At 45.2% G+C, this 71,839-nt stretch overlaps 1 protein-coding gene and 1 long non-coding RNA gene across 4 annotated transcripts; both read left to right on the top strand.

The window, feature by feature from the left end:
* The first annotated feature begins 4,310 nt into the window (after nt 1–4,310).
* Nucleotides 4,311–17,803, top strand: LOC115619146. The gene is made up of 3 exons (XR_003994933.1): nt 4,311–4,321; nt 8,006–8,010; nt 17,723–17,803. It is a non-coding gene; the product is annotated as an uncharacterized LOC115619146 (long non-coding RNA).
* Nucleotides 17,804–22,469: 4,666 nt separating this feature from the next.
* On the top strand, nt 22,470–48,202 carry LOC115619148 (activated RNA polymerase II transcriptional coactivator p15-like). Of its 3 annotated transcripts, none has more exons than XM_030511198.1 (5): nt 22,470–22,483; nt 24,486–24,558; nt 26,527–26,646; nt 38,698–38,806; nt 48,104–48,202. In XM_030511198.1, exons 2-5 carry the CDS (start codon nt 24,487–24,489, stop codon nt 48,181–48,183), a joined length of 381 nt encoding a protein of 126 aa, XP_030367058.1. In that variant the 5' UTR covers nt 22,470–22,483; nt 24,486; the 3' UTR covers nt 48,184–48,202. The 3 variants fall into 3 exon arrangements, with proteins under 3 accessions (XP_030367058.1, XP_030367057.1, XP_030367056.1); XM_030511197.1 differs by lacking the exon at nt 22,470–22,483 and adding an exon at nt 22,565–22,629; XM_030511196.1 differs by lacking the exon at nt 22,470–22,483 and adding an exon at nt 22,658–22,738.
* The last annotated feature ends 23,637 nt before the right edge of the window (nt 48,203–71,839 follow it).

The following is a 71,839-nucleotide window of genomic DNA, read 5'->3' as shown; positions in this document are numbered from 1 at the left end:
TTATGTGCCAACATTAAAAAAATGTGGCTATTGAAAAACATTTTAAAATTCTATTTTCATAAGCCATATTTAGCAGTATTTATTGTTAAAGGTTAGCTTTATATTTATCAATACATATAGTAGATTTTATCAATATAAATGCCGGCTTTAATGAGACACAAAGTGTATTTGTTCTAACAGACACACAGAGACACACAGATGCACATAGAACTCTCTACATAGCTGTAGATCCATATCAGTTTAAATTGGGTAATTACACTGTCATAGCATGCATTTAGCAGCATTTACTATGACTATATTTTTTTATACACACACACTATATTTGCTATAATACACACCACACCCCATATCATCAGAATTTACTAATTGAATATAGCTTTAAAATATATATTTTTAAAGCTTTTATTGTTTTAAAGGAGGTTTTTATGATAAATGCTGTGTATTATGCACACAATTTGTCATAATACATCCATATGCCTGCACACTCTGTGTATCTAGATGTCTATATACTGTTGCATATACAGCTATAAATAATATAAATATATATTCATACAGCATACTTAACAGGCTTTAATAATCTAGGTTTATATTCATGTGTCTATAATTACATATTTTGTTATAAAGGTCTGTGTTTAATATGGCCGCACGCAAAGAGTTGTGGTAAATGGCTCGATGTCCAGTTGGAAACCTGTAACGAGTGGTGTCCCTCAGGGATTGGTGTTGGGACCGGTCCTGTTCAACATCTTTGTCGGCGACATGGACAGTGGGATTGAGTGCGCCCTCAGCAAGTTTGCCGACGACACCAAGCTGTGTGGTTCGGTTGAGACGCTGGAGGGAAGGGATGCCATCCAGAGGGACCTTGACATGCTTGTGAGGTGGGCTGATGCCAACCTTATGAAGTTTAACCAAGCCAAGTGTAAGGTCCTACACCTGGGTCAGGGCAATCCCAGGCACTGCTACAGGTTGGGTGGAGAAGAGATTCAGAGCAGCCCTGCAGAAAAGGGCTTGGGGGTGTTGGTTGATGAGAAGCTTAACATGAACCGGCAGTGTGCGCTCGCAGCCCAGAAAGCCAACCGTATCCTGGGCTGCATCAAAAGAAGCGTGACCAGCAGGTCAAAGGAGGTGATCCTGCCCCTCTACTCTGCTCTCGTGAGACCTCACTTGGAGTACTGCGTACAGTTCTGGTGTCCTCAACATAAAAAGGACATGGAGCTGTTGGAGCGAGTCCAGAGGGGGCCACGAGGATGATAAGAGGGCTGGAGCACCTCCCATATGAAGACAGGCTGAGAGAGTTGGGGCTGTTCAGCCTGGAGAAGAGAAGGCTGCGTGGTGACCTCATAGCAGCCTTCCAGTATCGGAAGGGGGTCTACAAGGATGCTGGGGAGGGACTCTTCCTTAGGGACTGTAGTGGTAGGACAAGGGGTAATGGGTTCAAACTTAAACAAGGGAAGTTTAGACTAGATATAAGGAAGAAGTTCTTTACAGTGAGGGTGGTGAAGCACTGGAATGGGTTGCCCAGGGAGGTTGTGGATGCTCCATCCCTGGCGGTGTTCAAGGCCAGGTTGGACAGAGCCTTGAGCCACGTGGTTTAGGGCAAGGTGTCCCTGCCCATGGCAGGGGGGTTGGAACTAGATGATCTTAAGGTCCTTTCCAACCCTTACGATTCTATGATTCTATGATTCTATATCCATTATGCATTATGCACAATGTATGTTTGTTACACCACACAGATGCATGTGCAAGTGCTCACACACACGCACACGTGTGCACAGTGCTTGCTCTCACTGTGTCTATTCATATAGCAATTTAATAATTGTATTTCCATATAGCATATGGAACAATTAATTTTAATAAGTTTTTAATTATTTTAACACAAAGGTTCATATAAAGATGTGGCGTAACTTCCACGCTGTTATGGCTGAGTTGTTGGGGTGAAAGAAAGAGAGCCTACCAAATGCGCAAGGTCCCCCAACTGCTCTACCGACTGAGCTAGCCATTACGATTTAAAAAGTTCAAGACAAATGTGGCTTTCCATAGTCTATCTTGTGGGCAGTCTTGATCCCAGTTCCCCCTTTTTTTTTTTTTTTCTAGTTAACATGTCTTTGAGGGAGCCTGGTGTGGCCGATAGATAACTGGGCACGCCAGCACTACCCCCATGTCCCCTCGGTTAAGAGCTTCCCACCTGCAGTCCTGCCATCGGTCCTCCGGACCCCACCCCGCTTCCCTGTAAATGTCTGCAACTCAGCAGGAGGAGAAAACAAGTCCGGCTCCTTCTCCGGATCTACAAAACCAGGATCAAAGGGGTCCATAGGGTCGTTAGGATCATCAAGGTTATCAGGGTCATCACCCGACTCAGCCGCTCCTGACAGAGGTGCTTGCGCTGCGAGGATCATCGTGGTCAGCAGTGAGGACTGCGATGACAAAGGAGGCGCAGACGGGGAGACAGAAGGGGGTGTGGGAGGGGCAGCTGGTGATGAGGCTTCAGGAGATTTTACCCCCTCACGAGCATCGGTAGCTTACTTAGACGTGACAGCATCAGAGGCAGCGCTGGTCTGTACCTGGCGAAGAGTGGCCAGGATCTGCCACCAGGTTGTCAAATGCTTCCCTGCTGTGGGGTCCCCGTTTGAAGCAGCATCATGCAGCCATTTACCAACAATTTGCCAAGCCGGGATTTGGAAAGTGCCACCAGCTGGAAAGTCAGGCAGTTTATCACAGATCCATTCTAACAAAGTCACAAGTTGCGGACCCGATACGGGCCAATGCTGAGTTTCAAGCAGAAGGCGCATTACTTCCAGACTGCGCTGCTGATCTCGGGATAACTTCCCTCCCATGGTTCCCGACCACTCACCTGCTTAACGGTGATGGGTGCACAATATCAAAGTTTCCATGGCTCCTGGTTCAGTCGGGCTACGCCACCGGTTCGGGCTCCATGAGCCTCCTATTCATGTCCCAGTTCAGGTGGCCATTTGTGGCGTATGTAAGGCACAGACTCAGAGCATCTTCATGCAGCGAATCACTTTATTGCCTATTGCTCTAGCTTTTATACCATTCTAGCAAAAGATATTTTTAGCCTATTGCTCTACCTTTTATATCAAGCTAGTTTTAGCACACCATGTTTAGTTCCTGGTTTACGGTTTTGTTTTTTCCAACATTCTTCGTCGTTTCACAAACAGTCCCAAAATAACCAGTTCCTTATCTTTCTGTTCTCCTGCTCCTGTCCAGCTGGGTTGCTCTGCTTAATCACACAGTGTACTTTGCTTCTTCTTTAACTCTTTGTTCTCCAGCCAAGCAGTTACTTCTCTTTGGCAATAATCAAATAGTTTCCATCCTCTCCTACACAGCTTCTCATACCAATCTTTGAGACAATGGACAGTGGAGTCTGATTTCAGTTCAGTCTCTCACAGTTGTAAATAATTTTTTCCTCACATCCAGCCTGAATCTCCCCTCTTTTAGTTTAAAACCATTACCCCTTGTCCTATACCAACAGGCCCTGCTAAAAAGTCTCTCCCCATCTTTCTTATAGGCCCCTTTTAAGAACCAAAAGGCTACAATAAGGTCTCCCTGGAGTCTTCTCTTCTCCAGGCTGAACAACCCCAACTCTCTCAGCTGTTCCTCATAGATGTGCTCCATCCCTATCACTGTATTTGTGGCCCTTCTCTGGACCCTCTCCAGCAGGTCCATATCTTCCCTGCACTGAGGACTCCAGAGCTGGATGTGGGACTCCAGGTGGGGTCTTACAAGAGCAGAATAGAGGGGCAGAATCACCTTCCTTGACCTGCTGGCCATGCTACTTTGGGTGCAGCCGAAGATACGAATGGCCTTCTGGGCTGCAAGCACACATTGATGGCTCATGTCCAATCTTTCATCCAGCAGTACCTCCAAGTCCTTCTCCTCAGGGGTATTCTCAATCCCTTCATCCCCCAGCCTGTATTGATACCAGGGGTTGCCCCGACCCAGGTGCACTTGGTCCCATTGAACCTCATGAAGTTTGCATGGGCCCACTTCTCGAGCCTGTCCAAGTCCCTCTGGATATCTTCCTGTCCCTTGGGTGTATCAACTGCACCACTCAGCTTCATGTCATCTGCAAACTTGCTGACGGCGCACTCAATCCCACTATGTCGTTTATGAAGATATTAAAGAGTACTGGTCCCAATATGGACCCCTGAGGGATGCCACTTGTCACTGGTTTCCATCCAGACATTGAGCCATTGACCACCACCCTCTGGATGTGACCATCCAGCCAATTCCTCATCCACCGAAGAGTCCACCCATCAAATCCATATCTCTCCAATTTAGAGAGAAGGATGTTGTGGGGGACTGTGTCAAAGGCTTTACAGAAGTCCAGATAGACAACATCCATAGCCCTTCCTTTGTCCACTGATGTAGTAACTCCATCATAGAAGGCCACTAGGTTGGTCAGGCAGGACTTTCCCTTGGTGAAGCTGTGCTGGCTGTCTTGAATCAGCTCCCTGTCCTCCACGTGCCTTAGCATGGCTCCGTAAGGATCTGTTCCATGATCTTCCCAGGCACAGAGGTGAGGCTGACAGGTCGGTAGTTCCCAGGGTCCTCCTTTCTATGCTTTTTAAAAATGGGTGTGATATTGCCCTTGTTCCAGTCACCAGGGACCTTGCCTGACTGCCACGACTTCTCAAATATCATGGAGAGTGGCTCAGCAACTACATCAGCCAATTCCCTCAGGACTCTGGGATGGATCTCATCAGGTCCCATAGACTTAATAGACTTATGTATGTTCAGGTTCCTCAAATGGTCATGAACCTGATCTTCACTTACAGTGGGAGGGATTTTGCTCCCCCAATTCCCACCTTGCAGTTCATCCACTTGAGAGATGCGGGGAGAGAGCCTGTCAGTGAAGGCTGAGGCAAAAAAGCTGTTGAGTACCTCAGCCTTCTCCTTGTCCTTTTTTACCAGTTTACCAGTCTTGCTGATTGGGGGGACGGGTGGGTGGGGCACACTTTCTTTGACCTTCCTCTTCTGGTTGACATACCTGTAGAAGCCCTTCTTGTTATTCTTTGCATCCCTTGCCAAGTTCAGCTCCAGCTGCACCTTGGCCTTCCTGACCCCATCTCTGCACAACCGGGCAGTGTCCCTATACTCTTCCCAGGATACCTGTCCCTGCTTCCACTGCCTGTGCATTTCTTTCTTGCCCTCTAGTTTGACCAGCAGGTCTTGACTCAGCCATGCCAGCCTCTTGCCTTCCTTTCCTGATTTCTTACACCTGGGGATCGTGAGCTCTTGTGCTCTATGGAAAGCATCCTTAAAGATCCGCCAACTCTGTTCTGCTCCCTTGTCCATGAGGGCAGTTTCCCAGGGGGTCCTATTGACTAACAACTCCTTAAAGAGCTGGAAGTTGGCTTTCCTAAAATTCAGAGTCCTGACTGTACTATTTGCCTGTCTCGCCTCCCTCAGGACAGCAAACTCCACCAGTGCATGATCACTGAAGCCCAGGATGCTTCCAATCTTGATGTCACCAATTAGCTCACTCACATTGGTGACCATCAGGTCCAGTATCGCATCCCCCCCTGGTGGGCCATCTATTACCTGGCTTAAGAAGTTATCCTCAATGAGGAGTCTCTTGGATTGCCTACAGCTTGCTGTGCTACTTTTCCAGCAGATGTCAGGGTGGTTGAATTCCCCTAGCAGGATAAGAGCCTGTGAACGCGATGCCTCCTGTAGCTGTATTAAGAAGCTTTATCAATAGTCTCCCCCTGATTGGGCGGCCTGTAGTAGACACCAATCACAAGATTTCCTTGGTGGCCTTGGTCCCCAATTCTTACCCACCAGCTTTCGACCAGCTCGTGGCTATTCATCAGAAACAACTCTTTGCAGTCTATCCCTCTCTTGATGGAGAGGGCAACCCCTCCACCCCTCCTTCCTCACCTGTCCCTTCTGAACAGCCTATAGCCATTGATAGTTGCAATCCAGTCATGGGATCCGTCCCACCAACTTTCAGTAATGGCCACCAGGTCATAGATTTGTAGCTTTCACACTGGCTTCCAATTCCTCCTGTTTGTTGCCCATGCTGCATGCATTGGTGTAGAGGCAGTTCAGCTGGGCTGTCAGTATTGTCACCTTCTTAGAGGAACACCTTATCGTGGTTTGAGCCCAGCCGGTAACTCAGAACCACGCAGCCGCTCGCTCACTCCCCCCCCCCTTCTTCATCTCTGCTCCTGGAGGGATGGGGAAGAGAATCGAAAGAATGTAACTCCCACGGGTTGAGATAAGAACAGTCCAGTAACTAAGGTATAATACAAAACCACTACTGCTACCACCAATAATAATAATTATAAGGGAAATAATGAGGGGAGAGAATATAAAACTAAAAGGGAAAAAAAAAACCCAAAACAAAACACAAGTGATGCAAAATACAATTGCTCACCACCCACTGACCAGTACCCAGCCCGACCCAAGCAGCGATCTGGGCCTTCCAGGTTACTGTCCCCAGTTTATATACTGGGCACGACATGCTGTGGTATGGAATACCCCTTTGGCTAGTTTGGGTCAAGTGTCCTGTCTTTGCTTCCTCCTGGCTTCCCGTGCCCCTCCTCACTGGCAGAGTGTGAGACTGAAAAGTCCTTGATCAGAGTAAGCATTACTTAGCAACAACTAAAAACATCGGTGTGTTATCGGCATTGTTCTTAGACTAAAGTTGAAAACACAGCATTGCATCAGCTACTAAAAAGGAATAAAATAACTGTTACAGCTGAACCCAGGACAGCTGGGAAGACAGAAAGCAATGATATCTTTACAAGTATAATAGAGAAGTTGGGAAAACAGGGAATGAGGATGTCTACATAAATTAGGGAAATTGTGTAATCAGCAAACAGCACAGGAACAGACACGGGTGTGCCTTCACAAGAAGAGTGTTATCTGCAAATAATAAATTGTTGCAAAACTGCAAAGTTTAGGGCCATGAAGTAAAGGGGGGTACATGCTAAGGGGGAACATGTGGGAGGTGTATCAGGAAGTCTGTACCTCCCAAGTCCCTTAGCCAATATGAAAAGGGAGAGGGGCTATATGGACGGGTGGATAGGGTTAAAAGAAGCTGTGTCCTCTGACCAATTCGAGAGACCACAGGGGAATGTCCCTGTGGACTCTCCCTTTATTCAAATAAAGTCATTAAAGACTCCTCTGTCTCTTTTTTGGACATTAATTGGTGAATGCGAGGTTCATTTCCACACAAGTGGGGGCTCGTCTGGGATCTTTCCACCCTCTGGGATTACAGTGGGCTACAGGGGAAGTTGATGGCGCACCTCACCCAATTTGGTGATCAGCTCCCTTCTGCATTGGCCTGCACCAGGGGATTGATTGGGTGCCTGAGACTGTCTGGAGACAGACGAGTAGCGGACCTGAAAGGTCCGTGAAGAAATCCGTAGGAAGGAGACATTGAAAACCTCACTGGTGAGTACATAGGGACTTTGGGGAGTAAACAGGAAAGGACACCCAGGGAGGGTAGTAAAAGGAGGTCAGGAGGGAAAACTGACTGTTGGGATGATGATCCCAAAATACCCCCATCAAGCTCATTGGGGAGAATGTTAAGGTATTGGGATGACCTGGACATTTCCACAGAAATAACCAAGGAAATAATGGTTTTGTTCTGTTATTTTGAATGGCCAGAGTATAAGTTACAGAAGGGGTACCAATGGCCCCCTTTGGGGTCAGACGACTCTGGTCTATGCCAATCTCTATGCCTATATTTGAATGATGTTTGGAAGGGACTTGTTGAACAAGAATGTGGAAGGATATGGTTAAGAGAAGCTCCAGCTGGTATCTTTGTGGCTAGAGAAAAAGTGAAGGATAGGGAGATAAACTCCAAAGGGAAAAAGGAGAAGGAAAATGAAGAATGGGATATTCTTCAACACCTTCCCCCACTGCCCCCACCGCCCCCACCGGATTACCCAGGAGAGGTAGCTGTGCCCTTGTACCCTCAAGTCCCAGACCAAGGGAGACAGAGAAGGGCTGCCCCTATGGCCCCCATGAATGACAGCGAAAGTGATGAAGAGGAGGAGCTGAGTGTCATGTCACCTGCTAAGACTAGGAGGGGAATGTGGTATGAGGCCTCAGCAGTGTCTAAAAATCAGGAGACAAGAATTCACCAGATGCCCTTACGCCAAGTTCCATTAGGTGGACAGGGAGGGGGATTTGGATTTGTAATTGTGCCACCACACAGGATATAAGGGGACTAAAGAAAGAATTACCCCTGTACTTAGATGACCCAGTAGGGGTAGGAGAGAAAATAGATGAATATTTAGGAAATGCAGATTACACCTGGAAGGAAGGATTGGAATTTTCTGTTAGGAATTTTGTTCAGGCCACAAGAAAAACAGATGATCTTGCAAAAAGCCCATCAGCTGTGGGAAGATGAACATCCACAGGTGGCGGGAAGCGCAGGGCAATATGTGCCCCTGGTGGATGATGAAATACCCCAAGGGGACCTGCAGTGGGACCTGAATAATCAAGTCAGTTTGTCCTGTCTTCAAAATTATCAAGCTTATCTAATTAGGGCAATTAAGACAGCGATCCCTAGAACTAATAATATATCCAGGGCCATGTCTCTAGAACAGGAAAAAGATGAGAGCCCCTCCCACTGGTCGGAACGAACTAGAGATGTAGTGTGGAAACAGGGGGGGTTAGACCCTGAAGGGCCAGCCGTTGATGCACTATTAAAAGTGCAATTTGTTACTAGATCATGGCCGGATATAAGAAAAAGGATACAGAAAGATGAAGGGTGGCAGGATAAGCCCCTAGAAGAGTTAGTTAGGATGGCACAGCAGGTATATGTACAAAGGGATGAAGAAAAGGTGAAAGTAAAAGTGAAGGTGATGGCTCAATTTTTGCAGTCCCTGGGAGGGAAAATGCAAAGGGCCTCAGGGCCCGAGGGAAGGGGACAACCACCAGAATTTGTTAAAAATGTATCCCCTTCAGTAAAGGATGGCCAACTCAGGTATAAATTGGGAAAGAATCAGTATGCAATCTGCAAAAAGAAAGGTCATTGGAAGAGAGAGTGTCCGCAGAGACAAGCGAACCCTAATGAGGAAGAGGTTCACCAATTGATGGAAATGGATTGCTAGGGGTGTCAGGGGCTCCCGTTATACCAGGGACCCACCACATTGGAGCCCTTGATAACCTGCAGGGTGGGTCCAGATCGGGAGAAGGTGCACTTCTTGGTGGATACAGGAGCCTCTCGATCAACCTTGAATTTTGTTCCAAGGGGGGGACAACTGTCAAAAGGATCTCAAATTATCCAAGGAATAAGTGGAAAAGATGAGTGAGTATTGTTCCTCCAACCACTTTTAGTATATGTGGGAGGCAAATATGAAATGCATGAATTTCTGTTCATTCCAAATTGTGACTGCAATTTCTTAGGGAGAGATTTAATGGCTAAATTAGGAATGCAAATTAACATCGAAAAGAAAAGGGCAGGAGCAGACACGGTTATAACCTCGTGCAAATTATCTGATAGTGCTTATGCCAGGTTAAATCCAGAAGTATAGGCAGTACTGGGGTATTATGGAAAATTAGAAATGGAGCCTATACAAATTACTCTGAAACAACCCGGTCAAGTAGTGTCTAAGAAACAATACCCTATTTCAAAAGAGGGGAGAAAAGAGCTGCAACATATTATTGAATCTTTACTTAAGGCAGGCCTGTTAGAGCCCTGTATGTCCCCTTATAATTACTCCTATCCTACCAGTTAAGAAACCAGATGGAACCTATAGAATGGTACAAGACTTGAGGATAATAAATGAAACTGTTAAACCAAGGCATCCCACAGTCCCAGATCCTTATACCATCCTGAACCAGATTCCCTCCTCACTCCACTACTATTCAGTACTTGATTTAAAGGATGCTTTTTGGGGATGCCCACTTACAGAGGACAGTAAACAGTATTTTGCCTTTGAATGGGAGCAAGAGGAAAAAGGGAAAATAGTAAAGCAGCAATTGACATGGACGGTCCTTCCGCAGGGATATACGGAGGCACTGGTCCTGTTCGGGCAAGCCTTGCAGAAAACATTTCAGGAATTTACTCTGCCCCCAGGGATTAGGTTATTACAGTATGTGGATGATTTACTCCTATCAGGAGAACAAGAGGAAGTGGCTGAGAAAGCCACTGTAACATTGCTTAATTTTCTAGCTAAAAAGGGGCTTAGAGTATCTGAAAAGAAAGCACAAATGGTAGAGAAAAAGGTTAAATATTTGGGACATATTTTGACTGAAGGCTTGCGGTGTATTGACCCCGAAAGGGTCCAAGGAATTTTAGAAGTACCGTTACCCAAAACTAAAAAGGAATTGCGACAATTTCTATGGCTAATAGGATATTGCAGAACCTGGATTGAAGATTTTTGTTTCAGCTTGACCCCTGTATGACTTTTTAATGCAAGACACACCCAATGTGGTGGTATGGACACCAGAGGGAGAGCATAGCTCTTTCAGTGTTTTGACATTGAAAAAAACAGACTAACTGAGGCTCCGGCTCTAGCCCTTCCAGACTGGGAAAAAGAGTTCGAATTACATGTGGATGTTAAACAAGGCCATACTAAAGGAATTTTAGTGCAAGAATACAGGGGTACTTGGAGGCCAGTAGCTTATTTTTCCAAAATGTTAGACCTAGTGGCTAAGGGGTGGCCTCATTGTTTGCAAAATTGTGCAGCCATAGCTTTAACGGTAACTGAGGTCTGAAAACTGACAGCAGGAGGATCTCTTATTGTTAAAGTCTCGCATCAAATTAAGGCTTTGTTGACTGAAAGAGCTTCCAAATGGATGACTAGTGCTAGGTTATTACAGTATGAAACTTGTTTAATGGAACAGGGGGATTTAGAATTAAGGAGCGGGGAAGGGTTTAACATAGCCTCCTGTTTAACTGGTCCTGAGGGAGGAGACTTGGGGGAAACTCATGACTGTATTCAAGTAATAGATCTCCAGACCTGGGCTAGGGAAGATTTACAGGATACTCCTTGGCCAAATGGGGAAAATGTGTTTATTGATGGATCTTCAAGAGTAATAGAAGGAAAATGAGTTACAGGATATGCCGTAGTAAAAGGAAGAAAGCTGCAAGAGGGAGGGAAGCTACCATCCACATGGTCAGCACAGACTGCAGAATTGTATGTCTCAGTAAGAGCCTGCTAATTGTATCAAGGAAAAGTGGTAAACATTTACAGATTCAAAATATGCATATGGGATAGTACATGCATTTGGAAAACTGTGGGAAGAAAGAGGCTTATTAACTTGCAGAGGAAAAACATTAGCTCACAAGGGTTTAATTACTCACCTATTGGGGGTGGTGAATTTACCAAAAAAGGTGGCAATAATACATATTAGGGGACATGAGGCAGGTTATTCAGAAGAGGCAATAGGTAATCGGCTAGCAGATGAAGAAGCTCAGAAAGTAGTACTTTTGCCAAAAGTATCTAAAATCTTCCCTTTGCTCCCAGTGACTTGACCGCTGCCAGAGAAAATGTCTTTTCCACCAGAACAGTTGGAGATAATTAAAAATAGTAGGGCAGAAGAAAGAGGGGACAATTAGTTTATGAAGGACAGTAAACAATGGGTACCAAAGGCTTTGGCCCTACAAATATTGAAACAACTTCATGACGGGAGTCATTGGGGCTCCCGAGGATTGGCAGAAGCCTTCCTTAAAATGTATGCTGCCTTGGGTCTTTTTGTTCTAGCAAAACAAGCTATTGAAGGTTGCTTGATTTGTGCCAAAGCCAATAGCTGGGTTACAAAGAAAGTTGCTAGGGAAGGGCGACCCTGGGCTGTATGTCCATTCCAAAGGTGTCAGGTGGACTTTACTGAAATGCCCCAAGCAGGAAGGCTCAAATATCTTTTGGTAATAGTATGCCAACTAACAGGGTGGCCAGAAGCATTTCTGGTCACTTCAGCAACTACTGGGTCAGTTATTAAAGTATTTTTTGAACAAATAATTCCAAGATATGGAATAATAGAGGCAATAGACCCAGATAGAGGAACTCATTTTAAAGGAAAAATTCTTCAGGGGCTTATAGTGACTTTAGGGATACAATGGGACTTACACACCCCTTGGCATCCTTAGAGTTCAGGCCGGGTAGAGAAAATGAATGGGGAAATCAAGAAACATCTTTTGAAATTGGTCTTAGAAACTAAAATGCCATGGACATGACTCTTGCTACTAGCTTTGGCTAGAATAAGAGCAAGACCTAGAGGTGATATTCAACTATCTCCCTTCAAATTAATGTTTGGAATTCCTTACCCTGTTAACTCTCAACCCAGTAGGGAGATAGAAATAAGTGATGTGTATCTAAACATTATGTGGCCAGAATACCTGTCTCTTGTGAAATCTCTTTGACAGGAAGCTCAGCTAGCACAGACCCTGCCTTTAGACTTTGCTGTCCACAGCATCCAGCCCAGAGATTGGGTCTTGGTCAAGGAATGGAAAGAAGAACTGTTGGTGGTAAGGTGGCGTGGACCATACTGAGTGTTGCTAACCACAGAAGCAGCAGTTAAGACAGCCGAATACAGGTGGACCCATCATACTTAAGTCAAGATTTCCAAAGCCCCATAAGTCTGGACCTCTCAATTGAAGGAGGACAGAAGACTGTGGTTAACGCTCTGCAAAGGTGGACCAAATCAGTAACCAGAGTGTACTCATCAAGGGAAGCCTTGCATGTTCACATACAGTTGTCCACTAAGTCAGCCTACGATGACATCCTTCTTGATTACCAGGCAGAAGCTCAAGGTGATACCCTGGATGATGTTCACGATCTCTTTCCATGGCTGGCAGGGTCAAGGGCTAGAATGGGAAAACTGATTTTTAACCTTAGGGGAAGAGATAGATAGTGAAAATATTTAATCTTAGCAATTGTTGTGTCTGTGGAAGTCCCAGAGGATCTGAGGACTGGCCATAGGTGGCCTGTCTGGTCCAACCTAAATGGTGGGTAAGCAATTTAAGTACAGTTCATAATGGAACTGAATTTTGGACTAAGGAAGTCAATCCGTGGCAACTCCTGATTCCCTGGGAAGGGGACTTATTGTTTATATAGAACAAAGGAAGGAGGGGTAGATGAAGGTAAAAGTACTTGTGAATGGACATTCTCTCCCAGGAATGACTGTCTAAGCAAATCTTGCCCACCACTCAATTGCTCTAAATATCGAGAAAAGTGGAATCAATCAGACTCATGTCCAACTTTCTAATAACCACTAGGTAAAATGTTCATATAATGACTTCGGAGGAGAAGGATGTAAACAAGTTAGTGCAGACTGCTCATTTAAGTCTGCAACTCTAACCTGCCAACAAGCCAACACCACTGATGAGAAACATATACCTCAGGTATTCTGATGGGCATGGCAACATCCAAAGGGAACCAGAACTTATTTTCAAAAATTCTGGTCCAGTACTAATTGGATGGGTTATAGTTGCATTTGGCAACCATCTGCAGGAACATGGAGATGCTCTTGCAAGCAGACCAGCCGCTATATTATAGTAAGAGATTCCCTCGGACATAACAGCACCCTGTATTATGATGCTCTCAAAGGAGATGAAATGACCTGGAATGGTCCCTACCCCAATGGAACACAGGCATTAAAAGGTCATTATTGGATTTGTGGACAACATGCATATCAGAAATTACCTCTAAATTGGTCAGGAATATGCTCTCTCACCTTGTCATTTCCCTTATCATTATTGTTACTGGTGGCAGCAGTAGTAGTTTTGTATTATACCTTAGTTACTGGACTGTTCTTATCTCAACCCATGGGGGTTACATTCTTTCGATTCTCCTCCCCATCCCTCTGGGAGCTGGGGGAGGAAGGGGGGGGGAGTGAGCAAGCAGCTGCATGGTTCTGAGTTACCAGCTGGGCTTAAACCAGGAAAGTAGGATATATTAGGAAATTGTTTTTCTTATTACCACAAATCCAGGGAAATCATTTAGGAATCAAAGTATATGGTGATTTCATAAGAGAAAAACAGTCTATTGATACTTCCCTAGTTGGAAGTAGCACCCAAAAATGGGGAAAAGACGAATGGCCACCCGAAAGGATCATACAGCATAACGGGCTATTTATTAGAAGAAGAAGGGGGAGTTTATGGGAAATTAAATGAGTCCAACTGTTGTTTGCAGATAGATGATAATGGGAAAGTAGTAAAACAAATCACAAAAGAAATAAGAAAACTAGCCAATGTGCCAGTCTAAACATGGAAAGGATGGGAATGGGATATATTCTCATGGTTACCAGGAGAACCATGGATAAAAAGAATGTTATTCTTTCTCTGTTCAGTAACCACTTTGATTTCTGCACCATGTATGATACCTTGTTTCATGCAGCATGCAGTTAAAGGAATGCAAGTAGTAGCAATACCTAATAACCCTGAAACTGCTAATAAAAGAGACGATGTCCTTGTGGATACTTCCAAAGCTGGAAGAAAACAAAGAAGATAAAATTAAGAAAATGATAGCAGGGGTTTGTAAAGACAGTTATTAAGAAAACAAGAGGAGGGATTGGGATGAAAACCAGGAACGAGGATGTCTTTACAAATAGATTAGAAAAGCTGGGAAGACAGGATGTCTTTACAAGTATATTAGAGAAGTTGGGAAAACAGGGAATGAGGATGTCTTTACATAAATTAGGGAAATTGTATAGTCAGCAAACAGCACAGGAAAAGAGACAGGTGTGCCTTCACAAAAAGAGTGTTACCTGCAGATAACAAAACTGCAAAGTTTAAGGCCATGAAGTAAAGGGGGGTACATACTAAGTAGGTGTATCAGGAAGTCTTTACCTCCTGAGGACCTTAGCCAATGGGGAAAGGGGGGGGAGGTATGCGGCTGGGTGGATAGGGTTAAAAGAGGCTGCCTCCTCTGACCAATTTGAGAGACACCACAGGGGAATGTCCCTGGGGACTCTCCCTTTATTTGAATAGTCATTAAAACACTCCTCTGTCTCTTTTTTGGACATTAATTGGTGATTGTGAGGCTCATTTCCACACATCTTTTATTTGCAGGGGACTATGCAGCAAGTTGACCAAACAATAATTCAATCCTGAAATTGATAGAGGGGTTTGGGAAAATGTGTAATTTAACTGGAGTAACTGCCTGTTTACCTATTCCTCATGCTGCAGGAGAACCCATCCCATGGGGTATCATTCCCTTAAATCTCTCAGTCACAGAGCATTTTGAAAATTTGACTAAAGCATCAAAAGCAGCAAATGCATCCTCCTTTTTGGACAAAAAACAGGGCTGTAGACAAAGAGGCAGTGACATATTACAAGATATGGTTCATTGGAGACCAAGAGACAATCGTACAGTTTTTGGAAATGGAGGTCATCAGCAATGTCCCAAAGGTTCGCAAAGTTTGAAGGTAGAATTTTTAACCTTTGCACTTCAGGCCTCAGGACACCAAGCTGCAGGCTTACTGTCACTATGTGTAATTAATCAAATTGGAAATCTTACCACCCCAGAATGTGAGCAGGTTCTTATTCTTATAAATACACAAAGTCAAAGAAAGAAAAGGAGAATGTAAAGAAAGAAGGTAAGAAAACAAAGAAATAGGATCATCAGCTTGTAGATCCAGCAACTTCTTATCAGTCAACAAGTGGAAATTATTTCACTTGTAGCATGTTCAGTTGTAATCCTTGAAGTCCTTATCAACCTCATATTGAAGAAGTCCAATAAAATCCAAGCCAAACAAATACACCACACAGTTGAAGGTCGGCTGCCTTTTTATAGGGTCAGGAAATTCACCCTTCAAGTTAGTTGTTTCAGTTTCCAGAAACTCACACAGAATAGATCTTGGCTGAAAATTTTTATTATATGCATAAGGTTCCATAATTGATTTCCTTACTACACATGCTTAGGGAAGGGTTTTCTGACCTGGGCAGGGGTCTTTTGACCTGTGGGTGTGATTTTTAATGAAGCTAGTGATTTTTTTACCAAAAGCCACCTGGTTGGTCAACACTAGGGGATCTGCCAACAGGGCTGGCCCAGCCCAGTCAGAACTTTTACGTACTGTAGAGGGGGATAAAGTTCCTGTGGTGCACATAAAGAATTTGTTGGGGAAGACAGTCTGGGTTATTCCTGCCTCAGGTAAAGGCAACCCCACTCGTGGGATTGCTTTTGCTAAGGGACCCGGATATAATTGGTGGGTAATGCGGGAAGATGGGGAAGTCCGATGTGTACCTCAAGGGGATTTGATTTTGGGGGAAAGCAGCCAATGAACTCAATGATATGCTGTTGCCTGCTGTATAACGCTTCTATAGCCCACCAGCTAGATGTCTTCAGGTCACCAGTGAATGACCCTGACTTCCCTCCGATCATCACCCCAACAAAGAATGAACTTTGACGAAACCAGACGAGTTTGGTGGTGTCATCAGCAGGCAACAATCCAACACTACACGCCATCCTGCCTGCCCTGAAAGACTGTTACAAGAGATGGAGACTGAAATCATGGACCGAATGAATTCAGTAGCTTTATGGGGATTGGTCCATGGACTAAGGTATAATATCTCTGTGTGTGTGGGGGGGTGTATATATATATGAGACAAAAGCAATGGTATATTTTAAAATATGGGATCTGAGCATGATGTGAATGGTATGGAATAAGGGGTGGATACTGTCCTGGGTTCAGCTATAGCAGTTGTTTTTCTCCTTCTTAGTAGCTGGTGCAGTGCTGTGTTTTTTAACTTTCAGCCTGGGAACAACGCTGATAACACCGATGGTTTTAGTCGTTGCTAAGTAATGTTTATTCTGATGGAGGACTTTCTCAGTCTCATGCTCTGCCAGGGAGGAGGGGAAGCTGGGAGGAAGCAGAGACAGGACACCTGACCCAAACTAGCCAAAGGGGTATTCCATACCACAGCACGTCATGCCCAGTATATAAACTGGGGGGAGTTACCCGGAAGGCCCAGATTGCTGCTCGGGTCGAGCTGGGTGTCTGTCGGCGGGTGGTGAGCAATTGTATCCTCTCCCCTTGTTATTTCCCTTATCATTATTATTATTAGTGGTGGTAGCAGTAGTAGTTTTGTATTATACCTTAGTTACTGGACTGTTCTTATCTCAACCCATGGGAGTTACATTCTTTCAGTTCTCCTCCCCATCCCTCTGGGAGCAGGGGGAGGAAGAAGGGGCGGAGTGAGCGAGCGGCTGTGTGGTTCCGAGTTACTGGCTGGACTTAAACCATGACAGTTCTTTGTCTAGTGATTTTAATGAAGCTAGTTCATCTAAAGGACACCCTAATCATGTTTTGCTGACTAATGAAGCAATATTTTGACAAATGTCCAAGTGTTGCTAGGATGCACTAGACTTCAAGGATAGTCTTTCCTGATTAGATATTTGTTAGTCTTGTTTTTATTAGTCCACCTATACAAGGCCAAAGCCCCCTCTCCAGCTATCGAATCTCATCATAAGTCACTGTTGTTCCAGATCTCCTGACCTTTTATGAGGCCCTTGTATCTGTTCAGGCTTTTTCGTAGTAACACAAATTTCAATTTTTTAACTCTACACCTATGGAGCTTGAGTGACTCCAGTCATACATATTTTTGTTAATGATTGGTGTGAAATGCTCTCACTTTACAATAAAAATATAACTTTCTTGTTTGTCAGCTGCTGGGTGGTTTATCAATACATGGTGCTTTCAAGTTCCCACAAGAAGTATAACAGAGCCTGGCCATTGTGCCTTCACTCCACCCTCCATTCAGTTTCTCTTAACATATGCCAAGGTTTCAGGGTTGCCTGAGGGTAGATTCTGTGCATGTCAACCACATTCCACCCTGGAAGTAGCAGCTGCATTTTACCCTAAAATTTCCTTAATATTATAACTTTGGGGGTCTGGAGGAAACAGTGGTTTCCAATTTCCCCTATTTTCCCACACTTCTCCATCTCTGTTCTTATTAAGATTACAGAATATCCAAGAATTTCTAGAATGAAAACATACACTGGAATGCAAAACTTGAATTTGGGATTAAATAGTACAGCTACTCTATTTGTCCAAAGTTCAATGCATCCAAAAATTATCACAGACAAACAATGGCAAACTAACATTCAGAAAAACAAGTCTTTGACCTTCGTTTCATCATTTCATCTGTATGAAAGGAGATCTCAGAAATATAGCGAGAAGAAAGCACCAAATACCATGCAGTGTCATCAATCCTACTAGTTTAATGTCCAAGCTACACATCTCAGCTGCTACCACAGGACTGCAAGACTGTAGTTGAAACATGAGGAAAATTCTAAATATTTTGTACCTTCTCTGTAAACCACTAAAACTGAGCAAACATGAACTTTTTTTTTTTTTTTTTTTGGTAGCAGCTGTAGGCAAGATTTCTTAGAGGCAACCTTCCAGTTTATTTAAAAAAAACAGTCAGCCGGCCTTTGTGTGACCACCAGAGGGCAGGGCAGATGCAGCATTTATTTCCTGAAAAGGTAATTTAATACTTAGTGCTCTTTGTAAAAGCCCTAGATAAGAAGTTTTTAAAATCAATATGAGTCCAATGCTATGTTCTCACCTGGAAATTATTACACATAGTTACACAGAGACAAGACATTCATCAGCTGTCCTGGGTTCAGCTATAGCAGTCATTTTTTCTCCTTCTTAGTAGCCAGTGCAGTGCTGTGTTTTTGACTTTCAGCCTGGGAACAAGGCTGATAACACCGATGTTTTTAGTTGTTGCTAAGTAATGTTTACTCCGACCAAGGATTTTCTCAGTCTCATGCTCTGCCAGGAAGGAGGGGAAGCTGGGAGGAAGCAGAGACAGGACACCTGACCCAAACTGGCCAAAGGGGTATTCCATACCACAGCACGTCATGCCCAGTATAGAAACCGAGGGGAGTTACCCGGAAGGCCCAGATCACTGCTCGGGTCGGGCTGGGTATCGGTCGGCAGGTGGTGAGCAATTGTATCCTCTCCCCTTGTTATTTCCCTTATCATTATTATTATTAGTGGCAGTAGTAGTGGTTTTGTATTGTACCTTAGTTACTGAACTGCTCTTATCTCAACCCGTGGGAGTTACATTCTTTTGATTCTCCTCCCCATCCCTCCGAGAGCAGGGGAAGGAGGAAGGGGGAGAGTGAGCGAGCGACTGCATGGTTCCGAGTTACTGGCTGGGCTTAAACCACGACACCAGCTTATCGACCTTCTTATTTTAAAGTGTAATTATGGTTTTTTTTAAGCAGTGAAGAAAAATACCAGATGTTTTCACTAAGATTTTAAGTGACTAAAAGCAAAAAAATATTACCTTTTAACAACAAGGTTTAGACGTTGAGCAGTGACCATATCAACACAAGTGTTAACAAAATAATTTATTAAGTCATACATGGAAGTTATCAGTGTTTATAATACCAAATTGCAACAGGAGAAAAATAAAATCAAAACAAACAAAAACAACCCAGAAAAAGAACAAAAAAACCCCACAAAAACAAACCAACAAAACCCCAAAACCCAGTGTGTCACAACACTCAAGCGTAATATAAAATTACACAAATGTTAATGCAAACTCAAATTAAATTACACATCATATGCACATGGTAAATGAAACAGTTACAGTACAGAAGCAAAAATACTGCCTAGCACTATCCCTTACTCTTTCTTTCCTGACACTTTAGTAAAGTTAGTGTCTGTATTATAGGCTAACCTTCCCTTGCTCAGCTGACTTCTTTGCCCACCTTTTAAACTAGTAAGCACTGAATGCTAAAACTTTATCTTAAAGAGCTGTCCCTCATTCTGCCTGCCCCAAAATGTGTTTCCTATCAGCTCTACTATTTGTAACAAGAGGATTAAAAAACTACAGTTAATAATTGCTGTGATCGGAAGCATGAGCTTGTATTTTTCAGCATTCCTGCTCAAATCTGCATGCTAAAATTTCTCTTTGAAGAAAAAGCTAATATTTAGACATTCTTCTCAGCCAGACATGTATGAGATGAAATGAGGCTGTAGCTAGAAGAATTTAATAGAATCATAGAATGGTTCGAGTTGGAAGGGACCTTAAAGATCATCTAGTTCCAACCTCCCTGCCATGGGCAGGGACACCTTCCACTAGACCAGGTCGCTCAAAGCCCCATCCAACCTGGTCTTGAACACTTCCAGGGATGGGACAGCCACAGCTTCCCTGGGCAACCTGTCCCAGTGCCTCACCACCCTCATAGTGAATAATTTCTAATCTAATCTAAATCTACCCTCTTTCAGCTTAAAGCCATTCCTCCTTGTCTTGTCACTACAGGCCCTTGTAAAAAGCCCCTCTCCAGATTTCTTGTAGGCCCCCTTTAGGTACCAGAAGGCTGCTATAAGGTCTCCCTAGAGCCTTCTCTTTTCTAGACTGAACAGCCCCAACTCTTTCAGCCTGTCTTCATAGGAGAGGTGCTCCAGCCCTCTGATCAACTTTGTGGCCCTCCTCTGGGCTCACTTGAGCAGGTCCATGTCCTTCTTGTGTTGGGGGCCCCAGAGCTCAACACAGTACTCCAGGTGGGGTCTCACAAGAGCAGAGCAGAGGAGGAGAATCCCCTCCCTTGACCTGCTGGCCATACTCCTTTTGATGCAGCCCAGCATATGGTTGGCAAATTTATGTCCTTTTAAGGCAGCTACAGAAGGAAAGTGTCTGATCAGGGAACAAACCCATCACAAAAATCTATTTTAAGAGTTCAGAAAGTGAACTATAGGTGGATAGATAACTCAGAAGGTAACGAAAAAAATTACCTTGAAAAATTAAGCCTCCTTCCCCACTTTTCTAAAGGCAGCATCTTTTCTTAGTATCTTCGGAGGGATGGAGCACCTCTCCTATGAGGAAAGGCTGAGAGAGTTGGGGTTGTTGAACTTGGAGAAGACTCCGGAGAGACCTTATTGCAGCCTTTCAGTTCTTAAAAGGGGCCTATAAGAAAGATGGGGAAAGATTTTTTAGCAGGGCCTGTTATGATAGGATGAGAGGCAACGGTTTTAAACTAAAAGAGGGGAGATTCAGGCTGGACGTGAAGAAAAAATTTTTTACAATGAGTAGTAAAAGCATTGAAAAGAATAGCTATGGGTTGGTTTTTAATTTAATATTCTATATGTGGAGACTATATATTTTATTTTTTTTAGTTAAGCATTAAGTATTAAAAGATCATCTGTTCATATTCCACAATTATGTGGCTTGACAAGCTTGATATTTGCACAGTGGTGTTAATTACTATAATTACACACATATGATTTACTGTGCTTTGATTCTGTGTAAATAGCCATAGTTTTATTTTTCAAAGGCCAGGCATATAGGAAGAACTGTAGGGGACCCTTTCCCCACCTCCCCTCCAAAGAGGTGTCATTTTGGTTTATCTCAGAAGCTGTTGCATACTTGCTTAGATGAACTAAATCTACTGCCCTTCTTCAAATCCTGACACAGGAAACAGCATCAGCAGGGCACTTACGATACAGTGTTCTGGTGTAAACATGCTATAGAAATAGGCAACGTCAGATTATATTTTCAAGGGTTTGTTTTTTGGTGGTTTTTTTTTTTTTTTTGCTTAGAGGGCTTTAAAAAAAACCAAAAAAAAGCGTTCAGAACAGAAGCTGAGATTTTTAAAATTTTTTTAAACCTTCTGTCCCCAACGCTTTAGACCTGCACTCGACCCAAGATGACTGCCAAGATGGGAGCCACAAGGCTCACCCACCCCCCAACCGCAAAGCCTGTCAGGAAGAAAAATACCACGTCACATGGTGAAAGAAAGGGGAACCGGCACTTTCCTGAACAGCGCCGCGGTTTTGGTATGCAAAGTCAACACAGCTACCACCATCTCACTATGTTTCCAGTCCTTCCCTCTGGCACAGCTGCTGGTGGAGCAGCTCTAAACGAGATCGAGGAACCGCTGCAGCGTACAAAAGAAAACAAGGAGTTACAGATTTATTTTTTAAGGGCAACAAAGCTGGTGAAGGGTCTGAAGAATAAGTCTTATAAGGTACAGCTGAGAGAACTGGGGTTGTTTAGTCTGGAGAAGAGAAGGCTCAGGGGGGACTTTATCGCTCTCTACAACTACTTGAAAGGAAGTTGTACTGAGATGAGGGTCAGTCTCTTCTCCCAAGTAACAAGCGATAAGACAAGAGGTAATGGCCTCAATCTGTGCCAGGGGAGGTTTAGATTGGATATTAGAAAAATTTCTTCATAGAGAGGGTAATCAGGTATTGGAACAGGCTTCCCAGGGAAGCGGTGGAGTCGCCATCCCAGGAAGTGTTCAAAAACTGTGTAGATGAGGCCCTCAGTGATTTGATTTAGTGGTGGTCTTGGCAGTCCTGAGGTAATGGTTGGACTTGATGATCTTAAAGGTCTTTTCCAATCTAGTTGATTCTATGATTCTACAATTCCTTCTGGCCCACTCTCACAGCCCCTCAGTAGAGGGCAGACAGCTGGTCTGTGGGCAGGATACTACCGTCAGCCCCACAGGCCTCCCTCGGTTGGCATGAAGCAGCGGATGCAAGAACTATCCCCATAGAAGACTTTTTTTTTTTTTTTCCTGCTGCCTCAGCCGGGGCAAGGGAGGTAAGAATGAGCAAGAAAGGGACGTGGCCCCTTTAAACATCTCCCCCCCCGCCCCCTCCCACGTGGTACAAGGCAGGGGCTGGGATTTCACGATGCGTCATTTCTGTTTTTCTTGTGGTGTAGAGGAGCTGTTTGTGGAGTAGGATGTAAGTTTTGGGGTTTTTTTTTCGTGTCTAGTCGGGGCTGCTGCCATTTTCTCTATCTTCTATTTTCAGTTGTCGGGGGTTCGGCGCCTCCTGGCCTGGAGCAGGAGAGGTACGCTGGGTAACCGCGTGGGGTGAGGCTTCCCCTTTTTTTTCTTCGAGTGCTTGCTATGATTTGTGGGAAGAATGCCCTGCCGTGGAGTAGGCCTGGGGCGGGAGGAGGAGAGAGGAGTCGCTGCCGTGTTGGGGAAGGCAGGCAAAGAGGATTTGACTGAGGAAGAAAATGGCGGTGAGGAACTGCCCGGCTCCCCCTCTTTTTTTTTTTTTTTAATAATTTGTGTGTGTGTGTCGCCGCCAGTAACCTACACCCATTTTGCTGCCATTCTGCCCCGGGAAGACCTGGGCGCCCTTGCTTGCGCCCCCCTATCGGGCCCTCGCTCCTTTTCCCTGAGGGGTAATATGAGCCTTAGAAAAGAGGAAGAGGGGAGGAAAATGGCGGCTGGGATCCGCCTACATGGTGTTCCTAGACACGCGAGTACGAGCTTTCTCATTTTCCTTTCCCTCGACCCCGTTTGGTCTGTCTCATTCCACTCTCGCTCCCCCTGGTGCTTCGGTGTCTCCTCACGTTCTGTCTGTTAGCTTCTCCCGAAGGGCACCTACCAGCCCCCATTTCTTTTTCTTCCAGTTTCTGCCCCCACCTTCCTCCATATTGTTATTTCCTCATGCTGATGCGGACTCTGGGGTTATCCTCTGCTGGTGCCTCCGCATATCAGTCTTGTTCGGCTTCCTGATTTGATGTTATGGCTGTACTTATTTTTGCGTTGTCCTGTTCCAGCTCTCTTTTGCTTCCATCCTGCAGCGTGGCTTATGTGTGCTTCCCATACCCTGTTTCATTTTCAGTACTACAGCTTCCATTATTGTGCTCCAAACTATTACAATGGAATTTGCCCTACTTTAGAACTATATTGAGCCTTTAGTATTATTCAGATTCTGTTTTTTTCTTTGCAAATTGTTTGTTTCATTGCCAGTTTAAAAAGACTGCTATTCCTTTTTCTTTGCTGAGATATGGTTCTTTTGTTACCCTTTCCAAGCTGTAGTTTAGTTTATACAATTTCACCCTGTGATGGTTATTTTTATTCTGAAAGAACATGAGCTATTTATTTGTTACAAAGAGCTTCTAGTAGCAGGTAAGATGTTCAACTGCTATATCTAACCACATGTTTACATACTAGAGAGATGTAGAAGCACACCTGGCAGCATGCATTTGGGGAAAATTGAACATCCATTTGTCTGGCAAATGAATGGACTCTAGTGACTGGTAAAGCTGCAGTGGAAATATTAACTGTAGTACTGTAGTTCACTGTACCTGAAGATGGTTTTTCAGACTTTTGTATTACTGATGGGAACTTCTAACTTCATGTACGATGATTGTGCAGCTGTTGTTTGCAAATTCAACTAGGTGAAATGCTCTTTTAAGAATATAGATAATGCTGGGGCCTTAATTGTTTATGAATGTAATATTGACAATTCAACTGGAGGACAGTATTGTATTTTTTACATGATGGTTTCTACCATACACTGGGATTTATGAAACTGGTGAAAAACTGTCCCTTTATAAACAGTTCAGAATCAAAACCACTGTATTTAAGGTAGTTGCAGCAAATAGGGGAAGAGATATAAGAGGGAAGGGTGTTTGAGATCATATCTGCAGTGTGTCTTGAAGCTTCTATGAAAAGTCAGCAAAGTCTTCGGGGGGGGGGGGTTGAATGAGTCTTTACAAACAGGTTTGAAGATGGCTTTCTAGCCATAATGGGATGTATTCATTGTATAATGTTCTCGTGTTATCTTTCTCTTCCTAGAATGCCTAAGTCAAAGGAACTTGTGTCTTCAAGTTCATCTGCTAGTGATTCAGATAGCGAAGTTGACAAAAAGGTGAACATTATATGCAGTTTATAACTACTGTATTGACACTTATATTTCAGGCTGGGGTTAGGGAATTTGACAAGCATTATGTCACAAAATGCATGTCATTGCATGATTTACAGATGCTTAAAAAAAAACAAAAAATGAAACAAAAAGCCCCTCCCAACCCCAAAACAACAACAAAACTAAACAAAACCCACCCCCAAAGGTTAGGGGTTGGGTAGATGATTTTGCTTTGCAGTAAACTTTTTTTTTTAACTTGCATTTTGCTTTTCTATTGGGGCTTGTTTTTTTGTTTTGTGGGGTTTTTTTTTTTTTTTTTTTTTTTGGGTTTTTTTTTTTGTTGTTTGTGGTTTTTTTTTTTTTTTTGTTGTTGGTTTTTTTTTTTTTTTTTTTTTGTATGATGTCTATCTAGCCACAAGCTTCCTGGAATTCTTTGCTGCTTTGTGGCAAGTGATAGAACTACTACCCTCTGCTCTTGTGAGACCCCACTTGCAGCACTGTGTGCAATTCTGGTGTCCTCAACATCAGAAGGACATGGAGCTGTTGGAGCAAGTCCAGAGGAGGGCCCTGAGGATAATCAGGGGGCTGGAGCACCTCCCATACAAAGACAGGCTAAGAAAATTGGGGCTGTTCAGACTGGAGAAGAGCGGCTGTAGAGACCTCAGAGCAGCCTTCAGTATCTAAAAGGGGCCTACAGTGATGCTGGAGAGGGACTCTTTATCAGTGACTGTAGCGATAGGATAAGGGGCAATGGGTTCAAACTGAAACAGGGGAAGTTCAGGTTAGATATAAGGAAGAAGTTCTTTACTGTGAGGGTGGTGAGGCAGTGGAACAGGTTGCCCAAAGAAGTAAATGCTCCATCCCTGGCAGTGTTCAAGGCCAGGTTGGACAGAGCCTTGGGCGACATGGTTTAGTGTGAGGTGTCCCTGCCCATGGCAGGGGGGTTGGAACTAGATGATCTTAAGGTCCTTTCCAACCCTAACCATTCTATGATTCTGTGTCGGATTCTTACATTTACTGTAATACCATCTGCTAGTTTCTCACTTAAAAGCTGTTTTATATGCCAGTTGTTATGAATAAAAATTGAATATGACAGTAAACTTCTTAAGAAATGCTGGGTGGTAATGCAGACACCAGGTCTTTTAGTGCAGTATGTGAGGAGACTGTCTGCTTTACTAAATTGATTCAAATGTGACTTAGTTGCACTTAGCAAATCAGGTGTTTTGTCAAATCTTACCATAAGAAGAAATGGTCAGGGGGGTGTTTGTTTAGTGGGTTTTGTTCTGTTGTTGTTGTTAGGTTTTTGTTTGGTTGGCTTTTTTCCAAAATGTATCCCTGAAAGGACATAGTCTAACAGTCTGCTTCAGTGAGCAGTAAAGTTGTTTGGCTTTGTTGGGTTGTTTTGTTGGTTTTTTTTCTGCGACTACGTCCAATATTTGTTGGAACTGTTTGTCTTTAAAGGAGGTTATCTACTGTATGATTCTAGCAGGTGAGACTAATTTTTGGTATCTAATACTCTTTACTTGAGTGGGGCATGATTACTATATAAATGTTAGTAAAAGTAAATTTAGCATCTGTTAGCGAAGTAATCTGACTTAGTCATCTAAATATTTTAAAAACATGTTTAATTTATCATGCTATAAACAGAGATTGGACTGATGAAATAAAAAATAATTTATTATTCTCTGTTGGATTTGATTTCCAGATCCTTTTATTCTCATTCAATTCTCTTTAAAGCTAAGGTATAATGGTAAACTTCACTGGGAACAGAAATAGGCTCATTTAAAGACTGATTCCCCCCCCAGTCTAAATGTACAGTATTGGATTCCTGCCATCACAGACGGAAGGTGATAATGTGTATTGCATAGCAGTGTTTTGTGACCTCTAATATAAACTTTAACTTATAAAATATTTTTTTGTAACTTAAAAATGCATGAACCACAACTAATTTTATTTTTTTATTTTTGCTCCAAGGTAAAGCGGAAAAAGCAAGCAGCTCCAGAAAAGCCTGTAAAGAAACAAAAGACTGGTGAAAGTTCCAAAGGCACAGCTGCTTCTAAGCAAAGCAGTGACAGAGATGAGAATATGTTTCAGGTAAAATTGATGACTCTCTTAAAGCCTGGTTAAGGTAACCATTTACATGATATTCAGTATAAATTTTATTATGCAGTCTGAATATCTTGATAGCATAATGTTTGGTCTCCTGAAGCCTTGGCTAAAGGAGTTTATGATTCTAGCATGCAGATAAGTGCTCAGAAATAGCGTTAGGTTTCAGCAGAGTAAAAGAATCCAAGTTGTAGCAATTAATTGTCATGTTTTTGCCCATGGTAACTCTAGGTAGTCATTTTGTCTGTAAATACAGCACTTGTCATGAGTATACTGTAAAAATTAGATCAGGACAGTCTCTACATGGAGGTTTTTTTTTTTTTGTTTTTTTTTTTAATTTTTGTGGGGTTTTTTTTTTCCCCTCTTTAAAGGTTCTTGGAAACTCAAGTATGGACTCTTCATTCCTATTTAGATTAAGGGCAACTTGGCTTCTGTCTTATAAGACAGTGTCTTGGAATTAAGTTTTACTTGTTTCTTTGATGCATGTTTTTCTCCCTGAACATCCTAAAGGATTGCAATTTTTGATATTGTCCTTAATTTTAAGATGGGATGAATGTACATTTTTCAATAGCATGAAGCATTTGTGAGTTCAGAGTATTGTAGTTCCCAGGGTTAGCTGAGACAGTAGCAATGTGTGCTGAAAGCTGTGCAAGAATTATATGTAGCTCAGATTTACCTGTTTTAGGGGTGTGGATCAAGATTTGATAAATGTCTGTGACTAGCTGGCTTGAAAGGGGCAAAGGATAAGAAAGGAACTTAAATTCTTAGAGGCTTTGAATCTTAAGTTTGTGAAAGGCTATGGGAGAGGTGCCTAATGATATGGTCTCAACATTAAGGCAAAAGAAATGGTTTTAGGTGGTAGCTGTGCAAAGTAATGTGGAAAAAACCCTCCATATCTAGAGAGAAGACCTGCTTAACTGATACTGTAGTACAGGATAGTTGGGTTTAATGTATAGATTCTCCCTTTCCTCTTCATGGAGGGAGAGCTTCAATTTAAGACACTGGGCATCAATGCCTGGACTTCCACATTGAAAGAAGAATATAATATTTTTAGTTCTGTTGGGGCACGCTTTGATCCATGTAGGAAAAATGAGAGTATCTTCTATACCTAATGAGGTGAACTGCAGTCAGAACTTAAAAAAACCAAAACCCACCCCCCCCCCCCCCAAAAAAAAACCCACCAAACACACCCACCACAAACAAAAAAACCCCTACATTATAGCCTTTATGCTAGGTTTGTAATAGGTTCAGAAATTCCAGGCTTGGGGAAAATGGTTAAAATTTTTAATGCTCACCTGATGGAGGGGGAACAACCACAAAACCAACAAAAAAACCCCAAAAACACCAACCCCAACCAACCAAAAAAACAAACATCAAAAACCACCCCGAAACCCCTTTTATTTGAAATAAAAGCAAAAGTATTTGTGTGCTCTGATTTCTTTCAACCTTTTTGACCTATGATAATAAAGTTACTAAAAACAGACAGTAGAGGACCTGTATTAATCTGATAAGAGCAGGATTCTTCCAGTGTTGAGTATAATACAGAAAAAAAATATTTCAATATCACCTTGACCTAAACCATCAGTGTTCCTTAGTCCGTTTGCCTTTTACTTGATTAACAACAAAGGCTTTTTAGATTGTTTATTTTGTTCTGTGAAACACTGTGGTTCTTTTCATGCTATATCAGCTTATGTGTGTTAACTAAGATTAAACTGTTTCAGTGTAGAAATAGCACTGTAGGTCTGAGGATACTTCCCCCTACCCTACCCACCCTGGAGAGCATGCTAGAAGATCTAGTTGTGTGTTAATCTTTTAGGTATGGTTTTGTTTGTTCTATTAGGACTACTAGTAATACTAGAAATTCTCCTTTTTGCTTCCCCATGGTAGTAAAATGATCTCTGTTGCAAGTGACTTGTTGGGTTTGGGTGGGGATTTTTTAAGGTTGAGTTGAATTTGCTTTTTGACTTGAAATAAGTTGTAATGTCTTTACCTATCATAGAATTCTAAAAGTAGATAAAAATGTTTATGATGCTCTAGGAGGTTATAGGTTGTCACCAATGCATTTCACAATATAAGTTTCAGAATTAATGTGCTAAATCACAGAATGGTTAGGGTTGGAAAGGACCATAAGATCATCTAGTTCCAACCCCCCTGCCATAGACAGGGGCACTCCACAGTAAATCATGTCGCCCAAGCCTCTGTCCAACCTGGCCTTGAACACTGCCAGGGATGGAGCATTGACTTCCTTGGGCAACCTGTTCCACTGCCTCACCACCCTCACAGTAAAGAACTTCTTCCTTATATCTAACCTGAATCTCCCTATTTAAGTTTGAACCCATTGCCCCTTGTCTTATTGCTACAGTCTCTGATGAAGAGTCCCTCTCCAGCATCACTGTAGGCCCCCTTCAGTGACTTGAGTAGCATGTCTAGAGCACTTGCCATTGAAGACTGAGGCCAAAAAAGTCACTGAAAACCTCAGCCTTCTCCAAATCCGGGGTAGCCAGGTCTACCGTTTCCTTCCGGAGAGGGTCCACATTATCCCTAGTCTTTCTTTTGGCAGCAACATGCCTATAGAAACCCTTCCTGTTATCTTTCAAATCCCTGGCTGGACTCAATTCTAAGTGGGCCTTAGCTTTCCTGACCAGATCCCTAGCTTCCCGGACAATGTCCCTGTATACTTCCCAGACCACCTGTCCCCGCTTCCACCTTCTATAAGCTTCTTTTTTCATTCTAAGTTTTCTCAGTATTTCCATATCCATCCATGGAGGCCTCCTGGCCTTCTTTCTCCATTTCATTCTTGTCGGGACACAAAATTCCTGAGCTTGGAGCAGGTGATCCTTGAATATCATCCAGCAGTCTTGGGCCCCCCTGCCCTCTAGGGCTTTATCCCATGGAACCTTACTAATCTGGTTCCTGAAGAGGCCAAAGTCTGCTCTCTTGAAGTCCAGGGCAGTGAGCTTGCTGCATGCTCTTCTCATTGTCCTGAGGATCTCAAACTCCACCATCTCATGATCACTACAGCCCAGGCTGCCCTGGAGTGTCACATTTCCAACCCGTCCCTCCCTGTTGGTGAGCACAAGGTCAAGCATGGCACCTCTCCTTGTCTGCTCCTGTGTTATTTGGAAGAGGAAGTAGTCTTCCACACAATCGAGGAACCTCCTGGATTGCTTGTGCCGGGCCGTACTGTCCCTCCAACAGATGTCAGGATGGTTGAAGTCCCCCATGAGGACAAGGGCCTGCGAGCGTGAGGCTGCTCCTATCTGTCTGTAGAGCGCTTCATCCACAGAGTCCTCTTGATCAGGAGGCCTGTAACAGATCCCCACCATAATGTCCCCCGTCGCTGTTTTCCCTTTGATCCTGACCCACAAACACTCTGTTACCTCATCACCTGTCCCCAGACAGATTTCCATACTCTCCAGCTTATCACTAACATAAATAGCTACACCCCCTCCCCGTCTGCCCAGCCTGTCTTTTCTAAAGAGCCTGTAACCTTCCATTCCAACACTCCAGTTATAGGACCTATTCCACCATGTTTCTGTGATACCGATGCCATCATATCCCCATAGCCTTGCACACACATATAATTTCTCTTGCTTGTTCCCCATACTACGGGCGTTTGTATAGAGGCATATTAGTCAAGCTCCAAATGCAGCCGACTCAATGGCTGGAGCAGCTGAAACATCTCTACATTGCTCCAAGCACTTATTACAGGTGCTGGCAACTGACCAGGAGTGTTGGGATGGATTGATGCCCCCCTCCCCCAACACATCTAGTTTAAAGCTTTCCTGACCAGCCTGGCAAGCCTCCTACCAAAACAGCTCTTCCCCTTCTTTGTCAGACCAGCTCCACCAGCCTCCAGTAGACCTGGGCTCCCAAATTGAGTCCCCTGTTCTAAATAGCCAAACTCCTGACTATGGCACCACTGTTCTAAGCATTTATTAACCTGCCAAATGCACCTAGCTTTTTTAAGGTCCTCCCCTTTGTCCTGGAGAATCGATGAAAAAACTATCATCTGAGCTCCAGAGCCCCTAACCACCTCTCCCAAGGCTATGTAGTCCTTCTTAATGTTCTCCAGGCTACTGTTATCTATATCCCTAGCACCCACATGGACCACCAGAAGGGGGTAATAGTCAGCAGGACTTACTAGACCAGGCAGCCTCTCAGCAACATCCCTGATCCGAGCCCCTGGCAGGCAACACGCCTCCCTTGAGACTGGGTCAGGCCGGCAGATGGGTGCCTCTGTGCCTTTCAAAGTAGAGTCCCCTACTACTATGACCCTCCACTTTTTCCTGGAGGCACCAGTAGCGATCCTCTTTACTGGCGCATCAGCAGGATGCTCATTAGGTGTGGTGGGTGCTTTCTTGTTAGCCCCCTGCATAACTGCGAAGCGGTTCTGGGTGGGGACATCAGATCTAGGAGGAAGTCCCTTGTTGTTAATTGTCCTCTTCCTCCTTTTTTTTGTTAGTTTTTCTCGTTGCTAATTCCCAGCTTCCTGGGTTGCTGCCCTCCTCCTTTTCTATATGAGCAGTGCTGGACGTTTGTGGCCCCTGTACGGTTTGGGCCTGGAGCAAGCAGCCCAGCTTCCTCTCAGCTTCCCTGGCATCTTTTAGCTCTCCAACAGCCTCCCGCAGCTCAGCCACCTGCTGCAGGAGGACCTCCACCAGGGCGCACCAAGTGCAGCCCTGCCGGTTGTGCGCCCTCACCTCAAGAGGCCAGTCGAGGCACTTTCTACACTCCGAGGTCTGCGCCGCAGCCTCCCCTCTCATCGGCTCTGGGTGCCTACGCTGACCACCACCGGAGCAGAGCTCCCAGAGCGGGCCCTGGTCCTGAGGTGAGTGCTCACCATCCCCCTTGCCTTGCCTGCGAAAACTGCCGGGCCGCGCGCCCTGTTCGCTGCGCTCCTGGTCGCTGGCGCTCCCTGGGATGGGTTTTTCCCCACTGAGGGCTGGTGCCGTCACTCCTGGTGCTGCCCTCTGTGAGTCAGCTCCTCGTGTCAGCTGAGCTGCCGGCTCCTGGGCAAGTCTTGTCGAGGACTTGAGGCTCCCTCAGTCGCTCTTGCCGCTCCGGACTGAGGCTCCTGGATGCTGTGCTTCCCCCCACTCCGGTGTTAAAGGCGTCCTCTCTGGAGATACTCACTTCGGCAATTTTCATATGTAACTGTCTGCATTTAAGGCAAACCTGCTGTCATGGTTTGAGCCCAGCCGGTAACTCAGAACCACACAGCCGCTCGCTCACTCCCCCTCTTTCTTCCTCCCCCCGCTCCCGGAGGGATGGGGAGGAGAATCGGAAGAATGTAAATCCCATGGGTTGAGATAAGAGCAGTCCCACAACTAAGGTATAATACAAAACCACTACTGCTACCACCAATGATAATAATGATTAGTGAAATAACAAGGGGAGAGGATACAATTGCTCACCACCCGCCGACCGATACCGAGCCCGACCCGAGCAGTGATCTGGGCCTTCCGGGTAACTCCCCCCGGTTTATATACTGGGCATGACGTGCTGTGGTATGGAATACCCCTTTGGCTAGTTTGGGTCAGGTGTCCTGTCTCTGCTTCCTCACAGGTTCACCTCCTCCCTGGCAAAGCATGAGACTGAGAAAGTCCTTGGTTGGAATAAACATTACTTAGCAACAACTAAAAACATCGGTCTTATCAGCGTTGTTCCCAGGCTGAAAGTTAAAAAACACAGCACTGCACCAGCTACTAAGAAGGAGAAAAATGACTGCTATAGCTGAACCCAGGACAGTATCCACCCCTTATTCCATACCATTCACGTCATGCTCAGATCCCACATCTCTCAGCACACCATCACCCCTGTCCCATATATACACATATATATACACCCACACCCACACACAGAGAAAGATATCATTCCCTAGTCCATGGACCAATCCCTGTAAAATTGCTGAACTCATCCAGTCCATGATGTCAGGCTCCATCTCTTGTAATAGTCTTTCAGGGCAGGAGGGACGGTACGTAGTGTTGGGTTGTTGCCTGCTGACGATACCGCCAAACTCGTCTGGTCACTGCTGAGCTCATGTGGTTTCCTCAAAATTCATTCTTTGTTGAGGTGATGATCGGAGGGAAGTCAGGGTCAATGGCTGGTGACCTGAAGATATCTAGCTGGTGGGCTATAAAAGTGTTATAGAGCAGGTAACAGCGTACAATTGAGTTCATTGGCTGTTTTCCCCCAAAATCAAATCCCCTTGAGGCACACATCAGACTTCCCCATCTTCCCGCATTACCCACCAAGTATATCCAGGTCCCTGAGCAAAAGCAACCCCACGAGTGGGTTTGCCTTTACCTGAAGCAGGAATAACCCAGACTGTCTTCCCCAACAAATTCTTTATGTGCACCACAGGAACTTTATCCCCCTCTACAGTACGTAAAAGTTCTGATTGGGCTGGGCCAGCCCTGTTGGCAGATCCCCTCGTGTTGACCAACCAGGTGGCTTTTGGTAAATGTGTATCCCAGTGTTTGAAAGTCCCACCACCCATTGCTCTCAGTGTAGTTTTTAACAGCCCATTGTACCGTTCGATTTTCCCAGAGGCTGGTGCATGGTAGGGGATGTGGTATACCCACTCAATGCCATGCTCTTTGGCCCAAGTGTCTATGAGGTTGTTCCGGAAATGAGTCCCATTGTCTGACTCAATTCTCTCTGGGGTGTCATGTTGCCACAAGACTTGTTTCTCAAGGCCCAGGATAGTGTTCCGGGCAGTGGTGTGGGACACAGCGTAAGTTTCCAGCCAGCCGGTGGTTGCTTCCACCATGGTAAGCACATAGCGCTTGCCCTGGCGGGTTGGTGGGAGTGTGATATAGTCAATCTGCCAGGCCTCCCCATATTTGTACTTCAGCCATCATCCTCCATGCCAGAGAGGCTTTAACCGCTTGGCTTGCTTAATTGCAGCACATGTTTCACATTCGTGAATAACCTGGGCAATAGTGTCCATCGTTAAGTCCACCCCTCGATCATGAGCCCATCTATATGTTGCATCTCTGCCTTGATGGCATGACCTCTCGTTTAATTTGTTCAAAGGCTTGTTGTTGCTCAGGGCCCCATTTGAAATCATTCTTCTTCCGGGTCACGTGGTAGAGAGGGCTTACAATCAGACTGTAATTTGGGATGTGCATTCTCCAGAATCCCACAACACCTAAGAAAGCTTGTGTTTCTTTCTTGTTAGTTGGTGGAGACATTGCTGTTATCTTGTTGATCACGTCTGTGGGGATCTGGCGGCGTCCATCTTGCCATTTTATTCCCAAAAATTGAATCTCCTGTGCAGGTCCCTTGACCTTATTCCGTTTTATGGCAAAACCGGCCTTCAGCAGGATTTGGATTGTCTTCCTCCCTTTCTCAAAAACTTCTTCCGCTGTATCACCCCACACGATGATGTCATCAATGTATTGCAGGTGTTCTGGAGCTTGCCCCTGTTCCAGTGCAGTCTGGATCAATCCATGGCAGATGGTAGGGCTGTGTTTCCACCCCTGGGGCAGTCAGTTCCAAGTGTACTGGACGCCCCTCCAAGTGAAAGCAAACTGTGGCCTGCACTCTGCTGCCGAAGGGATTGAGAAAAATGCATTGGCAATGTCAGTTGTGGCATCCCACTTGGCTGCCTTTGACTCCAGTTCATACTGAAGTTCTAGCATGTCCGGTACGGCAGCACTCAATGGTGGTGTGACTTCGTTCAGGCCACGATAGTCTACTGTTAGTCTCCACTCTCCATTAGACTTTTGCACTGGCCATATGGGGCTATTAAAGGGTGAGCGGGTCCTGCTGATCACTCCTTGGCTCTCCAGTCTACGGATCAGCTTATGGATGGGAATCAAGGAGTCTTGTTTGGTGAGATATTGCAGCCAGTGCAGTTTTGTGGTGGCAATTGGCACTTGTTGTTCTTCGACCTTCAGGAACCCCACAACAGAAGGATCCTCTGAGAGACCAGGCAAGGTGGACAGCTGCTTAATTTCCTCTGTCTCCAAGGCAGCGATACCAAAAGCCCATCTATACCCTTTTGGGTCTTTGAAATGCCCTCTCCTGAGATAGTCTATGCCAAGGATGCATGGAGCCCCTGGACCAGTTACAATGGGGTGCTTTTGCCACTTCCTCCCAGTCAGGCTGATTTCAGCTTCCAGCATAGTTAATGCTTGGGATCCTCCTGTCACTCCAGAAATATAAATGGGTTTCACCCCTTGATACCTTGATGGCATCAGAGTACACTGTGCACCGGTATCTACTAGAGCCTTATACTCCTGTGGGACTGATGTGCCAGGCCATCTGATCCACACAGTCCAGTAAACCCGATTATCCCTCTCCTCCACCTGGCTGGAGGCAGGGCCCCTCTAATAGTGATCACAAAATTCTGCACTTCTGTCTTGTAGAAAGGGATTAGTATTCCTTATCACAGGAGCTGGAGTAAAATCAGCTCTTTCACTCCATCTGGGAAACTGCTCACCAGAGACTGGAGCAGCAGCTTTCCTGGGAGGATCATCCTTGACCATTGTTCTCCTCTTCAGTTCACGCACCCGTTGCTCCAGAGCTGAAGTAGGTTTTCCATCCCACTTTCTCATGTCTTCTCCATGATCCCGATGGTAAAACCATAGGGTGGCCCGTGGCGTGTACCTCCTATACTTTCTTTCTCGAGCAGTAGGGCGCCTTCCGTTAATAGCCGAGACATGGGTTGGTACACGTGGGGAGCTGGATAGATCGGATAAATCGTCTCTCAATCGTTTGAACTCCTGGGACAGTTTTTCCACAGCTGAAATGATGGAAGGGGTGAGATTGTCTTCGAACTCTCGGAGTTGACGAATCAGGCAATCCACTGTTGGTGATACTCCGTCATTCCAGGTCATTGATGCCAATGTGTGGGCATATGATGATGGCGCACTCCGTGTAAGTTTCCGCCACATGGGTCGTGTACATTCGACTTCATCTGGGTCTACGGATGTGTTCCAGGAATCCGGCCTACGATAGATCATCTCTAGAATGGCTGATTCCCTCAGGGACTGGATGCCTTTCTCTATCGTGGTCCATTTGGCTGAGCGATTCGTAATATCATCTTTGTAGGGAAACCTTTCCTTCACAGCTGCCAGGAGCCGCCTCCAAAGACTGAGGGCTCGCTTCTCTCTTGCAATCGCTTTGTCAATTCCTCCTTCCTTAGCAAGTGATCCCAGCTGCTTGGCTTCCCTACCTTCTAGTTCGTGACCGTCGGCCCCATTGTCCCAGCATCGGAGCAACCAGGTGACAATGTGCTCCCCTGGAAGACGGGTGAAATCTTTTCGCATATTCTGCAGTTCGGTTGAGGTCCGGGGTCGAGAAGTGACCTCTTCTTTTTCTTCCTCTTCCTCTGACCCACGTAGTAGTAACTCTTGTTCAGATGCTGTTGCATGTAGTAATGGCATTGGGTCTTCATCTTTCTTCGCTTCACGGGTTGCTCTTTGTCGGCTTTTGCTTACAGGGGCAACAGACATTGTCACAAACTGGCCATTTGGTTTATCTGCAGTGTTTGTCACTGTGGTTGGAGTGGCTGCAGTGTCTGCCACTAGGATTGGAGTGGTTGCAATGTCTATTGCTGGGGTTGGTGCAGCTGTTGTGCTTGGGAGTTGAGTAACACCAACAGCTGCATTGTCTGTTGCTGTCGGGGTTTGAATAGCTACTGTGCTTGTCACTGGGGTTGGTGTAGCTGCGGTGCTTGGAGTAGTTATACTGTCTGTTGCTGTCGGGGTTTGAGTAGCTGTTGTGCTTGTCACTGGGGTTGATGTAGTTGCTGTACTTGGAGTAGCTGTGTTGTCTGTTGTGGTCAGGGTCTGAGTAGCTGCTGTGCTTGTAGTTGGCATAGCTGTGTTGTCTGTTGCTTTGCCATCAGATCCAGAGACATTTTTTTCCCTTTGAAGGTGCTGGATAGTGTTGAGCAGGGCTCTGTAGGCATAGGCCAAGCCCCAGCACGTTGCCATGATTTGTCCCTCTCTGGTATAACCAGGACGACAGCACACCTCGTTTAAGTGTTTTACTAGTTTTTCCAGATGTTGCACTTGTTCAGTGGTGAAGTTTCAAAGCACTGGAGAGGCCCACTGGCCTAGATACTTGCCCATACTATCCCACACACCCTGCCACTCATGACTGTCCAGCCTCAGGGAAAATCTCCTGGTGGTCCTCCTATATCGTCGTCTAACCCTAGACCAGATTCGAACCTGATACTGCTGAATTTTTGAGATTAAACGAAATAGGATGTTCCTACGACGGGATGGCCGTGGGTAAAACACACTCCATATGTTTGCCAACATGCTGATCCCCAGCACAATCAGCAGGCAGGTTTCAAGGGTACTCAAAGGCCATCTAAAACCTTCAGAACTCTCAACTGCTGTTGCAAATAGGCTGGTGGGGGAACGGGGGGTGAAAGAGAATGCTTCCTTCGTAAGTTTACCCCCCGAGGAGAAAAAAAAAGATATGCAATTGCTAAAATATTTCATTATATACCTCCCAATGTATAGAGGTGATGGCCACGCTGGAAGCACAAACCAGACCAGTTTCATGATCAATGAGTCTATTGTATTACAAGTCATTACCATGAAGTACAGTGAAACAAGAACCTTAGCCCAGGCCCCCCAGCCGATAAACACTAAAACAGCAAATAGTGGCTGTAAGTAAGGTACAACATGCTGAAACACTGAGATCAAGTGCAACAAGTCTGAGAGCCAAATAATCACCATTGTGACGAGTAGTAACAATGAATGCTTATCACAAATCTGATTAAACACACTCTGGTCAGATCTGTCGTTATCTCAACCTTTCGGGCCCCACGTTGGGCGCCAAAAAGAACTGTCGTGATTTGAGCTCAGCTGGTAACTCAGAACCACACAGCCGCTCGCTCACTCCCCCCCTTCCTCCCCCCGCTCCCGGAGGGATGGGGAGGAGAATCGGAAGAATGTAACTCCCACGGGTTGAGATAAGAGCAGTCCCGCAACTAAGGTATAACACAAAACCACTACTGCTACCACCAATGATAACAATGATTAGTGAAATAACAAGGGGAGAGGATACAATTGCTCACCACCCGCCGACCGATACCCAGCCCGACCCGAGCAGTGATCTGGGCCTTCCGGGTAACTCCCCCCGGTTTATATACTGGGCATGACGTGCTGTGGTATGGAATACCCCTTTGGCTAGTTTGGGTCAGGTGTCCTGTCTCTGCTTCCTCCTGGCTTCCCCTCCTCCCTGGCAAAGCATGAGACTGAGAAAGTCCTTGGTTGGAATAAACATTACTTAGCAACAACTAAAAACATCGGTGTTATCAGCGTTGTTCCCAGGCTGAAAGTTAAAAAACATAGCACTGCACCAGCTACTAAGAAGGAGAAAAATGACTGCTATAGCTGAACCCAGGACACCTGCTAAGTAAATGATGTGGACTTTGTATTATTGCCTCTTCCTTTGCTGTAGTTGAATTAAGATTTATAGGTTTATCTTTAATAGTCAAATTCTAAATCCTTTTGCTGTATTTGTAGCATTAATCTATATTGTATCAAGTTTTATTTCTTGGTGCAAATCTGGAATTACTTGGCAATGCACTAATATTCTTTGATAGACCTGAAGAAAAAAATAATTAAAACGTTATGGAGTACTACTATTTGAAGCTGGTTTATAGGTGACTTTTAAAGTCGCTAAAGCATTATAGGGTAAAACCAAGAAATGTTGTTCCTGTAGGCTTTTAGGTTATCATTTGCCAGTAGTGCTGATCGTTTTGGGCATGGTACCAAGTTTGATCTGAAACAACTCTGCTACTGTGACATCACACTTTATTTTTGAATGTTAAGTTTGTAGTACTGTGAAAGTATTTAATAAATCACAAAGTACTCTGGGTTAAGCCCTTGATCTAGTTGTTTCTCTGGTGTTTAAAATAAGCTGTAGTATGTGATGTCACATGTCCAAGTCTGATATTGCTGGGAAAAGCAAATGCTGTAGAACTGTTGTGGTTTAAGCCCAGCCAGTAACCCAGGACAAATAAGTAAAATATCTAAAAGATATCCTTATATGCGTGTTTTGCAGATTGGCAAAATGAGGTATGTCAGTGTTCGTGACTTTAAAGGGAAAGTCTTAATTGATATTAGAGAATATTGGATGGATCAAGAAGGTGAAATGAAGCCTGGCAGAAAAGGTATTGTTCTGCTTCATGTTATTTTGTATTAAAACATTGTCTGTGGTTTGCTGGAGAACTTTGTGTATCAGGTTTTTATATCTTGCTACTACATGGTATTTTGAGTACTTTAACTTTTTTTTATAACTTTTTTTAATAATTTATATTTTGACAAATGGTTAGTTTTATCTGTAGATTATGAACAGAAACAAAATGGTTTTGTTGGCTTGAGTCTGTTTTCCTAAATGGATCCGTCATGATTTATGAAGAAAAAGGCAACAAATGCAAACAAATTTGGTATGGGAGTTATATACATAGATGTACATTTTCCCATTGATTAACTTAACACAATTTCTTGCTTTTGGGTTTCTTATTTCAAAAGTCACTGAAATTATTTCTTATCAGTTTTTTATAAGATGGTAATTTCTTTTCAATATCTTCAATTTCTATCAATTTTTAGATTAAAAATAACAAATACTTAATGTGGCTAATTTTGTTTAAAAAAAAAAAAAAAGAAATTCAAGATGTTAGTTCAGGTGAAAATAGATTAAGTGTTGAAGTTTGGGTACCGTGCTGCTTATCTGCAACACAAAATAAGCCATTATACCTTTAATTGCTACTCCCATAGCTACTTTTTATGGCATGCTTTTATTTGAACCATTTTCAGAACTTGGCTGCCCACAAGACAGTGATGTGAAGATAGTTGCAATGGTAGTTCTTAATGTTGCGTTGTTTCTGTTAGAAAAGCTTACTTGTAATCATTTTTGATATTGCACCAAGGAAAGAGATAAGCAACATCCTGTCCTGGAGATTAAAGACACTTTAATTTAGAATCAGCATAAGGTTTGTTATATTTTCCTAGTATGTCCAGGAGCAAATAGATGTTTGGAGAGATTAAGAAATGTTTTCAACAGCTCTTCAATAACCACTGATAGCAGGTTTGTATGAACAGCTGTACCAGTACTGTAAAGGAAAATTTCTGGGTTTGGATTTGTTGCTGCTACTTAAAAAAATAAAATAAAATAAAAAAAAATTACTCCGACATCTAAGGACTTTAAATTGCTGTGTTTTGAGGTGGAAATCTTAAGTATATGCAGTTTGAGTGGTAAACTACAATGAAACTTGATGGGTATGTCAAGTGAAAAAATTACGTGATAGATGGTTTTGTCATATTGATAAACATATCTGAATTTTATTAAGATAAAATTAATAATAATCTGATACAGTACGAGTCTAATGTTCCATTGATGTACTTAGGAGCTCCTTATCTAGATATCTTAAAAATGGTATGAACAGTTGAGATAGCGTAATATAGGAAAAAAAATCCAACAATTTAGAATTGCTGTGTCAGATTGTTGCCAACAGCAGGTCTAAATTGCATGCAGTTGTTGTGGTTTAAGCACAGCTGGTAACTTGGAACCATGCAGCTGCTTGCTCACTCCCCCCCTTCTTCCTCTCCCTGCTCCCAGTGGGATGGGGAGGAGAATCAAAAGAATGTAACTCCCATGTGTTGAGATAAGAACAGTCCAGTAACTAAGGTATAATAAAAAATGACTACCACTACCACCAATAATGATAAGGAAAATAACAAGGGGAGAGGATACAATTGCTCACCACCTGCCGACCAATGTCTGACCCGAGCAGCAATCTCGGCCTTCCGGGTAGCACCCTGCAGTTTAGATACTGGGCATGACGTGCTGTGGTATGGAATACCTCTTTGGCTAGTTTGAGTCAGGTGTCCTGTCACTACTTACTCCCGGCTTCCCCTCCTCCCTGGCAAAGCATGAGACTGAGCAAGTCCTTGATAGGAGTAAACATTACTTAGCAACAACTAAGAACATAGGTGTTAACAGCACAATTCCCAGGCTGAAAGTCAAAAACACAGCACTGCACCAGTTACTAAGAAGGAGAAAAATGACTGCTATAGCTGAACCCAGGACAGTATCCTCCCCTTATTCCAGACCATTCACGTTATGCTCAGATCTCACATTTTTCAATATACCATTGCTTTTGTCTCTCATATATATATGTACACACACACACACAGATATCATTCCTTAGACCATGGACCAATCCCTATAAAGTTTGCTGATCTCATTTAGTCCATGATGTCAGGCTCCATCTCTTGTAATAGTCTTTGAGAGCAGGGGAGATGGTATGTAGTCTTGGATTGTTGCCTGCTGCTGACACAGCTGAACTTGTCTGGTCACTGCTGAGCTCGTCTGGTTTCATCAAAGTTCATTCTTTGTTGGGGTGATGATCGGAGCGAAGTCAGGGTCAGTCGATGGTGACCTGAGGACAGTTCTGCTGCTGTTGGCTTTTCCCATGACTTTATTCTCTGCTGATGATCATGAGAGTCCATATCTTCTCTTCAAAGCCCTGAGTGGGGGAGATAGGCATCTATCTGTTGGGCTATGAAATTGTTAAATAGCAAGCAACAGCATATAATGGAGTTCATTGGCTGTTTTCCCCCAAAATTAAATCCCCTTGAGGTACACGCTGGACTTAACGATCTTCCTGCATTACCCACCAAGTATATCCAGGTCCCTGAGCAAAAGCAACCCCATGAGTGGGTTTGCCTTTACCTGAAGCAGGAATAACGCAGACTGTCTTCCCCAACAAATTCTTTATGTGCACCACAGGAACTTTATCCCCCTCTACAGTACGTAAAAGTTCTGATTGGGCTGGGCCAGCCCTGTTGGCAGATCCCCTACTGTTGACCAACCAGGTGGCTTTTGGTAAATGTGTATCCCAGTGTTTGAAAGTCCCACCACCCATTGCTCTCAGGGTAGTTTTTAACAGCCCATTGTACCGTTCGATTTTCCCAGAGGCTGGTGCATGGTAGGGGATGTGATATACCCACTCAATGCCATGCTCTTTGGCCCAAGTGTCTATGAGGTTGTTCCGGAAATGAGTCCCATTGTCTGACTCGATTCTCTCTGGGGTGCCATGTCGCCACAAGACTTGTTTCTCAAGGCCCAGGATAGTGTTCCAGGCAGTGGCGTGGGACACAGCGTATGTTTCCAGCCAGCCGGTGGTTGCTTCCACCATGGTAAGCACATAGCGCTTGCCTTGGCGGGTCGGTGGGAGCGTGATATAGTCAGTTTGCCAGGCCTCCCCATATTTGTACTTCAGCCATCATCCTCCATACCAGAGAGGCTTTAACCACTTGGCTTCCTTAATTGCAGCACTTTTTTCACATTCGTGATTAACCTGGTGTCCTGGATTAAGCAGTAGCAGTCATTTTTCTCCTTCTTAGTAGCTGTTGCAGTGCTGTGTTTTCAACTTTAGTCTGAGAACAGTGCCGATAACACACCGATGTTTTCAGTTGTTGCTAGGTAATGTTTACTCGGATCAAGGCCTTTGTTAGTCTTATGCTCTCCCAGGGAGGAGGGGATGTTGGGAGGAAGCAGAGACAGGGCACCTTACCCAAACTAGCCAAAGGGGTATTCCATATCACAGCATGTCATGCCCAGTATTTAAACAGGGGGAAGTTACCCGGAAGGCCCAGATCACTGCTTGGGTTGGGCTGAGTATGGGTCAGCGAGTGGTGAGAATTTGTATTCTCTCCTCTTCTTATTTCCATTATCATTATTATTATTATTGGTGGTAGCAGTAGAAGTTTTGTATTGTACCTTAGTTACTGGGCTGTTCTTATCTCAACCCATGGGAGTTACATTCTTTCGCTTCTCCTCCCCATCCCTCTGGGAGTGGGGGGAGGAAGAATGGGGGAAGTGAGCGAGCGGCTGCGTGGTTCTGAGTTACTGGCTGGGCTTAAACCATGACACCTGGGTAGTAGTGTCCATTATCAAGTCCATCTCTCAATCAGGAGCCCATCTATATGTTGCATCTCTGCCTTGATGTCCTGAGGTGTCATGGGCCCACCAGGCTAAAAATAATTCATCCTTATGTTACAAATTTAAGTTCACCTGAGCCACTTCAATCTTAGCAGCTTGATCCACCTGTTAGTTGTTCTGGTGTTCCTTATTGGATGGCTTTCACCTCTGAAGACTGACTCGATTCACTTTTTCCTTCACCTTTTTCTGTCACTTGTTGTAGGGGACTCCACACAGCTGCCTTCCATCTCTGATGCTTTCCCACAATACTGCAGACCCATCAGTAAACAAGGCATATTGCTGCTTAGTTTCTGACAGTTCATTATATGGTGGGGCCTCTTCAGCACACATTGCCTCCTTCTCTGGTGACATCCCAAAATCTTTGCCTTCTGGCCAGTCCATGATGACTTCTAGGATTCCTGGATGACTGGGATTTCCCGTTCAAGCTCGTTGTGTAATTAGTGCGGCCCACTTACTCCATGTAGCATTGGTTGCATGATGTGTAGAGGAGTCTATGCCTTTGAACATTGAAAATTCAGTCTCCTGTGCAGGTCCCTTGACCTTATTCCGGTTTATGGCAAAACTGGCCTTCAGAAGGATTTGGATTATTTTCCTCCTTTTCTCAAAAACTTCCTCCACTGTATCGCCCCACACGATGATGTCATCAATGTATTGCAGGTGTTCTGGAGCTTGCCCCTGTTCCAGTGCAGTCTGGATCAATCCATGGCAGATGGTGGGGCTGTGTTTCCACCCCTGGGGCAGTCGGTTCCAAGTGTACTGGACGCCCCTCCAAGTGAAAGCAAACTGTGGCCTGCATTCTGCTGCCAAAGGGATTGAGAAAAATGCATTGGCAATGTCAATTGTGGCATCCCACTTGGCTGCCTTTGACTCCAGTTCATACTGAAGTTCTAACATGTCCGGTACGGCAGCACTCAATGGTGGTGTGACTTCGTTCAGGCCACGATAGTCTGCTGGTAGACTCCACTCTCCATTAGTCTTTGGTGCTAATATGGGGCTACTAAAGTGTGAGTGGGTCCTGCTCATCACTCCTTGGCTCTGCAGTCTACGGATTAGCTTATGGATGGGAATCAAGGAGTCTCGGTTGGTGCGATATTGCCGCTAGTGCACTATTGTGGTCGCGATTGGCACTTGTTATTCTTCGACCTTCAGCAACCTCACAACAGAAGGATCCTCTGAGAGACCAGGCAAGGTGGACAGCTGCTTAATTTCCTCTGTCTCCAAGGCAGCTATACCAAAGGCCCATTGGTACCCTTTTGGGTCTTTGAAGTACCCTCTCCTGAGATAGTCTATGCCAAGGATGCATGGAACGTCTGTACCAGTCACAATGGGGTGCTTTTTCCACTCCTTCCCAGTTAGGCTGATTTTAGCTTCCAGTATAGTCAGGTCTCAGGATCCTCCTGTCACTCCAGAAATACAAATGGGTTCCACCCCTTGATAATTTGGTGGCATCAGGGGACACTGTGCACCTGGAGCCTTATACTTCTGTGGGACTGATGTGCCGCGCCATCTAATCGACACAGTTCAGTAAACCCGATTGTCCCTCTCTTCCACCTGGCTGGAGGCAGGGCCCCTCTAATAGATTGTCCACTTACATCTTTTAGAAAGAGATTAGGTTTTTTTATCACAGGAGTTGGAGTAAAATCAGCTCTTCTAATCTATCTGGGAAACTGCTCACCAGAGACTGGCGCAGCAACTTTCATGGGAGGATCATCATTGACCGTTTTTCTCCAGTTCATGCACCTGTTGCTCCAGAACTGAGGTAGGTTTTCCATCCCACTTTCTCATGTCTTCTCTGTGATCCTGCAGGTAAAACCATAGGGTGGCCCGTGGCATGGACCTCCTACATTTTCTCTCTCGGGCAGTAGGGCGCTTTCTGTTAATAGTTGAGACTCAGGTTGGTACACATGGCGAGCTGGATAGATCGTCTGTCAATTGTTTGAACTCCTGGGTCAGGAATTTTTCCACAGCTGAAATGATGGAAGAGGTGAGATTGTCTTCAGACTCTCGGAGTTGACAAGTAACTTCATCCACTGTTGGTGGTGCTAGGTCATTCCAGGTCATTGATGCCAATGAGTGGGCATATGATGATGGTGCACTCTGTGTTTCTGCCACATGGGTCGTTTACATTCAACTTCATCTGGATCTACGGATACATTCCCGGCATCCGGCCTATGATAGATCATCTCTAGAGTGGCTGATTCCCTCAGGGACTGGATGCCTTTCTCTATCGTGGTCCAGTTGGCCGAGCGACACGTAACATTGTTCTTTGTAGGAAAACCTTTCCTTCACAGCTGCCAAGATTGGCCTCCAAAGACTGAGGGCTTGTTTCTCTTTTGCAATCGCTTTGTCAATTCCTCCTTCCCTAGCAAGTGATCCCAGCTGCTTGGCTTCCCTACCTTCTAGTTCGTGACCGTCGGCCCCATTGTCCCAGCACCGGAGCAACCAGGTGACAATGTGCTCCCCTGGAAGACGGGTGAAATCTTTTCGCATATTCCGCAGCTCGGTCGAGGTCTGTGGTCAAGAAGTCACCTCTTTTTCTTCTTCCATTTCCTCCGATTCATGTGTTCATAACTCCTGTTCAGATGCTGTCCTCTGTAGTAAGTGCATTGGGTCTTCATCTTTCTTCACTGCAGGGGTTGCTCTTTGTGGCTCTCATTTGCTTTTCCCTTTGCTTATAGGGGCGACTGATATTGGCACGGATTGGTCATTTAGTTTAGCTGCAGTGTCTTTCACTGTGGTTGGAGTGGCTGCAGTGTCTGTTGTCGGGGTTGGTGTAGCAGTTGTGCTTGGGGGTTGAGTAGCTGTGTTGTCTGTTGCTTTGCCATCAAATCCAGAGACATCTTTTTCCCTTTGAAGGTGCTGGATAGTGTCGAGCAGGGCTCTGTAGGCATAGGCCAAGCCCCAGCACGTTGCAGCAAGTTATCCATCTTTGGTATTGCCAGGAAAACAGCACACCTCATTTAAGTGTTCTGCTAATTTTTCCAGATTTTGCACTTGTTCGGGGTGAAGTTCCAAAGCACTGGAGGGGCCCACTGACCCAAGTGCTTGCCCATATGATCCCACACACCCTGCCACTCATGACTGTCCAGCCTTGGGGAAAATTTCTTGGTGGTCCTCCTATATCATCATCTAACCCTAGACAAGACCCATACCTGAACCTGATCCTGCTTAACTTTCGAGATCAGATGAAATAGGGTGTTCCCAGGGTGGGATGGCCATGGGTAAAACACACTCTGTATGTTTAGCAACATGCTGATCCCCAGCACAATCAGCAGGCAGGTCTCAAGGGTATTCAAAGGCCATCCAAAACCTTTGAACTCTCAAATGCTGCTGTAAATAGCCCATTGGGGGAGCAAGGGGTGTGAGGGAATGTCTCCTTCATAGGTTGACCCCCTGAGGAGGAGAAAAAAAAAAAAAAAAGATGTGTAATTGCCAGAAAATTCCATTATATACCTTCCAATGTATAGAGGTGATGACCATGCTGGGAACGCAAGCCAGACCAGTTTCATGATCAATGATTCTATTGTATTACAAGTCATTACCATGAAGTACAGTGAAACAAGAACCTTAGCCCAACCTGAGCAGCGATCTGGCCTTCTGTGTAACTCCCCCCAGTTTATATACTGGGCATGACGTGCTGTGGTATGGAATACCCCTTGGCTGGTTTGGGTCAGGTGTCCTGTCTCTGCTCCTTCCTGGCTTCCCCTCCTCCCTGGCAGAGCGTGAGTCTGAGAAAGTCCTTGGTCGGAGTAAACATTACTTAGTAAGAACTAAAAACATTGGTGTGTTATCAGTGCTGTTCCTAGAGTCAAGTCAAAAACACAGCACTGCACCAACTACTAAGAAAGAGAAAAATGACTGCTCCTGCTCAACCCAGGACAGCAGTTTATCTGATATGTTCAGGGGCATCTTGATGACATTTGGTCCCCTAATAATTGCTAGTACATCTGGCCTGTTTGTTTATGAAGCCTGCCTTCTAAAGACTGGTGGAAAACTGTTTAGAATAGTTTCTGCAGACTAATCACTGCTCTTGTAAGGGGTGGTCTGATAAAACTGTGATGATGGGGGGGGAAAGCACTGGGCCCCAAAAATTGAATTCAAAATTTCACCTGTTTTCAGATCCTGCTCCACCTACAGAGAGAGAGCTGTGAAGGAAGCCTGATCACTGAGGGGGGAGAGTGGGGGTAAATAGTAGCAGAGGTAGGCTTGTGAATCTTTCCTTTAATAGATTTGGCATAGAGATTTTAGGCAAAGAATGAAGAGACTAAAGCACAAAGGAAAAGTGTGCCTGGACTTGAGGAAGTACAAACTTATAACTGAAGAGATGGGTTGTGGGCCACTGAATAATTATTGATTGAACATCACTAGAAGCTGTAGTGAACTTAAAGTGAAAAAAGATATCTTCCATGTTGGTTTGCGAATGCTAGAGAGTGAAATAGTCTTCAAAATGTTGCTTATAGTATATGCTTGTCCTGGTTTTGGCTGGGATAGAGTTAATTTTCTTCCTAGTAGCTGGTACAGTGCTGTGTTTTGGCTTTAGTCTTAGAGTAAGGCTGATAACTAAAATATCAGTGTGTTGCTAAGTAGCACTTACCCTGATCAAGGACTTTTCAATCTCTTATGCTCTGCCAGTGAGGAGGGGCGCAAGAAGCTGGGAGGGAGCACAGCCAGGACAGCTGACCCAAACTAGCCAAAGGGATATTCCATACCACAGCACGTCATGCTTGGTATAGAAACTTGAGGGAATTGGCTGTGAGCCACCAGTTGCTGCTCGCAGATGGGCTGGGCATTGGTCATTTGGTGGTACACAGTTGTACTGTGCATCACTTGTTTTTTCTCTGGTTTTGTTTCCCTCTCTTTTCATTACTTTACTTCAATTAATAAACTGTTCTTATCTCTGTCTGCTGGTTTTTACTGTTTTACCAGTTCTTCTTCCCATCTCACAGTGGAATGAGCAAGTGGCTGTGTGATTCTTAGTTGCCAGCTGGGGTTAAACCATGATGGTGTTATTCATGGCACTTTAAGACGTGGGAGACCCCCATCCCAAAATATGGTACTTTAAAAGTGCATAGAAGTTCAGTCCACAGAGGTATGGCTTTTAGGAGCCAACAGGAATACAAGAGACTTTCTACATTTCCTTTGTGCTGCCTTCTATCAAGGCCAGAGCTGTATTTCACTTCCTGTGTTTAGTCTAACACTTGTGAAGGAATTAGTTATGCTGCACTTGTTTTCTTTGCAAGTTTAACTTGTCCAGAGATCAGTTTAACTTAAGACCTTATCTTAAGTGTTCCAAATGAGTAGTTTACCTTTGTTACAGAGGTGGTGGTTATATTTGAGGTAGCTTAAGCTTTAATAGGTGTGACACAGACTTTGTGTATGAAACCAGCCTTGACAGTAATTATGCACGATCCTGCACTACAATTCTCTTTTTGTCCTAAGTATTTTTTTTAATGCATTTCAGGTATTTCTCTAAATCCAGAACAGTGGAACCAGCTGAAGGAACAAATTTCTGATATTGATGATGCAGTAAGAAAACTGTAAATACAGAGCCGTATAGAAACTTTTATGATTTCAGTTGTTTTAAGCAGTCTTCTTACATTAGCTTTTGTTTTCTAAAGTATAGATTTCCAAGTTATTGTATATTTGGATTGCAAAACAATTTGTAAGAGAAATACTTTTTAAGTGCATTAACAGTGTATTCTGAGTGAGGCTGTACGTGTATACTTTACTAAAAGGAAATGTGTTGCTTTTACCTCATGGTATAAAATAAATATGTAATGCATAGGTGCTTATGGCCTTTTGATTGAAGGTGTTTGCTGATAAGGCTACCTAATAGCTTTAGTCTTTAGTTTCAGTTTAGTTAACTGTTAATATGAATTTGTTTTCTGCAGAGATTTCTTTTATTGTATCAACTTTTTTTAATATCTTAAAAAAAAAAAAAAGGCAATTCATACTCTTAGGTTTTGCCCTGACAGCTTTCTGCTTTAAGATTTGATACAAGCAGTGAATACCTAGTAAAACACATTTTTGTAGATAATTTTAAATACTGCATTTGCTAATTTACTGTATTTATTCAGATGTAAACAATCCTGAGTGTATAGACTTTTTTTGTGTTACTTGCATAAAGTGTTATGCTAAACAGTAACACTTGAACACAAACCACACTATTTCTTTCCATCAAGTTTGCTTGATTTAGAAAATACAATTAGCCTTTATTCTTGGATCCTAGATTTTAGAATGTGATGCATAAACTTTTATAGTAATAGATATATACCTTGGAGTAAGATAGTATTCAAAAGCTCTGGATGTGGTTATTAGTTAGGTACCCTTTTCAAGCTTTGCATTAAATTCATTCTTGAATGCATACCGACTAGTTAGTCTGTAGAAAAGAACAGTTAACCTTTCTTTGTAGGGCTTTTGTTCATTTGAGAGTATTGTGTAAACAATGACGCTTGAACTAGGCTGTAACACGTTAAATGGGGTTGAAATTACTTTAGCCAAAAAGTCTGGCTATCATGCTTCTGCCCTGTCCGTGCTGCCTGCCCAAGCCATTTAACTTGGTTTTCCTTGTGTGGCTTACGTGCACGCACCTGATTTATCTTTTGTACAGAAGATACTTAGTGCTTACAATGGAGCGCTGGTATATAGAGTGGGTCATGACTCTAGCAAACTTAGTTTGTCTGTCAGTGAAGAAGCTGCTTCTTTAAGAGAAGCTTCTGTCCAGTGGAAAATCTATTAGACTAGATGCTGCCCCAGTTGAAGGGCTTTGTGGTAGCTGTCACAAACTATGTAATGAAGGGAGAATATGTTTGAGTAGAACTTGGAGAGATAAGGGGCATGCCAGTACAGAAGTTAATGGTGAAAGATTGAAGCTAGCTGACATAATAACTACAGTGAAGAAATGTATGTTGGCACAATTGGAGAAGAGTTTTTCTGACTTAATCAGTTAATCGAAGGAAGAAACAGCTTCATGAAAATTGACATTTTGAGACTATGTAGTGAATGTACAACTTACTGGTTTGTCTGTAATGTTTCCATTTGATGTTTAAATTCAATGTGTTTTTTAAAATTTTGTATATGTAAACAGGATTTATTTGTTTAATTTTGGAATATGCTAATATAATTGTTTATATTGCAGACATGCATGGAAGTCCTGTTCTGCTAAGTGTCATACACAAACTGTTCCTGTGCCTCAGAGTTTATAATTCAATACAAATGGATATTGAGGGGTGAGGAAGGGCCACTTCATCAAATTAAATATATATTATTTCATTTAAATATTATGTCAGATATCTCCAGCTGCTTTTTAACTTGTCTATTGTTGAAATGTTTCAAATAAAGGTAAGATCTGGTTTTGTATAGCTTAGGAAATCTGAGGTTTTTAAGAACTGCTTGAGGCTAAATAAAAGGGTGAAGAGATGTTTTGTGGTAGCAGCTGCATTTTTAGGCATGACATTTGAGTGACTCTTAATGGCATGTTAGGGGTATTTGGACCAAATAAATATGAAATATATGCTAAAATTCTCACAGGTGAGTGAATGAAATAAATTGCTTCGGATTACTATCAACAGATACTAGATGTGTGGTGGTTTTGGTTGTGTGTGTTTTGTTGGGGTGTTTTGGGTTTGTTTTTTTTTATTTGCTGTATGCATATATGATTTTCCTTTATATCTGAAATTTTGCAACCAGATTTCACCCATTCATAAATACAAATTAATATTTGTTAACCAAGAACTACTAGTTCCTCTTATAGATAACACCCTTGCTGAGTTTATGATAATTATTTGAGAAAACTTGGGGCAGTTTGATTTTGTGTTTAAAAATAGTTTTCCATCTGCCAGTTATATTTCTACCTGTAATAATGATAACCTGAACCAGTCCTAACATCTGCATGACTGTCCTACAAAAAGGTAACTAAGAAACTAGTCAGTTTCACAAATGAACTCAAAATGGGATGTGTTTAATTGTGAGGGAATTCATTGCACCTTAGAAGACTAATGTGCTGGGTACTTGATAAAAATTTGACGTTTTCAATGTTGTCTTGAAATAAATAGTTGGTAGTGATGTAATTTAATTATCTATGGCTGTAGTCTTTCTAATTTGAGAAGAAAATTAGTTTGCTTGGGTTGTTTTAATAAAGATTATTTTATTGCAGACAAAATGTTAATTAGGGTACATGTAGAAGTGTCCATGGAAGAAAATTGTGCATGTATGGAAAGACTGTGTAATATGAGGTAGAAACACTACTCCCATTCCCATTGAAGTGGCAAAAGATGCATTTGATTGTTATTTATGCTGGGCATATTAGTGATATGTTATATAAATTAAACCTACTACAGAGCTTAGGAAGACAAATATATTACAGTTAGAGGTGCTATAGTACCATATATGTGCTAAATCAAACTATCAAGTGCAATGTTGCTCTTACATAGAGATGTTGATATTGAAGTTATACTGCAGTACTAAGTTTGATATTTCTGTTAAAGGAAATTCCCTGGTTATGTACTTATGTGATCTGTTAACAAAAAAAAAAAAATTATTGTAATTCTGGTAACTCAAATGTCGTATTTCTAACCATGTGGAATGTTTCATGTTTTGTTCTGGTGCTATCTACTGCATAGAGGCCACTGGAAATGTGTGCCCTCCAACTGTAGTTATCTTAATGTTAAAATAAGTAGTTAAATGGCATATATGTAATAATAATTTGAATGCTTGGAAATAAATGAAGACTTCTGTTGACATAGTGATATTTTTAATATAAATTACCTCCACTAAAACTTATTTTTCTTAAAGAGCCTTTTTCATAACACTTTTTCTTGCAACTGTTGTAATTTGGAAATTTTTTCAAATTAATCATATACTTGGTCAATGTTTGTGGGTGGGTGGTTGTGTTAGCTTAGAGGGATAGAAGTTTTTCATTATGATAGAAGAATGAGTGTAATGCAAATATGGAAGCAGCAACTATAAACACAGCTGACCCCAACCAACCCAAAGGGATATCCCATACCATACAACATCATGCTCAGCATATAAAGCTGGGGAAGAAGGAGGGGATGTTAGGAGTGATGGCATTTGTCTTCCCAAGTAAGCATTATGCTCCAAGATGGTGGTAGTGCCTCTGTGATAAAATATTTAAGGGGAAACAGGTTACTGCACAGGAGCAATTGCAGCCAGAGAGAGGATGGCTGTGGAGGGCCATCCCAGAGCAGGTGGATGCCCAAGGAAGGCTGGGACCCTGTGGGAAGCTGTGCTGATGTAGGACCCAGGTGTGTGTGAGAGGGAGGACCTGTGGTGTGAGAGGAGCCCAGGTCAAGCAGGTTTGCTGGCAGGACTTGTGATCCCGTGGGAGACCCACCCTGGAGCAGTCAGTTCCTGAAGGACTGCACCGTGTGGAAGGGACCCACGATGGAGCAGTTCACGAAGAACTGCAGCCTGTGGGAAGGGCTCGTGTTTGAGAAGTTTGTGAGGAACAGTTGTCTGTGGGAGGGACCCCATGCTGCAGCAGGAGAAGAGTGAGAGGAGTCCTCCCCTGAGGAGGAAGGAGTGGCAGAATTAATGTGTTATGAACTGACCACAACCCCCATTCCCTGTCCCCCCATGCCACTGTGGGGGAGGAGGTAGAGAAGCTGGGAGTGAAGTTGAGCCTGGGAAGAAGGGAGGGGTGGGGGAAGGTGTTAAAAGATTTGGTTTTATTTCTCATTACCCTCTGAATAAATTAAACTAATTCCTCCAAATTGTGTCTGTTGTGCCAGTGATGGTATTTGGTGAATAATCTCTCCCTGTCCTTATCTCAACCCACAAACCTTTTGTTATATTTTCTCCTCCCTGTCCAGTTGAGGAAGGGGAGTGATAGAGCAGCTTTGGTGAGCGCCTGCTATTCAGCCAGGGCCAACCCACCACAGAGCAAGACACCCTGAAGCATCTATGGCTGTGGATAAGTCCATTTCAGAGCAGGTGTCTGTGGCAGTAGTTATGTCTGTGCTGCTGCTGCAGCTATACCTCTGTGAAAGGAGTGTGGCCCAAGAATAAGTCCATGTTGGAGAAGGTATGCCTTGAAGTATCTGTGGCAGTGCGTGAGGTCATGCTGGAGCACTTCAAAGTCTGGGGCCGTGGATAAGCCCATGACAGAGCAGGTACACCCCTGGAGGAACTGCAACCATGGGTTGGGCCATGTTTGGAGCAGGTTTACTTCTGAAGGGACTGTGGGTAAGGACATGCTGGAGTAGGTACACCTCAAAGTAACTGACTGTGGATATAAGTCCATGCTGCAGCAGGTACGCTCCTGAAAATACTGTGGCTCACAGATAAGGCTCTGCTTGGAGCAGAGATACACCCCTAAGGGATTGCAGTCTGTGGATAAGTCCAAGCCAGAGCAGGGGCAAGTGGAAGAGTTCATTGAAATGTTAAACCCTATGGTCTGGTACAAAGGGACCAGGGATGAAGATTGTAATGGAAATACCTTTAAATTGTTGTAACCCATTATTTGAGTTGCATGTTATAGGAATTACTATAGCAGGAACCACCTGAACCAGTGGAGGACAAGCTTTACAAAAAGCAGTGCGAGTACAACAGCGATGTGACCTGAGCTGGCTTTGGTGCCCAATAATTCCAGTTGACCAAAGGGATCATGCTCAGCATATAAAGCTTGGTGGAAGAAGGAGGGAATGTTTGGAATAAAGACATTTGTATTCCCAAGTAACTGTTATGTATGATGGAGCCCTGATTTCTTGGAGATGGTTGAACACCTGCTTGCTGATGGGAAATGGTGAATGAATTCCTCCTTTTACTTTGCTTGCATGTGCGGCTTTTGCTTTACCTATTAAACTGTCTTTATCTCAACCTACAAGTTTCCTCACTTTTACTCTTCTGATTTTCTCCCCCATCCCACTGTGAGGGGAATGAGCAAGCGGCTGGGTGGTGCTTGGTTTCTGGCTGGGGTTAAGCCACACCAGTAGGTAATTTTCTATGAAGCTTTGTGAGAACTTTGGAGCCTTCCACAGATGGAGGTTGCATTCGTAGAATCATAGAATCAACTAGGTTGGAAAAGACCTTTGAGATCAAGTCCAGCCTTTACCCCAGGACTGCCAAGCCCGCCACTAAACCATGTCACTAAGGGACTCATTTGCGCGTTTTTTGAGCGCTTCCAGGGACAGTGAATCCACCGCTTCCCTGGGCAGCCTGTTCCAATGCCTGATCACCCTTTTGGTGAAGGAATTTTTCCTAATATCCAGTCTAAACCTCCCCTGGTGCAGCTTGAGGCTGTTACCTCTTGTCCTACCACTTGTTACTTGGGAAAAGAGGCCAACCACCTCCTCTCTTCATCCTCTTTTAAAGTAGCTATAGAGAGCGATAAGATACCCACCCCCTTGAGCCTTCTCTTCTCCAGACTAAACAACCCCAGTTCTCTCAGCCGTTCCTCATAAGATGTGCTCTAGGCCCTTCATCAGCTTCGTTGGCCTTCTCTGGACCTGCTTCAGCAACAAAATCTCTCTCTTGTAGTGAGGGACCCAGAACTGAACACAGTATTTGAGGTGCGACCTCACCAGTGCCAAGTACAGGGGGATGATCACTTTCCTAGCCCTGCTGGCCACACTATTTCTGTTACAGGCTAGGCCACTGGCCTTCTTGGCTACCTAGGCACATGGCTGGCTCATGTTCAGCAGGATGTCAATCAACGCTCCCAGATCCTTTTCCACCGAGCAGCTTTCCAGCCACTCTTCCCCAAGCCTGTAGTGTTGCATGGGGTTGTTGTGGCCCAAGTGCGGGACCCGGCACTTTGCCTTGTAGAACCTCATGCCATTGTCCACAGCCCATCGATCCAGCCTGTCCAGATCCCTCTGCAGAGCCTTTCCTATCCTCCAGCAGATCAACACTCCCACCCAACTTGGTGTTATCTGCAAATTCTGAGGGTGCACTTGATCCCCTCATCCAGATCATCAATGAAGATATTAAATAACACTTGCCCTAACACCGAGCTCTGAAGGACACCACTAGTGACCAGTCCCCAACTAGATGTGACACCATTTACCACCACTCTTTGGGCTCTGCCATCCAGCCAGTTTTTAACCCAGTGAAGAATCCATCTATCCAGGTGTCGTGGTTTGAGCCCAGCCGGTAACTCAGAACCACACAGCCGCTCACTCACTCCCCCTCCTTCTTCCTCCCCCCGCTCCCGGAGGGATGGGGAGGAGAATGGGAAGAATGTAACTCCCACGGGTTGAGATAAGAACAGTCCCACAACTAAGGTATAATATAAACCACTACTGCTACCGCCAATGATAATAATGATTAGTGAAATAACAAGGGGAGAGGATACAATTGCTCACCACCCGCCGACCGATACCCAGCCCGACCCGAGCAGTGATCTGGGCCTTCCGGGTAACTCCCCCCGGTTTCTATACTGGGCATGACGTGCTGTGGTATGGAATACCCCTTTGGCTAGTTTGGGTCAGGTGTCCTGTCTCTGCTTCCTCCCGGCTTCCCCTCCTCCCTGGCAAAGCATGAGACTGAGGAAGTCCTTGGTTGGAATAAACATTACTTAGCAACAACTAAAACCATCGGTGTTATCAGCGTTGTTCCCAGGCTGAAAGTTAAAAAACACAGCACTGCACCAGCTACTAAGAAGGAGAAAAATGACTGCTATAGCTGAACCCAGGACAGTATCCACCCCTTATTCCATACCATTCACGTCATGCTCAGATCCCACATCTCTCAGCACACCATCACCCCTGTCCCATATATACACATATATATACACCCACACCCACACACAGAGAAAGATATCATTCCCTAGTCCATGGACCAATCCCTGTAAAATTGCTGAACTCATCCAGTCCATGATGTCAGGCTCCATCTCTTGTAATAGTCTTTCAGGGCAGGAGGGACGGTACATAGTGTTGGGTTGTTGCCTGCTGATGATACCGCCAAACTCATCTGGTCACTGCTGAGCTCGTCTGGTTTCCTCAAAATTCGTTCTTTGTTGAGGTGATGATCGGAGGGAAGTCAGGGTCAATGGCTGGCGACCTGAAGATATCTAGCTGGTGGGCTATAAAAGTGTTATAGAGCAGGCAACAGCGTACAATTGAGTTCATTGGTTGTTTTCCCCCAAAATCAAATCCCCTTGAGGTACACATCAGACTTCCCCATCTTCCCGCATTACCCACCAAGTATATCCAGGTCCCTGAGCAAAAGCAACCCCACGAGTGGGTTTGCCTTTACCTGAAGCAGGAATAACCCAGACTGTCTTCCCCAACAAATTCTTTATGTGCACCACAAGAACTTTATCCCCCTCTACAGTACGTAAAAGTTCTTGTTGGCTGGGCCAGCCCTGTTGGCAGATCCCCTCGTGTTGACCAACCAGGTGGCTTTTGGTAAATGTGTATCCCAGTGTTTGAAAGTCCCACCACCCATTGCTCTCAGGGTAGTTTTTAACAGCCCATTGTACCGTTCGATTTTCCCAGAGGCTGGTGCATGGTAGGGGATGTGATATACCCACTCAATGCCATGCTCTCTGGCCCAAGTGTCTATGAGGTTGTTCCGGAAATGAGCCCCATTGTCTGACTCAATTCTCTCTGGGGTGCCGTGTCACCACAAGACTTGTTTCTCAAGGCCCAGGATAGTGTTCCGGGCAGTGGTGTGGGACACAGCGTATGTTTCCAGCCAGCCGGTGGTTGCTTCCACCATGGTAAGCACATAGCGCTTGCCCTGGCGGGTTGGTGGGAGTGTGATATAGTCAATCTGCCAGGCCTCCCCATACTTGTACTTCAGCCATCGTCCTCCATACCAGAGAGGCTTTAACCGCTTGGCTTGCTTAATTGCAGCACATGTTTCACATTCGTGAATAACCTGGGCAATAGTGTCCATCGTTAAGTCCACCCCTCGATCATGAGCCCATCTATATGTTGCATCTCTGCCTTGATGGCCTGAGGTGTCATGGGCCCACCGGGCTAAAAATAATTCACCCTTATGTTGCCAAAGTCCATCTGAGCCACTTTAATCTTAGCAGCTTTATCCACTTGCTGGTTATTCTGGTGTTCCTCAGTGGCCCGACTCTTGGGTACATGAGCATCTACGTGGCGTACTTTCACCACCAGGTTCTGCACCCGAGCAGCGATATCTTGCCACAATGCAGCAGCCCAGATGGGTTTACTTCTGCGTTGCTAGTTGCTCTGCTTCCATTGCTGCAACCACCCCCACAGGGCATTTGCCACCATCCATGAGTCAGTAGAGAGATTAAGTAGCAGCCATTTTCCTCGTTCAGCAATGTCCAAGGCCAGCTGGATGGCTTTCACCTCTGCAAACTGACTCGATTCACCCTCTCCCTCAGCAGTTTCTGCAACTTGTCACAGGGGACTCCACACAGCTGCCTTCCATCTCCGATGCTTTCCCACAATACAGCAGGACCCATCAGTAAACAAGGCATATTGCTTTTCACTCTCTGACAGTTCATTATATGGTGGGGCCTCTTCAGCACGCGTCACCTCCTCTTCTGGTGACATCCCAAAATCTTTGCCCTCTGGCCAGTCCATGATGACTTCTAGAATTCCTGGACAACTGGGATTTCCTATTTGAGCTCGTTGTGTAATTAGTGCGGCCCACTTAGTCCAGGTAGCATCAGTTGCATGATGTGTAGAGGAGACCCTGCCTTTGAACATCCAGCCCAGCACAGGCAACCGGGGTGCCAGGAGGAGCTGCGCTTCAGTTCCAATCACTTCTGAGGCAGCTCGAACCCCTTCATAGGCTGCCAGTATCTCTTTTTCAGTGGGAGTGTAGCTGGCCTCGGATCCTTTATATCCCCGACTCCAAAAGCCAAGGGGTCGACCTCGAGTCTCCCCTGGAGCTTTCTGCCAGAGGCTCCAGGTAGGACCATTCTCCCCAGCTGCGGTATAGAGCACATTTTTCACATCTGGCCCGGCCCGGACTGGTCCAAGGGCTACTGCATGAACTATTTCTCGTTTAATTTGTTCAAAGGCTTGTTGTTGCTCAGGGCCCCATTTGAAATCATTCTTCTTCCAGGTCACGTGGTAGAGAGGGCTTACAATCAGACTGTAATTTGGGATGTGCATTCTCCAGAACCCCACAACACCTAAGAAAGCTTGTGTTTCTTTCTTGTTAGTTGGTGGAGACATTGCTGTTATCTTGTTGATCACGTCTGTGGGGATCTGGCGGCGTCCATCTTGCCATTTTATTCCCAAAAATTGAATCTCCTGTGCAGGTGCCTTGACCTTATTCCGTTTTATGGCAAAACCGGCCTTCAGCAGGATTTGGATTGTCTTCCTCCCTTTCTCAAAAACTTCTTCCGCTGTATCACCCCACACGATGATGTCATCAATGTATTGCAGGTGTTCTGGAGCTTGCCCCTGTTCCAGTGCAGTCTGGATCAATCCATGGCAGATGGTAGGGCTGTGTTTCCACCCCTGGGGCAGTCGGTTCCAAGAGTACTGGACGCCCCTCCAAGTGAAAGCAAACTGTGGCCTGCATTCTGCTGCCAAAGGGATTGAGAAAAATGCATTGGCAATGTCAATTGTGGCATCCCACTTGGCTGCCTTTGACTCCAGTTCATATTGAAGTTCTAGCATGTCCGGTACGGCAGCACTCAATGGTGGTGTGACTTCGTTCAGGCCACGATAGTCTACTGTTAATCTCCACTCTCCATTAGACTTTTGCACTGGCCATATGGGGCTATTAAAGGGTGAGCGGGTCCTGCTGATCACTCCTTGGCTCTCCAGTCTACGGATCAGCTTATGGATGGGAATCAAGGAGTCTCGGTTGGTGCGATATTGCCGCCGGTGCACTGTTGTGGTCGCAATTGGCACTTGTTGTTCTTCGACCTTCAGCAACCCCACAACAGAAGGATCCTCCGAGAGACCGGGTAAGGTGGACAGCTGCTTAATTTCCTCTGTCTCCAAGGCAGCGATACCAAAAGCCCATCTATACCCTTTTGGGTCTTTGAAGTACCCTCTCCTGAGATAGTCTATGCCAAGGATGCATGGAGCCCCTGGACCAGTTACAATGGGGTGCTTTTGCCACTTCCTCCCAGTCAGGCTGATTTCAGCTTCCAGCATAGTTAACGCTTGGGATCCTCCTGTCACTCCAGAAATAGAAATGGGTTTCACCCCTTGATACCTTGATGGCATCAGAGTACACTGTGCACCGGTATCTACTAGAGCCTTATACTCCTGTGGGACTGATGTGCCAGGCCATCTGATCCACACAGTCCAGTAAACCCGATTATCCCTCTCCTCCACCTGGCTGGAGGCAGGGCCCCTCTAATAGTGATCACAAAATTCTGCACTTCTGTCTTGTAGAAAGGGATTAGTATTCCTTATCACAGGAGCTGGAGTAAAATCAGCTCTTTCCCTCCATCTGGGAAACTGCTTGCCAGAGACTGGAGCAGCAGCTCTTCTGGGAGGATCATCCTTGACCATTGTTCTCTTCAGTTCACGCACCCGTTGCTCCAGAGCTGAAGTAGGTTTTCCATCCCACTTTCTCATGTCTTCTCCGTGATCCCACAGGTAAAACCATAGGGTGGCCCGTGGCGTGTACCTCCTATATTTTCTTTCTCGAGCAGTAGGGCGCCTTCTGTTAATAGCTGAGACATGGGTTGGTACGCGTGGGGAGCTGGATAGATCGGATAAATCGTCTCTCAATTGTTTGAACTCCTGGGACAGTTTTTCCACAGCTGAAATGATGGAAGGGGTGAGATTGTCTTCGAACTCTCGGAGTTGATGAATCAGGCAATCCACTGTTGGTGATACTCTGTCATTCCAGGTCATTGATGCCAATGTGTGGGCATATGATGATGGCGCACTCCGTGTAAGTTTCCGCCACATGGGTCGTGTACATTCGACTTCATCTGGATCTACTGATGTGTTCCTGGCATCCGGCCTACGATAGATCATCTCTATAATGGCTGATTCCCTCAGGGACTGGATGCCTTTCTCTATCGTGGTCCATTTGGCTGAGCGATTCATAATATCATCTTTGTAGGGAAACCTTTCCTTCACAGCTGCCAGGAGCCGCCTCCAAAGACTGAGGGCTCGCTTCTCTCTTGCAATCGCTTTGTCAATTCCTCCTTCCTTAGCAAGTGATCCCAGCTGCTTGGCTTCCCTACCTTCTAGTTCGTGACCGTCGGCCCCATTGTCCCAGCATCGGAGCAACCAGGTGACAATGTGCTCCCCTGGAAGACGGGTGAAATCTTTTCACATATTCCGCAGTTCGGTTGAGGTCCGGGGTCGAGAAGTGACCTCTTCTTCTTCTTCCTCTTCCTCTGACCCACGTAGTAGTAACTCTTGTTCAGATGCTGTTGCATGTAGTAATGGCATTGGGTCTTCATCTTTCTTCACTTCGCGGGTTGCTCTTTGTGCCTCTCGTCTGCTTTTGCTTACAGGGGCAACAGACATTGTCACAAACTGGACATTTGGTTTAGCTGCAGTGTTTGTCACTGTGGTTGGAGTGGCTGCAGTGTCTGCCACTAGGATTGGAGTGGTTGCAATGTCTATTGCTGGGGTTGGTGCAGCTGTTGTGCTTGGGAGTTGAGTAACACCAACAGCTGCATTATCTGTTGCTGTCGGGGTTTGAGTAGCTACTGTGCTTGTCACTGGGGTTGGTGTAGCTGCGGTGCTTGGAGTAGCTATATTGTCTGTTGCTGTCGGGGTTTGAGTAGCTACTGTGATTGTCACTGGGGTTGGTGTGGCTGCGGTGCTTGGAGTAGCCACATTGTCTGTTGCTGTCGGGGTTTGAGTAGCTGCTGTGCTTGTCACTGGGGTTGGTGTAACTGCTTTATTTGAAGTTGGAGTAGTTGCGTTGTCTGTTGTGGTCAGGGTTTGAGTAGCTGTTGTGCTTGTCACTGGGGTTGATGTAGCTGCTGTACTTGGAGTAGCTGTGTTGTCTGTTGTGGTCAGGGTCTGAGTAGCTGCTGTACTTGGAGTAGCTGTGTTGTCTGTTGTGGTCAGGGTCTGAGTAGCTGCTGTGCTTGTAGTTGGCATAGCTGCATTGTCTGTTGCTTTGCCATCAGATCCAGAGACATTTTTTTCCCTTTGAAGGTGCTGGATAGTGTTGAGCAGGGCTCTGTAGGCGTAGGCCAAGCCCCAGCACGTTGCAGCGAGTTGTCCCTCTCTGGTATAACCAGGACGACAGCACACCTCGTTTAAGTGTTTTACTAGTTTTTCCGGATGTTGCACTTGTTCAGTGGTGAAGTTCCAAAGCACTGGAGAGGCCCACTGGCCTAGATACTTGCCCATACTATCCCACACACCCTGCCGCTCATAACTGTCCAGCCTCAGGGAAAATCTCCTGGTGGTCCTCCTATATCGTCGTCTAACCCTAGACCAGATTCGAACCTGATACTGCTGGATTTTTGAGATTAAATGAAATAGGATGTTCCTACGACGGGATGGCCATGGGTAAAACACACTCCGTATGTTTGCCAACATGCTGATCCCCAGCACAATCAGCAGGCAGGTTTCAAGGGTACTCAAAGGCCATCTAAAACCTTCAGAACTCTCAACTGCTGTTGCAAATAGGCTGGTGGGGGAACGGGGGGTGAAAGAGAATGCTTCCTTCGTAAGTTTACCCCCCGAGGAGAAAAAAAAAGATATGCAATTGCTAAAATATTTGATTATATACCTCCCAATGTATAGAGGTGATGGCCACGCTGGAAGCACAAACCAGACCAGTTTCATGATCAATGAGTCTATTGTATTACAAGTCATTACCATGAAGTACAGTGAAACAAGAACCTTAGCCCAGGCCCCCCAGCCGATAAACGCTAAAACAGCAAATAGTGGCTGTAAGTAAGGTACAACATGCTGAAACTCTGAGATCAAGCGCAACACGTCTGAGAGCCAAATAATCACCATTGTGATGAGTAGTAACAATGAATGCTTATCACAAATATGATTAGACACACTCTGGTCAGATCTGTCGTTATCTCAACCTTTCGGGCCCCACGTTGGGCACCAAAAAGAACTGTCGTGGTTTGAGCCCAGCCGGTAACTCAGAACCACACAGCCGCTCACTCACTCCCCCCCCTTCTTCCTCCCCCCGCTCCCGGAGGGATGGGGAGGAGAATGGGAAGAATGTAACTCCCACGGGTTGAGATAAGAGCAGTCCCGCAACTAAGGTATAATACAAACCACTACTGCTACTGCCAATGATAATAATGATTAGTGAAATAACAAGGGGAGAGGATACAATTGCTCACCACCCACCGACCGATACCCAGCCCGACCCGAGCAGTGATCTGGGCCTTCCAGGTAACTCCCCCCAGTTTATATACTGGGCATGACGTGCTGTGGTATGGAATACCCCTTTGGCTAGTTTGGGTCAGGTGTCCTGTCTCTGCTTCCTCCCAGCTTCCCCTCCTCCCTGGCAAAGCATGAGACTGAGAAAGTCCTTGGTCAGAGTAAACATTACTTAGCAACAAGTAAAACCATCGGTGTTATCAGCGTTGTTCCCAGGCTGAAAGTTAAAAAACACAGCACTGCACCAGCTACTAAGAAGGAGAAAAATGACTGCTATAGCTGAACCCAGGACATCAGGCCACAAGCAGCCAATTTCTCCAGGGGAATGCTGTGGGAGACAGTGTCAAATGCTTTACTAAGGTCCAAAAAGACAATGTCTACAGCCTTTCCCTCATCAACCAGGCAGGTCGCCTTGTTGTAGAAGGAGATCAGGTTGGTCAAGCAGGACCTGCCCTTCCTGAACCCATGCTGACTGGGCCTGATTCCTCCATTTTCCCGCACGTGCTGTGTGATCTCACTTTAGGATGATTTGCTCCATGACCTTCCCCAGCACTGAGGTCAGGCTGACAGGCCTGTAGTTTCCAGGGTCATTCTTCCTGCCCTTTTTGTAGAGAGGTGTCACATTGGCCAACCTCCAATCCTCTGGGACCTGCCCATTAGACCAGGACTGCTGATAAATGATGGAGAGTGGCTTAGCAAGCTCCTCTGCCAGCCCCTTCAGCACTCTTGGGTGGAACCCATCTGGCTTCATAGACTTGTGTACATCTAAGTGGAACAGGAGGTCACCATTTCTTCCTGGATTATGGGGACTTCCATCAGCTCCCCATCTCTGTCATCCAACTCAGGGGACTGTGTACCCTGAGGATGGCTGGTGTGACTATTAAAGACTGAGGCAAAGGTGGTGTTAAGTACCTTAGCCTTTTCTTCATCCTTGGTGACTAGGTTTCCCATGGTATACAATAAAGGATGAAGGTTCTCCTTGGTCCTCCTTTTATTGCTAATATATTTGTAAAAATAATGCTTGTTATCTTTTATGGCAGTGGCCAGATTTAGTTCCAGCTGTGCCTTTGCCTTTCTAATTTTCTCCCTACATAACCTAACAACATCCTTATACTCCTTATGGGGGGACAGTCCCTTCTTCCACAGGCAATATATTCTCCTTTTTTTCTCAAGTTCCAGTAGTATCTCACTCTTCAGCCAGGCTGGTCTCTTCCTCACAGGTTTGATTTTTGGCACTTGGGGACTGCCTGCTCCTGCACCTTGAGGATTTCATTCTTGAAGAGTGTCCAGCCTTCCTGGACCCCTTTGTCCTTCAGTACTGTTTCTCAAGAGATTCTCCCAACCAGCATCCTAAACAGGCCAAAGTCAGCCCTCGGGAAGTCTAAGGTGGTGGTTTTGCTGACCTTTTTCTTGACTTCTCCAAATTGTATCAGTTCATTGTATTGCTTTGCCCAAGACAGCCTCCAATCATCTCGAGTCCTTCTCTGTTCATGAACAGCAAATCTAGCCAGGTATCTCCCCAGTTGGCTCACTCACCACCTGGGTCAGGAAGTTATCTAAGAACCTTCTGTTTTTTTTCCTCTCTGCTGTATCATACTTCCAGCAGACATCTGGTAAGTTGAAGTCCCCCATGAGAACAAGGGCTAGCGATCGTGAAACCTCCCAGTCGTTTGAATAATGCTTCATCTGTAGCTTCATCCTGGTTGGGTGGTCTATAACAGACTCCTACAAGGATATCTGCTTGGTTGGTCTTCCCCCTGATCTTCACCCACAAACATTCAACCTTCTCACAACAATGAGTTCCAGGCAGTCAATGCACTCCATGACATACAATGCAACCCCACCACCTCTCTTTTCTTGCCTATCCCTTCTGAAGAGCCTGTAGCCGTCCACTGAAGCACTCCAATCATGTGAATCATCCCACCACATTTCTGTAATGGCGACTGTGTCATGATTTTCCTGCTGCACAGTGGCTTCCAGCTCCTCCTGTATGTTGCCTATGCTGTGGACATTGGCATAGAAGCATTTAAGTTGCCCTGTGGATATAGCCTCCAACAGTGGCATGCTACCCCATGGCTCATTTCTAGTGAGCCTGGTTTTATCCCCTTCCCCCTTCAAACCTAGTTTAAAGCCCTCTCCATGAGCCCTGATAGCTCCTGAGCTAGGATCCTTTTCTCCCTATGGGAAACATATGCTGTGCCCCACACCACTGCCTGGAACGCTATCCTGGGCATTGAGAAACAAGTCTTGTGGCAACACGGCACCCCAGAAAGAATTGAGTCAGACAATGGGACTCATTTCCGGAATAACCTCATAGACACTTGGGCCAAAGAGCATGGCATTGAGTGGGTATATCACATCCCCTACCATGCACCAGCCTCTGGGAAAATCGAACGGTACAATGGGCTGTTAAAAACTACCCTGAGAGCAATGGGTGGTGGGACTTTCAAACACTGGGATACACATTTACCAAAAGCCACCTGGTTGGTCAACACGAGGGGATCTGCCAACAGGGCTGGCCCAGCCAACAAGAACTTTTACGTACTGTAGAGGGGGATAAAGTTCTTGTGGTGCACATAAAGAATTTGTTGGGGAAGACAGTCTGCGTTATTCCTGCTTCAGGTAAAGGCAAACCCAGTCGTGGGATTGCTTTTGCTCAGACACCCTGATATACTTGGTGGGTAATGCTGGAAGATGAGGACTGTGGCTTAGCAACTTCATCTGCCAGGTCCCTCAGGGCCTGCAGATGGATGTTTCACACCACAATTGGGATATACAAGTGCCAGAAGTGGTCTCCATTGTCAATAACTGTTGGAGAAATTATGGGAACCCAAAGATTCAAGCGTTTTGTTCTACTGGGACATTAACGGGTGACACCCCCATACCTGATGATCAAAGGGGTAAATTCCCATTGAGAACTCATGCGGGACAACCAGTCATGGTGAAATTGCCCTCTATTGGCATTGTACCCACAACCTTAGCAAAACCCAGAGGCCTATATGCCTGGGAAGCCCTAGACAGGAACGGGAAGACCCACCATATTAGTGCCTGATGGATAATCCCTGACTTCTAACCCTAAAGCCCGGTCTCAAAGGTCCAAGGCCTAGTTTTGTTTCCTTACAAAACATGGAGATGTGGATCACCTTAATGCTTCTACTGGTGACAGGAGTAGTGGCCTGCACGAACCACCAGGACCCGGTCATCAGACATGTCAAATATCAGCTCAGTGTGGGACACAAGATGTAATTTCACCTTTCTACACCCTTCCTGATGGAGACATGAGGTGGAGTTGGACATTTTCAAGGAGGGTCTATGCCCCACAAATGGTGGGACTGCACCCCAAGAAGCCAGTGGGAAGTGTGGCAGGAAGCCTCAACACTAAAGAAAGGGTGTATGTGGAGTTTTGAATCTGTTGATAGATGACTGTTGTGTTCAAATTCCAAAATTTGTTTTATGATAAGTTGTATTAAGCGGGTGATGGTAAGATCAGTAAAATAATTGGAGAATAATGATCCACAGTGAGCATTAAGACTCACCAAGACTGCGCTCTCTTTTAACTTTGGAGGCAAGAGGTGACTGTACCACCACTCCAAGGAAACCAGTTGAATCACGACTGTGGTCATGGGGTGGATTGTGTGGCGGGTACCTCAGCCCTGACAAAAGCCCTGACAAGGACCTGAAAAGCCCGTGAAAGCTTCCCCCCCACCAGACAAGAGCCTGGGAAAGCACCCCACGTGTACATTTCTTGTTCCACCCACATGATGGCGGTCGGTGGGTGCAAGGGCAAAGAAGTTGGGGTCTTGAGCCAATGGGGGATTACATGACCATATTTGACCACAGGTCGGATTCAACTAGGGTATAAAAGGAGCCTCGCTGGAGACCCATTTTGAGTTGGTCCTCCTTAGAGCAGTGGACCTGCATTCAGGGACACTCCCCTTAGGTTGGGGCACGTCTGAGGTAGCTCCTCGAGGTTGAGAGCCTTCCCTTTTAGGTAAGTGATTGCGCATTTTGAATCATTTGCCATAAAGTTTAAGATTCAGCAGCGTGGTGACAAATCCATGTGACATCCCAAATCTGTAAAGTTGGTGGAGCTTTAATTGAGTTTGAACAATAAATTTCATTTAGCCTCAATTTATTGGTTCCGTGACACATAGCCGACAGCCCAGCTGAAGTGCATCTACACCAATGCATGCAGCATGGGCAACAAACAGGAGGAATTGGAAGCCAGTGTGAAAGCTACAACCTGGTGGCCATTACTGAAAGTTGGTGGGACGGATCCCATGACTGGATTGCAACTATCAATGGCTATAGGCTGTTCAGAAGGGACAGGTGAGGAAGGAGGGGTGGAGGGGTTGCCTCCTTTGTCAATTAATGCATAGATTGTGAAGAGCCATGACTGAAGAACAGCCATGAGCAGGTTGACAATTTATGGGTAATAATTAGAGACTTGAGGCAACAAAGGGAACCTTGTGGTTGGTGTTTACTACAGGCCACCCGATCAAGGGGAGCCTATTGACTAAACCTTCTTACTCCAGCTACAGGAGGCATTGCACTCACAGGCTCTCATCCTGCTGGGGGACATCAACCACCTCAACATCTGCTGGAAAAGTAGCATGGTGAGCTGCAGGCAATCTAGGAGACTCCTGGAGTATATTGAGGATAACTTCTTAAGCCAGATAATAGACAGCCCTACCAGAGGGGATGTGATACTGGACCTGATGGTTGCCAATGCAAGTGAGCTAATCAGAGACCTGGACTGCAGTGATCATGCACTGGTGGAGTTCACAGTCCTGAGGGATATGGGTCAGGCAAAGAGTAATGTCAGGACCCTGAATTTTAGGAAAGCAAACTTCCAGCTGTTCAAGGAGTTAGTCAATGGGACCTCCTGGGAAACTGACCTCAGGGCTTCTACAGGTATGTCAGTCAGAAAAGGAAGGTCAAGGAAAGTGTACCCTCCTGATGAACATGACTGGCAAACTGGTAACAGACGAGGAGAAAGCTGAGGTACTCAACTTTTTTACCTCAGTCTTCACTGGCAGGCTCTTTTCTCACACCTCTCAAGTGGATGGATCTCAAGGCAGGGACTGGGGGAGCAAAGTCCCTCCCACTGTAAGAGAAGATCAGGTTCAAGACCACCTGAGGAACCTGAACATACACAATTCCATGGGACCCAATGAGATGCATCCCAGAGTCCTGAGGGAATTGGTTGATGTAGTTGCTGAGCCACTCTCCATGATATTTGAAAAGTCATGGCAGTCAAGTGAAGTCCCTGGTGACTGGAAAGTGAAACATTGCACCCATTTTTAAAAAGGGTAGAAAGGAGGACCCTGGGAACTACTGACCTGTCAGCCTCACCTCTGTGCCTGGGAAGATCATGGAACAAATCCTCCTAGAAGCTATGTTAAGGCACATGATGGACAGGGAGGTGATTTGAGACAGCCAGCATGGATGTCGTGCAGGATGGTGTCAAATGCTTTGCACGAGTCCAGATAGATGATGTCAATTGCTTTGCCTCATCCATCAGTTCTGCAGCCCCATCATAGAAGTCCACCAAATTGGTCAGGATGATTTGCCCTTGGTGAAGCCATGTTGGCTGTCACCAACCACCTTGTTGTATTTCATGCGCCTTAGCATGCTTTCCGGGAGAATCTGCTCCAAGATCCTGCCAGGCATAGGGCTGAGACTGACTAGTCTGTAGTTTCCCATGTCTTCCATTTTCCCCTTCTTGAACATGGGGATTATATTTCCCTTTTTCCAGTTGTTGGGAACTTCACCTGACTGCCATGATTTTTCAAATATGATGGACAGTAGCTTAGCAACTTCATTCGCAAGCTCATTCAGGACCCACGAATGGATTTTATCAGGTCCCACGGACTTGTGCACATTCAGGTTCCTAAGATGATCTCGAACCTGATCCTCTCCTACAGTGGGCCTAAGGTCTTCGCTCTCACATTCCCTGCATCTGCCTTCCAGGACGTGAGTGGCATGGCTAGGGCACTTACTGGTAAAAACTGAGGCAAAGAAGTCATTGAGAACCTCAGCCTTCTCCAAATCCGGGGTAGCCAGGTCTACCGTTTCCTTCCGGAGAGGGTCCACATTATCCCTAGTCTTTCTTTTGGCAGCAACATGCCTATAGAAACCCTTCCTGTTATCTTTCAAATCCCTGGCTGGACTCAATTCTAAGTGGGCCTTAGCTTTCCTGACCAGATCCCTAGCTTCCCGGACAATGTCCCTGTATACTTCCCAGACCACCTGTCCCCGCTTCCACCTTCTATAAGCTTCTTTTTTCATTCTAAGTTTTCTCAGTATTTCCATATCCATCCATGGAGGCCTCCTGGCCTTCTTTCTCCATTTCATTCTTGTCGGGACACAAAATTCCTGAGCTTGGAGCAGGTGATCCTTGAATATCATCCAGCAGTCTTGGGCCCCCCTGCCCTCTAGGGCTTTATACCATGGAACCATACTGAGCAGGTTCCTGAAGAGGTTGAAGTCTGCTCTCTTGAAGTCCAGGGTAGTGAGCTTGCTGTGTGCCCTTCTCACTGCCCTGACGATGTCGGACTCCACCATCTCATGATCACTGCAGCCAAGGCTGCCTTGGAGTGTCACATTCTCCACCAGCCCATCCCTCTTGGTGAGCACGAGGTCAAGCATGGAACTTCTCCTTATTGGCTCCTCTATTACTTGTGAGAGTAAGTTGTCTTCCACACTGTCGTGGTTTAAGCTCAGCCGGCAACCCAGAACCACACAGCTGCTCGCTCACTCCCCCCCCATTTTTTCCTCCCCCCACTCCCGGAGGGATGGGGAAGAGAATCGAAAGAATGTAAATCCCATGGGTTGAGATAAGAACAGTCCAGTAACTAAGGTTTAACACAAAACCACTACTGCTACCACCACCAATAATAATGATAAGGGAAATAACAAGGGGAGAGGATACAATTGCTCACCACCCGCCGACCGATACCCAGCCCGACCCGAGCAGCAATCTGGGCCTTCTGGGTAACTCCCCCCAGTTTATATACTGGGCATGACGTGCCATGGTATGGAATACCCCTTTGGCTAGTTTGGGTCAGGTGTCCTGTCTCTGCTTCCTCACAGGTTCACCTCCTCCCTGGCAAAGCATGAGACTGAGGAAGTCCTTGGTCAGAGTAAACATTACTTAGCAACAACTAAAAACATCGGTGTTATCAGCGTTGTTCCCAGGCTGAAAGTCAAAAACACAGCACTGCACCAGGTACTAAGAAGGAGAAAAAATGACTGCTATAGCTGAACCCAGGACAGTATCCACCCCTTATTCCATACCATTCACGTTATGCTCAGATCCCACATTTTTCAATATACCATCACTTTTGTCTCATATATATATCCCCCCACACCCACAAAGAAAGAGAGAGATATCATTCCTTAGTCCATGGACCAATCCCTATAAAGTTGCTGAATTCATCCAGTCCATGATTTCAGTCTCCATCTCTTGTAACAGTCTTTCAGGGCAGGAGGGACAGTGTGTAGTGTTGGATTGTTGCCTGCTGGTGACTCCGCCGAACTTGTCTGGTCACTGCTGAGCTCGTCTGGTTTCATCAAAGTTCATTCTTTGTTGAGGTGATGATCGGAGGGAAGTCAGGGTCAATTGCTGGCGACCTGAAGACATCTAGCTGGTGGGCTATAAAAGTGTTATAGAGCAGGCAAAAGCATATAATGGAGTTCATTGGCTGTTTTCCCCAAAATCAAATCCCCTTGAGGTACACGCTGGACTTAACAATCTTCCTGCATTATCCACCAAGTATATGGGGGGTCCCTGAGCAAAAGCAACCCCACGAGTGGGTTTGCCTTTACCTGAAGCAGGAATAACCCAGACTGTCTTCCCCAACAAATTCTTTATGTGCACCACAGGAACTTTATCCCCCTCTACAGTACGTAAAAGTTCTTGTTGGCTGGGCTAGCCCTGTTGGCAGATCCCCTTGTGTTGACCAACCAGGTGGCTTTTGGTAAATGTGTATCCCAGTGTTTGAAAGTCCCACCACCCATTGCTCTCAGGGTAGTTTTTAACAGCCCATTGTACCGTTCGATTTTCCCAGAGGCTGGTGCATGGTAGGGGATGTGGTATACCCACTCAATGCCATGCTCTTTGGCCCAAGTGTCTATGAGGTTGTTCCGGAAATGAGTCCCATTGTCTGACTCAATTCTCTCTGGGGTGCCATGTTGCCACAAGACTTGTTTCTCAAGGCCCAGGATAGTGTTCCGGGCAGTGGCGTGGGGCACAGCATATGTTTCCAGCCATCCGGTGGTTGCTTCCACCATGGTAAGTACATGGCGCTTGCCTTGGAGGGTCAATATGAGTGTGATACAGTCAATCTGACAGGCCTCCCCCCCATATTTGTACTTCAGCCATCATCCTCCATACCAGAGAGGCTTTAACCGCTTGGCTTGCTTAATTGCAGCACATGTTTCACATTCGTGAATAACCTGGGCAATAGTGTCCATTGTTAAGTCCACCCCTCGATCACGAGCCCATCTATATGTTGCATCTCTGCCTTGATGGCCTGAGGTATCATGGGCCCACAGGGCTAAAAATAATTCACCCTTATGTTCCCAATCTAAGTCCATCTGAGCCACTTCAATCTTAGCAGCTTGATCTACCTGTTGGTTGTTCTGGTGTTCCTCAGTGGCCCGACTCTTGGGTACATGAGCATCTACGTGGCGTACCTTCACCACCAGGTTCTGCACCCGGGCAGTGACATCTTGCCACAATGCAGCAGCCCAGATGGGTTTAGCTCTGTGTTGCCAGTTGCTCTGCTTCCATTGCTGCAACCACCCCCACAGGGCATTTGCCACCATCCATGAGTCAGTATAGAGATAAAGTACTGGCCGTTTTTCTCATTCAGCAATGTCCAAGGCCAGCTGGATGGCTTTCACCTCTGCAAACTGACTCGATCCACCCTCTCCTTCAGCAGTTTCTGCAGTTTGTTGTAGGGGACTCCGTACAGCTGCCTTCCATCTCCGACGCTTCCAAAGCACTGGAGGGGCCCACTGGACTTAGACACTTGCCCATACTGTCCCACACACCCTGCCACTCACGACTGTCCAGCCTTGGGGAAAATCTCTCGGTGGTCCTCCTATTTCGTCATCTAACCCTAGACCAGACCTGAACCCGACAATGCATAACTTTTGAGATGAGACGAAATAGGGTGTTCCCAGGGTGGGCTGGCCATGCGTAATACACATGCCATATGTGTGCCAACATGCTGATCCCCAGCACAAGCAGCAGGCAGGTCTCAAGGGTATTCAAAGGCCATCCAAAATCTTTAGAACTCTCAAATGCTGCTGTAAATAGCCTGGTGGGGGAGCGGGGGGTGTAACGGAATGTCTCCTTTTTAGGTTGACTCCCCAAGGAAAAAAAAAAAGATATGTAATTGCTAAAAAATTTCATTATATACGTCTCAAAGTATAGAGGTGATGACCACGCTGGGAACACAAGCCAGGCCAGTTTCATGATCAGTGAGTCTATTGTATTACAAGTCATTACCATGAAGTGCAGTGAAACAATAACCTTAGCCCAGGCCCCCCAGCCGATAAACACTAAAACAGCAAATACTAGCTGTAAGCTTACTTAACTCCCCCCAGTTTATATACTGGGCATGACGTGCTGTGGTATGGAATACCCCTTGGCTAGTTTGGGTCAGGTGTCCTGTCTCTGCTTCCTCCTGGCTACCCCTCCTCCCTGGCAGAGCATGAGTCTGAGAAAGTCCTTGATCGGAGTAAACATTACTTAGCAAGAACTAAAAACGTTGGTGTTATCAGCGTTGTTCCCAGGCTGAAAGTCAAAAACACAGAACTGCACCAGCTACTAAGAAGGAGAAAAAATGACTGCTACAGCTGAACCCAGGACATACACAATCGAGGAACCTCCTGGATTGCTTGTGCTGGGCCGTACCGTCCCTCCAACAGATATCGGGGTG

This window comes from Strigops habroptila, chromosome W (genome assembly GCF_004027225.2).
Source record: "Strigops habroptila isolate Jane chromosome W, bStrHab1.2.pri, whole genome shotgun sequence".
In the NCBI taxonomy this organism is placed as follows: domain Eukaryota; kingdom Metazoa; phylum Chordata; class Aves; order Psittaciformes; family Psittacidae; genus Strigops; species Strigops habroptila.
The sequence above is the reverse complement of the archived record's forward strand: the minus strand, read 5'-3'. Positions and strand labels throughout refer to the sequence as shown.

Excerpts from the sequence above, each read along its gene's own strand:
- LOC115619148 (XM_030511198.1), top strand. The coding sequence starts at position 24,487 with ATGCCTAAGTCAAAGGAACTTGTGTCTTCAAGTTCATCTGCTAGTGAT. Across the intron at positions 24,559-26,526 it reads ATAGCGAAGTTGACAAAAAG|GTAAAGCGGAAAAAGCAAGC; the intron begins GTGAACATTATA and ends TTTTGCTCCAAG. Across the intron at positions 26,647-38,697 it reads GAGATGAGAATATGTTTCAG|ATTGGCAAAATGAGGTATGT; the intron begins GTAAAATTGATG and ends CGTGTTTTGCAG.